At 36.1% G+C, this 60,948-nt stretch overlaps 3 protein-coding genes across 3 annotated transcripts; 1 reads left to right on the top strand and 2 right to left on the bottom strand.

Annotated features, from left to right (window-relative positions):
- Positions 1-3,276: 3,276 nt before the first annotated feature.
- Positions 3,277-3,531, top strand: LOC148585763 (CLAVATA3/ESR (CLE)-related protein 5-like). The gene has a single exon (XM_088516741.1). The coding sequence runs from the start codon at positions 3,277-3,279 to the stop codon at positions 3,529-3,531; it is 255 nt and encodes an 84-aa protein (XP_088372867.1).
- Positions 3,532-36,418: 32,887 nt separating this feature from the next.
- On the bottom strand, positions 36,419-36,856 carry LOC148585764 (S-protein homolog 2-like). Its single transcript, XM_088516742.1, has one exon. It carries the CDS (start codon positions 36,854-36,856, stop codon positions 36,419-36,421), a length of 438 nt encoding a protein of 145 aa, XP_088372868.1.
- A 2,323-nt stretch (positions 36,857-39,179) lies between these two features.
- Positions 39,180-40,058, bottom strand: LOC132181830 (S-protein homolog 3-like). Its single transcript, XM_059595061.2, has 2 exons — positions 39,986-40,058; positions 39,180-39,481 (listed from the first exon to the last, which is right to left on the bottom strand). The coding sequence occupies exons 1-2, from the start codon at positions 40,056-40,058 to the stop codon at positions 39,180-39,182; spliced, it is 375 nt and encodes a 124-aa protein (XP_059451044.2).
- Between the last annotated feature and the right edge of the window lie 20,890 nt (positions 40,059-60,948).

Here is a 60,948-nt window from a genome sequence, read left to right on the forward strand (position 1 = left end):
AACACAAAAACACAAAACTAAATAACAATACCAAATTTTTTTTTTTTTAAAAAAAAAAACACTCAAAAACTCACAAGACGAACCAAACATAAGTTTGGCAAAATTTCAGGTACTGGTCTGTTTTGGTGTAGTCTGCTGAAGTATGCTCGAGCGCAGATGACGAGTGATCGAGTGCAGGCACGTGCTGGTGCGCTCGAGCATAAGTGACTTGTGCTAGAGCATATGTCTGCTAGCGCTTGAGCGCAGCTGGGGAGGATCGCGCGTAGGCGCACTTTGTCTTGCTGCCTTGTGCTCGAGTTCGCTCGAGCGAACTAATGTGCACTCCAGCTCACTGCGCCTGCTGCGTCTGGCAAGAACTACAAAACCGAAACTAAACAACAACAAAAAAACTTCTATTTTTTTAAAAAATAAAAAATAAAAAATCAATAACTGTACATAAACAATTAAAATTAAATTAAATTACAAAAATATGAAAAATGCTAACTAAACTAGTATATAAATAAAATCAATTTAGACAAAAAACAATTCCCCGGCAATGGGGCCAAAAACTTGTTGTGAGTTTTAATGTTACTCATAAGTGCATGAGTCGTTTGCAATATAGCTTTTGCAAGAGTGAGGTTGAATCCACAGGGAATTGTGTCGTGAAAATAAATTTCTATCTAAACTAATTATATTTTAACCTAGTTCCGAAATTTGTGTGATTTTGAAATTGAAAACATAAACTGAAACAAAATAAAATAAACAAAAGATAAAATACTAACGTTTTTGGAATCAGCCACCACAACTCATAGCAACAATCTTCATGTTCATCAATATTTTCCAAAGTTTCCAACGACACATTTATGTTTGTTCTATTTTTGCAAAACAAATTAATCAAATCATCCAAAGTATTCGTTATTTGTACAAATCACAAAGGATATCCGATTTAGTTTAAATCATCCAATTTATCCGCGCTTTGCACAAATCACAAGGGATATCCAAATTAAACCAAAAGATCTGATGTATCCGTTGAACAAAAGACAATGGAAATCCAATATTTAAGCAAATAAACCAAGCAATCAATTAAAAGTGATCAACAATTAATTGAATATAAATAGAACAATGAGAAATATAATTCATATCATTGGAAAAATATCAATTTACATGAAAATTATCTAGTTCTAATCCTTTGTGAGGCTTCATCTTCAACCTTAGTTGGAGATTTAGCCTCTCATAGAATTGAAAGAAAATACAACCAAAATTGAATCCATGGAGTAATGAGAAGCTTACAAAGTTAAAACACAAAATTAAGAGCTCCTAAATTAAGGAAAACTCTCCAATTTTCTTTTGTCTTCTCTGAATTTTTGGCCCTAGCAACACCCCCCCCCCCCCCCCCCCCCCAAACCCAATTTTTTTTTTTTTTTGAAATTTTGTTTTCTTTTTATAACTTATTTTCTAGGGTTTTAGGGTCCAAAACAACGCAGGTCTGCTGTCTGATAAGTGGCCATTCGGATGGGCCTCCCGATTGCACTCGATTGCACAATAGGTGTGCTTGAGCGCACTACCGTTTGGACGGAACTTATCACTGTTCGGATGGGAAAATTACCGTTCAGATGGCTTGCAAATGGAGGCTCTTTTGACCTAGTAAACGTCGAAATTAGCTAACTCTTGTTAAATATGACTTTGTAGATATTTGAGTTAGGTTTTCAATTCCACCAAGATCGATTCAATCCGAGCTATACTACTCTAGATATGGCCTTTTTAGTTGAACTCGTCAGGTGGAAATCATCGCTCGATCCAAATTTACTACCAATACTCCCTGAAGTGTCTTAAGCTCCAGAATTAATGGAATGAGTTGCATGTTTTCCTTTAAAGAAGCAGGTTTCCCTTGGTAACCTACAAAATACTAAAAACAAAGAATTAACACAAAACATTAGATTATAATACCACTAAAGTATTAACAAATGTAAATTAAGGGGCCCAAATATGCAATATTTGGCACTCATCAGATATAGGGGAGAAATCTGCATGCTCAACTTTAAACTTACTCAAAAAGGGTAACACAATCAACCTTATTCTGGAGGAAATATAAATGCGAAGAGTAATGATAATACTAGTGGACTTTTGTACAACTCTCATATTGTATGTAACACCCCGATTCCATATTAAGAAGATGGGAAGTAGCTCACATAAAGTGAGTGATTTAGAAAGATAGTCACGGGTGTTAAGCCCCACATTGCCTATTTATTGGGTGAAACTGAGTTTTATAATGAATTCTACAGAAGCTCTAAATTGACTAGTCATTTTGGAATGATAGCGTAGATTTGGCTATCACTTTTTCTTGTGCCGTTACAAATAGTATCAGAACCACCTAATTAATAACGCCAGGTCATGTGGTATTGGAGCACTGCATAACGTGGCCTTTAACGAGGACATAAAAAATTTAAGAGGGGGAGTTTGTATACCCCGGTCCCATATTGGGAAGATGAGAAATAACCCACTTGAAGTGAGTGGTTAATAAAGATAGCTAGTTATGAGTGCTTAAGTCTCATATTGTCCAGTTATTAGGTGAAACTGAGCTTTAATTAATTATAATGAGTTATATAGGAAAGTTCTAAATTGACTAGTCATTTTGGAGTGATAGCGTAAATGTGATTAGCGTTTTTCCCTGAGTCGTTACACATATAACTGGATAATAAGACAATAAAACATAGCTCCTAGATCAGCACTAAAAAAATAAAAAGGAAGACTACTGTTGATTTTTACTGACACATTATTTAGTTATATGACAATTGTACATAAGACTTTTAAATAGAGTGACTCATAAACACGGAGTATTTAAGCTACACAAGAGATATTTAGAGCTATAGCTTTGGTCCACACAACACACAAACACATTACCTCATACTCATAGTAGGGTTACTTAGGAGAGAGGGGAGACATGCATACAATAGAAATTAGAAGATGATCCACAAAATAAAGGTAAGAGACAACCTGATCTCCTTTCTACACCTTCAATGAAATTTAAATTTATATCACAAGAAGAATATATATATATATATATAGGAGCAATTGTTCATCAAAGAAAAAGAAAATGATTGTATATGTGAAAGGTGGCCTAATAGAAATCCGCCGTCCAGGATTCCACATATTATTTCCACTAACAATAACCTATTTTCCCTGCTCTCTCCTATTATAAATACGACGACTTCTGAACCAAACATGCCAACCAAACCTGCGAACGACCGCCTCATTTCTACCTTAATATCCCAATCTAACAGTTTTACCCTTAATTTCATGGCTAATATCACTATTGCCCGGGTGTGTATACTTCTGATCACAATCATCTCCACACTCTTCATGAGTTCACAGGCACGTATACTTCACCTGGAGAGGGTCATGCAGAAGAATATAGACAGTCAGCAACTTTTACAGGAGTTGGGTTTTGATCTCTCAAAACTTGGGAATTTGCAGAGGAGGTCACTCGGAGATGCATCTGGCGACCAAGTTGTACCCGGAGGACCAGATCATCAGCATCACGTTAAGCCTTGAAGGGGCCGGATTGCTTTTGGAATAAAGCTAGTTTATGGGCATGTTGTGAGTGTTATTTTGCGTTTTTTTTTTTTTTTTTTTTTAATAAGTTCACACAAGATGAGAGAAAGGAGAATTCGAACTAGTAATCTCGGTTTTATAAGACGTGGTCATCAGCCGATTAAACTACTCTTCAAGAACATTATTTTGCATGCGTTAACAATCGACTTTAATGGCAGAAAAGAGCATTGTAACATCTACTGATGAGAAAGCTACTATAATGATATCTGTGTTGTCTTCTTTCCTGGGGTTGCTGTAGATCCTGATTGTTTTCTTTTGCATACAATGTTTTACCTACTAACTTCTTGAGAACCTGGCGATAAAACTATGAAAATTAACTACAAAAAAAAAGAAAAAAAGAAAAAAAAAATTCACTAATTACCACCCTTAATCTTTTCACTTTTGAGACTATACCATTAAACTTTAAAAAGTGTTAATTTAGAGTTACAATCTTTTAAAAATTTGAAATGTCAATTCTGTCCAAATTTAACGTTAAATTCTAACGGAAAAAGTAAAATTCCTAAAATACCATTGTCCAAATTCAAGGTATTTTAATATTTTTATAAACATCTTAGGGGTATTTTGGGAATTTCACTCATGAAACCGTTTGATTTAATGCTGAATTTTGACGGGAGTATTGACATTGTAAATTTCTGAAAGATGGTAACTTCTAATTGACACTTTTTAAAGTTTAAAAATATAATTACAAAAATAATAAAATATAAAGGGTGATAAGTAAAGTTTTTTTATTAGAACACTAAAAATTCTAATCGACCTGTTAGTGCAAAAATGCCTAATTAATCATTGGATATATAATTATTAGATAATCTAGAGAAACCAGAATTATCTCCTTCGATTGAAATCTTCTAAATTTTTTGTGCCAACTTCAAGACATACTAACAATGAAATTATTTGACCTTATATTTACCATCTCTAGATAGTCCTCACTCCTCATCAATTTGTTCTTAATTCCATTGTATCTCACATTCTCACTAACTTTTATGTTTGAGGAAATATAAATCATTTTTTTATAAACAGGTTGTAATTCAGAATTTAGTTGCATGCTAAAGGACACTACAGGAAATTCGGTAAAAACTGTTGTTGCCAATAACAACCTTTAGGGACAATTTTTGTCGTCTCTATCAATACTAATACTGCTGCCGTTGTTGAGAATAGGCATGTGAACTGAACATGTCATCCCTGATATCGTATTATCAGCAAAGACAAGGGTTCGTCACTGATATTTGTAATTTTGTTTCTTTGATAGACAACCCTTGTTCACTGTTATTTGTAATTTTGTTTCTTTGATAATATTACTGTTTGCCAATTGCTGTTTCAGTTTGTACTCATTATGAGAAATAGACAGATATAGCTAGTAGGGAATTTTGTGCTCTTTACTACATCATTACAACAAACCATGATGTTCCAACCAAATAGCATTAATGCATAGAAAATTTATTACAACAAAAGTTGTCGTCACAACCGTGCTTGTAAATAATAGGGATGTCAATGCGGTTACGGTTAACACAAAAATCGCTAACCGTAACTGCCTTAGCGGTTATTAAATTTTACTAACCGTAACAGTAACCGCCTAGTGGTTAACTAATAACCCTCAGTTAGCAGTTAGATAGTAAAACATGTAACCGCCCGCTATATTTGTTTTTTTTAAATTGTGCATTTTGGGCTCTTTTGAGGCTTTTTTGGGGCTTTCTCAAGATAAACATATAACCAATTTTCAATTTTGGGCTTTTTTTTTGGATCACTGTAGTATTTTTACCTCATTTGTTTTTTGCAATTTTAGTGTTTTCTTTGGCCAAATTGCTATCAAAAGAGCCCATATTGAAAAATAAAAAATATTTGACCCTAAATTTACATTTACTTGTACTTTTAAAAAAAAAAATTCTTTAAATATAAATCATAACCAATTAAAATTTAGTTTTAACATGTAAAAAGTCTTTAAAAGAACATTTAGTTTTAACAAGGAGTTGTACATTAATAATATGATTAACTTGAATAAAGTATTTGAATTATCATTAAATCATATGATTAAGTATTGATCTTATACATTTATATCATTCATATGCATATATGTATAATTATAATTTATAAGTTATAATATATATAGACTTATAAGTTTATAACATACATTGGAACTAAGTCTCTAGGTACTTAATTGTTATATTAGTATAAATTGGTATACTTATGACTTATGTCATATTATATATGTATAATTTGTTATTATATAATCATATAAATTAGAATGATAATACATTAATACTTCAATTTTGGTTATAAGTAACACATTGTTTAATCCAATGTCAATTACTTAATTTGATATTATACGAATCACATTATCATTGTACATTAATAATATGATTCACTTTAATAAGTATTTGAATTGTTATTGAATCTTATGATTAAGTATTGATCTTATACATTTATATTATTCAATATGCATAATTGCATATATGTATAATATATAATTATAATTTATAACATATATGGACTTATAAGTTTATAGCATACATTGAAACTAAGTCTCTAGATACTGGATTATTGTATTAGTATGAACTTATATACTTATGACTTATAAGTTATGTCATATTATATATGTATAATTATTTGTTATTATATAATCAAATGATTTAATGATCAACTGATCATGTGATATAATCATATAAATTATAGTGATAATATATTAATACTCAAATTGTGATTTAATTATCTAAAAAAAATTTGTGATTTAATGATTAATTGATTATATTATAGTATAAATATTATTATAATTATAATGATAAAAATATATTATATAAAAAAGCAGTTAGCAGTGAAGACAATTAAGCGGTGAAGACAATTAAGCGGTTAGCGATTACAGCGGTTAGTGGTTAGCGAGCGGTTAGAAAACCATCCACATTGACACCCCTACTAAACAAAACATGTGAATGCCTTACAAAAGTACCCTCGCTGTCATTACAGAATCCTCATGCCAAAACCACAAACAACACTGCATCAATTAATGCGGAAGGAAGAGGGAGGGCTCACGGTAGAACGAAACTGGATCATCTCTAGTTCATTTGAATTGGAGAATATCCAGTTAGTTATATTTTATGGGTATTTTTGTCCTTTCATTTTTTGAGGGGACAAAAATATCCCTCAAATATCTCTAACTGGATATTCTCTAGTCCAAATGAACTCGAGAGGATCCTAATTCTAGTAGAACAACAAAATCGAAAGAGATAAATTAATGGAATCGAATCATAAAGTTCATTGGCACTTGGTTTGTGAATTTAGGCCTGGGTATCGGTCAAAACGGTTCGGTTTTGGCTCTTATCGGTTATTAACCGATAATTTTCGGTTAAACGGTTTATTAACCGATACCGAACCAATAAGAATTTTAACCGAAATTATCGGTTATAACGGTACACGGTTAAACGGTTCGGTTAAACCAGTTAACCGATTTAACCGTGGGCTTTATATTGATTTATTTTGTTGGGCGAAAAATGAGTTTTTTTGACTTTTGAGAGCCCAAATACTTTTTGTTGGGTTAAAATAACTTATTAAAAATGAGTTGTTTTATGGCTCAAATACTTTTTGTTGGGACCCAAATATTTGTTTTTTGGGCTAAAAATTGAAGCTTTTTTATATTGATCCACCACAACTTTCTTTTATATTATAAAATACATTTTTCCAAAGCAAATGAACTAATTAACATAATGAATGCTAATTAGACTAACAAAACTAGTTAATGAAAAATGCTTTCACCAAAGGTAAAGAAATCTCATCCAATGCCATCACTAAAAAAAAAAATTCAAACCTACCCAAACCCACATTAAGATAAGGTTACATAGGTATATATATAATTCCAAAACTACGTCGTTTTGGCATCCCTACTTAACGGTTTATATCGGTTAAACGGTTAACCGATATGAAATTTCTAACCGGACTGAACCGAACCGATAAGGATATTGGTATATCGGTATATCGGTTCGGTCAAAACCGGTACACGGCCGGTAATCGGTAACCGGTTAATCTGCCCACCCCTATTTGTGATTACTAATTATCTATTGGCTTAATGTAAATAGTTAATACATGCTAAAACATCACTTGTCATGACCCAAAGAAAAAAAAAAAGGGGACCAAAATCACATAAAATACAACATGTTTAAGGAAAATGATGTAGACCGGAAAGCTAAGGATTCCATAAAGAAGAGCGATGATTCGCACTTGACGAGTCCTATTAAAAAGACCATATCTGGAGTTTCAGACCTTAAATTGGAGCAACATTTACGGCGTTGGAAAGCTAAGTCAATGATCTACAAAGTCAATTTTCACAAGAGTTTGCTAATTTCGATGTTTACTATGCCTAAAGAGCCTCCGTTCGCAGGTCGTTCACACGTCGTCCAAACGGGCCTCTTCTGGAAGTCACCATAGTAAAACCTGAAATGTCCGTTTGCATCCCATTGGCAAGCCGTCCGGACGGCCCTATGTTATGTTTCAGTTTTTACTTGTTTTACATACTTTAATTTCAGCTATTTCAGTGACCATCTGAACGGGGGTACATTTTGTCCGAACGGGCATCGTAGAAGTTCAATTATGACTCTATTTCGTATTAATTTTAGGTTTAGAGTTTGGGGGCCTATAAATATAGATTTTATAACCCTAGAATGTAGTTGTTGTCTATGATTGAGTTTTGTTCAATAAGAAACATCAGAGTTGAGCGTTCTTCTATTTTTCCTTCAAAACCTTGAGAGTATCTAGCGTTTTATAGAAGATTTCATAGATCCTTTGATAGAATCAAGATCTAGAAATACCTATCCGTTCTTTATTGTTGTTATTCGCTGCAGCCCACTAAGTCACGCTGCATCAATTGGAATGAAAGCCCAAGTTACTTTCCAAGAATGGGGAGGGGCAACCGTTGTGCAGACATGAACGAAGTACACGCACCAATGAAGATGACACGTAAGGAGCAACTAGCAATTCGTTTGCAACACATGGAGGAACAACTCGAGGCTATGAGGGATCAAGTCGAAGCCCTCACTACCTGGTTATCCAACATGGGTGGTCACAACGGACGTCATTGTCAACCAAGACCGTAGTATGCGGAGGCAGAAGACAAATTTATCGTTGATAGTGAACCTTTTAATCCTTTTGTGGGGAGCAAAGTCTGGAGGAGATTTCCTATGACACAATCTCATGCTATTCCATGGGAAGCAGGTGTCAAGCTCGACACCCCGGAATTCCAAGGTTACTTCAACCCGAAGAGTTCCTTGTGACAAAAAAACTAGAAAAAATCGAAAAAAGAAAAAAAAAAAAAAAAAAAAAAAAAGGTGCCTAAAGAGGTGGTGGAGATAAGGAGTCAATTGGTTGTGGAGGAGAAAGGTGAATTTATTGAAGAAGATTTTTCGGTAGATTGGACATCTCCACCAATCTATGACACCTACCCCGACGAAGAGGAGTCGTTAGAAAAAGGTAAATCTCTCGAATACTATTAACAATTTTGCTAATGAGAGTTTTACACACCATGTGCTTGATAAGAGCCCCGAGGATAAAGCCTTTGATTTGAGTGTAGCGCCAATTAACTATGTTGATTTCATCGGGGTAGATGCTATTTTGTCAAATTTTTGTAACCAAAGTTGTGATAAGATCTATATGGCGAAGAAGAATTTTCTATCAAAGAGTGAAAGGGCCATTGCTAGTTCTTTGAAGATTCTCATACCATGTGGGAAGGACAAGGTATGAGAAAAGCATGGCAAGCCTACATGCCAAGGTGATGTTGGGCCTTCAAAATAATCGTCACGGTCTTCTAATGATTAGGGCTATCACATTTATTATGGGGTGTGGCCTTGTTGTTTTTGAGAAAAGGAGAATGGAATGAGTTGACAAGGTATCCGAAGGATCGTGGAAAGTACCATCCGAATTCGAGGACAAATTCTCTCCAATAGGGGGAGAATGATGTAGGGGTGTAGTGACCCAAATAATTAACTAAGCTTAGGTAGCTTAGTTAGAGGGTTAAATTGGGCTTTGGATCACTTGGAACAGCTGAGAGGGTATTTTGAAAATTTTAGACTTTCTGACCCGGTGTATGCATGGGGGACCACGCAGATGTATGCCCCTATAGTACCGTACATACTCTACTTTACAGGACACCTCCTGCAGTTCGCACAGCTTTTTCTACCCTATAAATGCCCTTCCCCACTCGATCCTTAAGCCTCATTCAGTCCCGATTACCCTCTAGAACCCCTGCTTGAGTGATTTTGTGAGTTGTGAGAGTTCTTGGAGGAGAATGAGATATTTCTTACAGGTTTTGCTTCGAGGAGGTAATCTTCTAAGCTTAACTTGTTCCTTACTTAGTTGTTATGTTGTTTAAGTGTTTTTCATAGCTAGCTTAGTTGGTAGTTTTGAGCTTATAGTTATGATGTTGCCCTTAATCTTGGTTTAAGTTTGGTTTAGCGTTTCATTTTGATCGACGTATTTTCTTATGCATGGAGGCTTTGTTTTGAGATAAGAAGTCCTAGAAATCCTTTAGGTAGCTTTAGAACCAATTTGGGAGGATAGGAGGATGTTTGGAACAAATGAGATTCTACCTGAACCTTCTGGCCGGACGTAAGGCCATGAGCCCGGACATACGACCCGAAGAGTTCCAGAGAACACCACTTTGGCCAGTCGTCCGATAGCCTTTGCTTTCATGTTTTAGGTTCATTTCAGCTCTGGTTTAGAACTAATGATAGGTCTTTTCTCAGTTTTCGAGGTTATGGAGCCTCAAGGGGATTTTATAGAGAAGCCTTACGACCCGGGTGAGTACAAACTCACATGGATACTTGTTGTTACTTTTCTCACATTGCACGACTATTATATATATATATCAAACTGATGGGACTATGCCTAGAATCCCAGTGATTTTATATCCATGTTGACTCACAGATGTTTGTAATGAATAAAGGTTTTATTCACTAATAAAATTGTTTTCGGGCATATGACATATAAAATATCTTCACATGCTTATTACCAGAAATGTTCATCATATTATATTGTGCATATGAAAGGTCCCTAGATGACATTGAATATGGATATGAGTGTGAGTAACTTTGTTATCACACAAGGTCATAGTCCATAATCCTTGTATCTTTAAAGTAGAATGTTCACAGTCGATAACTGGAACTAGGGCAATTCCAATTTGAGTAAGACTATTACACATCGAATCTTGCTGATCTACCTTAATCAAGAGGAGCAGTGTCTCCAGGATTGATGTGTTAGGTGCTGAGACCCTAAGACACTGAACGGGCGAAGGAGTTGTCTTTCAGTAAAATACTGTCCACAAGGAAGGACAATAACTCCTTAAAGACTACTTACAACTTTTATTCTAAATCCTGAGGGAATTGTAGACTCAAATGTTGTGTGTAGGTTGCTTTGATGTGTACATGAATGAGACCTATCATTGGTCAACAATGTCTCGATACATTGGGCAACCACATGCAATATGGTGAGAAAGCCTTTTCCAAGAAGGAATTCAAATCCTTTGTCAGTGAACAAAGAGATAAGAAACGTCCCCTTGTTTTAGGTTTTATGGATTTATTCTCAGAGACTCTGGCTAGAGCTTTTTGATTGGCATATATATATATATGTGTGTGTGTGTGTGTGTGTGTGTTAAGCATATATGAGAATGTTATGAAAACCGGTTACTCAAGGAATAAGGGGTAGAGAACTAACTGGCAATATACTTAGCCTTAATTCTGCTACAGAGTGTTTCATGGAGGAATTATAAGTTACTATTAAGTGAGTCAAATTGATTAATTATTCAATAAAAATATTTATTAGAGTGCAATCACAATTTTTTAGTGGAATTAATTGTGATTAAATATTGTTGCGTAACGAATGTTTGGGACATATATTACAAACATATTTAAGCTAATAATTATTTTTCCCTTTAGGTCCCTCACCAAGCTAATGTTAGTTAACCATGGTTTGGCCTTCTAAATCTATAGGGCTGAATGTTTTTATTTAGGGAATTTATATATAAACTCCTTAGGTCAACGCGCCTTCATTAAAAACTCCCTAGGTATTTTTTTTTCGAAAATTTAGTCCCTGGGTCAATCGAAACTACAAGAAACTCCCTACCGTCAATTTTTGTTAACTGCCATTATTTTGAGTTAAACGAACCGTTTCACTTAAGTCCACCTCAGTTGAATTTTTGTAGCCTACGTGTTCACATTGGACACGTAGGATATAAAACTCACCATTTTGGACCATCCAAAACGGTGAGTTTGGCTTAAACTTGACGGCTTCTTTTTTGAAACCCATCACTTGCATATGGTAAAATCCAGAGAAGCCGATACACGTCAAGCGCCGAACCCACCGACGCAGAACCCACCGGCGACAAAACCACTGGCTACAGAACCCACCGGCGACAGAGCCCACCGGCGACAGTACCCACCAATGAAAGTACCCCGTTAAATCACTCAGTCTGGCATGACTTTTCCGGCAAGGGTTCTGTCGAATCACAAGATTTTGAATCAAAAAATCATGTTTCGACGAAGGTATTTTCCGGAATTTGTTTGTGGGTTTTGTTGATTGAAGTAAATGGAAGCCTTTTATAGTAGTTTTTTGAATAGTTTTGTTGTATTGGAAGCTTTTGGTCGAAACCTCATCCCCAAGTTTTTTTGTCGAACATGTGTAGGATTACTATATACACATTTGAGAGCTTGTATTGGAATATTGTGTATAATTTATTGCACTTTTGAGCCAACAATATTGTTGATTGGCAATGGGTGTGGTCCACCTTGGTTGTGGTCCTGGAATGAGACAGTGATTTTTCATGTGCACTGGCAAACAGTACCTTTATTGTTTTGTCATGTTAGGCAGAAGGCTTTCTATCAATTTTTTCCGTGGGGCTTAATTTTCATTAATGTACAACTCACTGTGCTCAATATACAACTCACCGTGCTCATTCTAGAAGTGTATGGATGTTCTGAATTTTGAGAAGTCAAATTTGGTGTTTAATTTATCTGTTATTTTAATTTGAGTGGGGCTTTCCCTGGAGCATACCGGTGTAACTGTCTCTTTCCTTTATGTTTTCATCTTGGGTATGTTATAATTTATCATAAAAGAAACATATGTTGACCAGTGAACACCTGATTACATATTTAATAGAGAATATGATACACAACCTGGTGACCTCACAACAGCAATTCACGGCTAATCAAAAACAATTCAATACAAAGACTAATCAAACCATTCAAAGACTAGAAGTGCAAATGGGGCAGATAGCAAAGGAGCAGAGTGAAAGGAAGTAGGGAGAATTCCCAGCCCAAACAATACCTAACCCAGGGAGTCACCAGCAGCTGAAAGCAGTTACAGTGCTCAGGAATGGCAAAGTCAATGGAACTGAAGAGCCACCTTAAGCAACTCCAGATGAACCATCAACCTCTAAGGTAAACAAAATGGAGAAGGTAAATGCACCCCCTTTTCCTCAAAGGTTAGTCAAACCAAAGAAAGAAAAGCAACTCATGGATATCTTTAAGACTCTAAGGAAAGTAGAAATCAATATTCCCTTGTTAGATGCAATTAAATAGATTCCTTCTTATGCGAAATTTTTAAAATATTGTTCCACTAACAAAAGGAGATTTCAAGAGCATGAGACTGTGGACCTAACAGAAGAGGTAAGTGCAGTTTGTTGAGAAAATTACCACCCAAGCTAACAGATCTGGGTAGTTTTACCATTCCTTGCAGGATAGGAGACCACCTTTTTGAGCATGCATTGCTGGATCTGGGAGCAGGGGTCAATTTGCTGCCTTACATGGTATATGAAAAGTTGGGTTTGGGGGAGCTTCAACCAACCTCAGTCACCTTGCAATTGGCAGACAGAAGCATCAAAAGACCAAGAGGTATACTTGAGGATGTGTTGGTAAAGGTAGGTACATTTATTTTACCTGCTGACTTCATTATGTTAGATGTGGAAGAATCTCCTATGCCATCACCCTTGCCTATCATCTTAGGAAGACCCTTTATGAGAACTGTTGATACTACAATAGGTGTGAAAAAGGGTACTAATGAAGGTGAATGGTGAGACAATAGAATTTAAAATATTTGATGCAATGAAGTTAAGTCATGATGATTTAGAATGTTTTGATGCTTGTATGATCCAAAGTGTTAGTGAGCCAGTTTTGCAGAGTTCACAAGAAGTTCCAATAAGGACCCCCTCACTCATAAGTCCACAAGTTAGGACACTGGGCCAATCTATGCATATGTTGCTGAAGATATCAATGGAGCAAAGCAACCTCTTCAAGCCAGTCCACCATACCCAAGTACCAAAAGAAAGCTGCAACTATATGAATGGGACGACAATAAGCTCCACAAGAAAAGACCCAAGGACCATTATCACAGAAAGCATATCAAGAAGGTGTCCTATATGGAATTGATATTATCAACCAATAAAGAGAGTCCTGTTCTTGCACCACCAAGGGCACCTAAGCCACATTCTATGGAGCTCGAGTGTAGTTCTCTACACTAGAGACAGTTCAGGTACAAGTAGAAGCGTTTGAGCAGTCCAGGAACTCAAGCGCATCTACTCAAAACAGTGGTACTGAGGCCACTAAAGCCGGTACACTTTTTTTCCCTCTTGTTTCTTTCATCATATCAATTTCTTTACTTTACAGGTATCTCACTTATCCTTTGTGTTTCTTTTTCATTGTTGTCTATTATGCAGAATTTTTTTTATTTTTTTATTTTTTTTCTGTTACTACGATCGATTGCAACAAGTATGCGATCTAGCGCAGTAACCGAATGTTAGTCTTAAACATTTTGTTAGTGTGATCAAACGCACCTTGGGTGCGATCGAGCACACATCACCCACACATGCACTCCCCTGGCCAAATGTGATTAAGCACACCATGTGTGCGATCGAGCGCACTCAGACAACTGGGCACGTGACCTATTTTAGGTCACTTTCCCCCTATTCTCCCTCACACTTTCCTGCATCGTACTAGTCCCCATCACCTGAACTCAAACGTCACCGAAGCACCACCACTTTCCCTCACCTCCACCGGCCTTGAACCACCACCACCACACCACATCTACACTTGTACGACCCCATTCTACCCTCCGGCCACCACCATAACCACACAACCCATTCCCCATTCCCATCAACACCACATCTCCGATCACTCTTCCAACCTCCAATTTTTCTCATTCTTTTTACAATTATGGGTGTTCATCCACCCACATTGCCTTTGTGTTGGGAATTTCTTTTCTTTGCAGGGGGTTTTGAGCGGTGTTGGCTTATGTTGCAAGTTTGGCCATCTCTAGCGCACACCAGGTGATTGACAAAAGTCCCCAATCAAGCACAAAATGCCAAGACCCGTGCTTCATCCTCCCGGGTGTCCGAGGCCCAAGCTATTTCTCCCCCGCCTACTTTTGAAGAGCGAGAGCTTCTGTTTAAGACCACCTTCGCCATTCGCGAAGACTTTCAAAACCATGAGGCGACTCTATGAGCAGTCGCCGAGTTCACGCGAAGGGGGCTCAAGAAACTTTTCAAGCCGGTCACCTCCACTGCCTACCGGGAGCTAGTGATCGAGTTCTATGCCCGCCTATCCCATGATTGCGACAGGCTGGCAGTCCTCTCTTCCAAGGTGCAAGGCCAAGTTGTTGACATGACACGGGCCGACATTACCGCTACCCTTCAATCCAATGATTAGCATCCTCCAGAAACCGCACATCTTGCCGAGCAACCGCCCCAATACTATGTGGCTGAAATCATTGAGGACATGTGCCAAGGGCAATATGCCGATGCCCATCATAATGCCGGCAGCCGATCCAAGCTACATCAATGACTTTGGTTTGTGGACTCCATATTGCACCGTAATGCCTTCCCCTTGGGACACAAAACTCAGAGGCGTGATCAATTTCTCCAGACCCTCTACGCCTTCCACAAAGATGCCTGGTACTCCATTCCCGACATTATTTGGAACCAAATTCACAAATTTTGGAATGGAGTGCACATTGGAGGAGCGGAGTCCATTCACTCATGGGGATTGCCTTTCCCATACCTAATCACGTACATTCTTCGGAAAAAAGGCATCAAGGGCACCGCAGCTGATGAGCCAGTCACTACTACTCCAATATTTGGCATTCGCTAACGGAACAAGAGCTGCTCCCATATGCCCCGAGTACCCCAAGCACCAGCAGCTGGTGAAGAAGAGAGTGATGCCAAGCCAATAGTTGAAGATGAACCAGCAGTTAAGCTGGCAGCAGCAGAGGAGGAGGAGGCCCCATCATTTTTTGAGCCGCACAATACCGCTCCCTTAGTGAAGAGATGGCGGGCCTTCAGAGAGAGCTTGCTGATCAAAGAAGGGAGGCTCGGGAGGATAATGTCTTGATCGATAAAAGACTAGTTGCCTTAGAAGAATTAATGCAGTCCATTCTCAACCGATTGCCAACACCATCTGAAGCATCATCCTCTGGACAACATTGAGCAGGGACCACCGTCTGGCTGAAGATGTAAAACTTAGCGCTCGTGGGAGGCATCTTATAGTTTATCATTTTATTTTGTTTTGTTTAAGTGTGTTTTAAGTTAATCTTTTTATTTATCTTTAGTTTTGTTCCTTTTTACTTGTTTTTGTGTTTCTTATTTTGCAGGGACAAGTGTGCTTCACTTCAAGTTTGGGGGTGTGCTATGAGCCATGCTTTCCAAGATGATATCGACCATCTCCCGGGTACCCACTTTCCTTTACTTAGACACATTGGAGACAATGTGTCATTTAAGTTTGGGGGTATGGGCACGCAAAATTGTTCACACACTTTGTCCCAATTTCAAGTTTTTTTTGTTTGAGTGTTTGTTTGTTTATTTTAAAAAAAAAAAAAAAATTAAAAAAAAAAAAATTATGCATGTTCATGTTTGCCCTAAAATTTTAAGTTAGTCTAAAAGAATTGTGGCTTGAATTCATCAGTAAGCTTAAAATTCTTATCACATGATCTGATGAGTGAATCTGATAGTTTGATTACTTGTTTAGGACAGTTGAAAAATCACATGTTTGATCTGATCACACAAGCACATTAGCACATAATTTGTGAGGTATGACATGAGGTCTGATATGTGTGTTGCTGCAGCATCTTATTGGATGACTTATTAGATGACACTGTGGAATATATATTGCGCAAAGAAAAAAAAAATTGAAATATATGATCATTGATGGGCTTTTCACTGAGTAATTGGACTTCTTGCCTCAAAGCATTGAGTGTTCACATCAAAAGGTGAAAATTTTTTATTCAATCAATGTCATGGTTAGTTTGGTTTTGTAGCCTTTTTTACTCGAGTTAGTAGGTCCCTAGGGGTGTCTCTACACCTAACACAGTCATTGACTTAACACTCACTACATGGGTCAATTAGAAAGCTTAAAGGAACCAAACATTGCACAATCTAATGGGAAAAAAAAAATGAAGAAAAAGAAATATGCCATGGTTGTTCATTCTAATAGGGATTCAAGTGAATTTTGAGAGATGGAGACACTACATGTTGGAAAGATTTGGAAGCCTCATAATTATGTCCTAATTCACTGTGCACAAATTTCAAACTTGTGATGATTTAGCATATCTTTTGTAAGTAATCGAACTTTGAGATTCCAATTCATTGTGAAGATGTTGTTTATCATTTTAAGCTTGCTAATGAATGAAAATCATGATCTTGAAGTGATACTTAATTTTTGGGGATAACATGAACTGTGCATGATATTTGTGGGTAACATTTATGGAAAACCCTCACGAGACTTCACTCATCCTCTAGGGAATTCCTAGAGGTTGAAGAGGCTTGTTGCATATGCTAAATGCAATCGTACATCCCACGAATGATAGATTTATCTTTTTGTTCTCTGCTTTTCACTTTTGGTTTTTAGTTGTCTATTGCTATGGGACTAGCAATATGTAAGTTTGGGGGTGTGTTAAGTGCTAAAATATTCATATTTTCAACCCTTAACTTACATGTTTTAATCCTTTAGTTTTAGTTAATTAGGCCATTTTAATTCCTTTTTGTGTTTTTCATACTTTTTGTAGGCTTTTGGAAGAAAATGAAGTAAAACTGGAAGATTTGGTCTCAAAGAGAGAAATTGGGAAAAGTTGGAGCCCCTGACATTGCGATCAGTCGCAGGTTCCCTGTGATCGAACGCAGTACCAGAGAAGACAATGCATGAAGCGGTCATCTGTAATCGAGCGCCACACACACAGGATCGATCGCAGACCTGCGATCGAGCGCACACGGGTTGCAATCAAGCGCACCCATGCGCAAGAGACACATCAAAAGCTGCAGCCAAAATGCTAGTATTTCCATATTAGGGTTTTCCAACTCCCAATTGTAATAGGTTTAAAACCCTACGAAAATTCCTAGGTTTACTAGTTTGTCAAGGACTTCTAAAGCCTATAAATAGATCCTTAGGCCTTTAGAATAAGGAGGCTTGGGAAGGAGAAGAATTGGAGCTCTCAAGTTCAAGTTTCGGGTTTATTCTTTTGCTTTCTTTTCTTTTATTTTATGAAGATGTTTAACATCAACTTCATGTGTAACTCATTTAATTACACATGAAGTAATAATGGCGTTTATGTGGCTCATTAGGATTTTTTGTGTTATTCGTTTGAAAGTTATTCAATGTTCAAACTAGATAATTTTATTTATCCATTGAATCTTTTTTTTTTTTTTTTTGGCATGTCCGCATAAAAGTGGGGAGGGGGATTCGAACTAGTGACCTCAACTTCATTATGCGTGGTCTCAACCGATTGAGTTAGCTCTTGGGGACATTTATCCACTAACTTAAGCAAATGTGAAACGGATCAATTTAATTATATCTAGATAGGATATGAGTATAATTCAAACCAAATCATTCATTTAAATACCATATATATGACGTATAATTAGCTCAACTTAATCACTATGATACAATTAAATCTAAAGCCACATTTGTGATTCAAAATTAAGGAAAAGATACAAAATTAGTTCTTGTGGTTTACCTAATTTACAATTAGTTCTATGTAATATAAAAATGAACTAAAATGTCCTTGAGTTATTCGAAAATAAAAAAAATTAGTCCTTATAGTCAAATTTTGTCTACTAATTTAACAGATTCCGTTAGTGTGACAATAACTTAAATCGAACAAGTATCACAATTTTTTTAGCTCTGACGTTTCACACTATCAAAATCTGTTAAGTTAGTGAACAAAATTTGACTGTAAGGACTAAATTGTTTTTTTGATCTACGTGAAGGAACTTTGAGTTCAATTTAATACCACTGGGAGTTAAAAGCAAATCAGGTAAACCACAAAGATTAATTTTTCATTTTTCTCCAAAATTAATTAGAATAAACTACAAACAAAAAAGAAGAGTAAGATACAAATATAATTATTAAAAGACTATTTTGGATTTTATTTTTGTTTAAAAGCGGTCAAACCATAGGAAAAGAGCAGCGATGAGAAAGCATAGCAGAGTGGGGAGGGCGAGGGTATTACGACTCCCTCCTCCGCGCCCCCTTTCTCCTTCCCCCTCATTTTTCCTGCCTCTACCATAGATCGATCAAGGTGCATGTGTCAATGGTCCTAGGGGTGCTTTCTAGCCTCGCGTAGCTAGCTGGCGGAGGTGCGTGGAACGCGTGAGGGTGTGTTGGGTTTTTATTATTCTATTTTTGTTGTTTTCAACTAAGAATGTATTCTCTCTTGATCTGCTTTTAGTAATGATCTATGGGGTGAGGTTTTATTTGTTTTCTCAGGTTTTGTTTTCACGAATCCTTAAGAATAACGAAATTGGTTTCCAGTCGGTCTTTTGTTTTCTTATGGTTCTTTTTCTAAGACCAAGACATAGACTAATGACGGAGGAGTTATCTGGCATAAACAAGAATTGTCACTAAAGTGGAGGGAGCGAAGGGAATTGAGATTGATAAAGCAGTAATAGCGGAGATATAAACGTGACTCCATCAAAATTTTGAAACAATTGGATGAAATAATAATAATTTTCTATAAGAGAAATATGAATGACTTTCAATTGCTCTTTATTTCACAATTCACTTGATAAACTATTCATTTTGAATGTCGTTGGCTTGTAATCATGCACGTTCATGTGAGTTTTGATCAGTCCACAAATAGCATAAATTATACTCGTTTCTCTTGGGGTCTAGAAAACATGCACCAATAGTTCTAATCTTCCAAGTGCAATTCACGCATTCATCACATCTAGCGTAGTCATAGATATTATACCAATGGCTTTGATTTTTGCACGTAAATCTACAAAAGAATAGTGTAGTCCCCCAGAAGTTTGGTGTAAAGTTGAACTCGAAGAAGCCATTTGGTTTCAGTGTGTCGACACCAAGATCATCGTTCTTTGATTTACAGGCAAGGGTAAGAAGCAATCCATGGCCTAAATCATTAATGATTTTTATAGTTTTTGGTGATGTTTCCCAATTCCTTCAACATTATTAAACTCAATCACAGACAATGTAAGCCACATTAGTAGAAACACAGCAAGTTTACTGATTAAGATCAGGGTGTTTTTGTTTTTGGTAAACTATGCTGGCTTTATAAAAAAAAAAAATCAGAGCGACTTTCGAATGGTGTCTAGGAATTGTATATATAGAGGTGAAAACTATTGGTGAAAGACCATAAAAACAAAAAATAAAAACAAAAAACAAAAAAAAACAAAAAAAACAAAAACAAAAACAAAAAAAACAAAAAAAAAACACTTTAAGATATACTATTAGAACGAAATATGAACAAATCACGTAGTGAATTCCTAATTTATTTACTAAAAAACGGGGGTGTTAATTAAGTTAGGTTCTATTTACATTTGCTAATAGAACCTAACAAATATGCTCTTTTAAGCATTTTTTGTTTTAATTTGTTTTTTCAGACAGCTTTAATTAACCGTTTGATTTGGCATTATGTAAAAACAACACTACTTTAGGTACGTAATGCCGTTCAAGTTTACTTTGGTCAAATTGTTTCAGTTATAGCTCTAGTATATTATATGGTCCGAGGTGGTGAGTGTTATGGTTATTGGTTCAACAAAGAAAATATGTCTTATTTAAAAGACGAAGGGATATATATACACCCCCATTTGGCCAAAACGAACCACTCGACCTCCTCAATTTTTTTCTTCTAAATTTAAAAATTTTATTTTTTGTGCCATTTGAGTTGGCTGAACCACTTTCAATGGCCATAGGGGTGGTTCGGCCACCCCCAAATATGCTCTGACGGCCAGGGTTGGTTTCGACCAACTCCATTTGGGCAATTGGTGGAGGTTTGGCCAATCCCCATTTTATATTTTTATTTCTAGTTTTTTGATATATTTTTAATTTTCTATTGTAAGTCAAACGTGTCACAATATGAATCACGATTGGTGTTTATGTGGCTTATTAGGATTTTTTGTGTTATTCGTTTGAAAGGTATTCAATGCTCAAACTAGATAATTTTATTTATACACTGAATCTTTTTTTTCTTTTTCTTTTTTTTGACATGTCCGCATAAGAGTCGGGATGGGGATTCGAACTAGTGACCTCTAATTCATTATGTCTGGTCTCAACCGATTGAGTTACCTCTTGTGGACATTTATCCACTAACTTAAGCAAATGTGAAACGAATCTATTTAATTATATCTAGATAGGATATGAGTATAATTAAAACCAAATCATTCATTTAAATACCATATATATGACGTATAATTAGCTTAACTAAATCACTATGATACAATTAAATCTACAGCCACATTTGTGATTCAAAATTAAGGAAAAGATGCAAAATTAGTTCTTATGCTTTACCTGATTGACAATTACTTCTATGTAATATAAAAATGAACTCAAATGTCCTTGAGTTATTCCAAAAAAAAAAAAAAAAAAAATAGTCCTTATAGTCAAATTTTGTCTACTAATTTAACAGATTCTGTTAGTGTGACACTAACTTAAATCGAACAAGTATCACAATTTTATTAGGTCTAACGTTTCACGCTATCAAAATTTATTAAGTCAGTAAACGGAATTTGACTGTAAGGACTAAATTGTTTTTTTAATATACCTGATGGAACTTTGAGTTCATTTTAATACCACAGGGAATTAATAGCAAATCAGGTAAACCACAAAGATTAATTTTTCATTTTTACCCAAAATTAATTCGAATAAACTACAAACAAAAAAGAAGACTAAGATACAAATATAATTATTAAAACAATATTTTGGATTTTATTTTTGTTTAAAAGCGGTCAAACCCTAGGAAAAGAGCAGCGATGAGAAAGCATAGCAGAGTGGGGAGGGCGAGGGAATTACAACTCCCTCCTTCGCGCCTCCTTTCTCCTTCCCCCTCATTTTTCCTGCCTCTACCATACATCGATCAAGGTGCGTGTGTCAATGGTCCTAGGGGTCCCTTCTAGCCTCACGTAGCTGGCCAGCGGTGGTGCATGGAACGCGTGAGGGTGTGTTGGGTTTTTCTTATTGTATTTTTGTTGTTTTTAAATAAGAATGTATTCTCTCTAGATCTGCTTTTAGTAGTGATCTATGGGGTGAAGTTTTATTCGTTTTCTCAGGTTTTGTTTGCACGAATCCTTAAGAATAACGGAATTGGTTTCCAGTCGGTCTTTCATTTTCTAACGATTCTTTTCCATAGAGCAAGACATAGACTAATGACGGAGGAGTTATCTGGCATAAACAAGAAGTGGAGCGAGCGAAGGGGATTGAGATTGATAAAGCACTAGTAGCAGAGATATAAACGTGATTCCATCGAAATTTTGAAACAATTGGATCAAATAATAATAATTTTCTATAAGAGAAATATGAATGACTTTCAATTGCTCTTTATTTCACAATTCACTTGATAAACTCTTCATTTTCAATGTCGTTGGCTTGTAATCATGCACGATCAGGTGAGTTTTGATCAGTCCACAAATAGCATAAATCATACTCGTTTCTCTTGGGGTCTAGAAAACATGCACCAGTAGTTCTAATCTTCCAAGTGCAATTCCCACATTCATCACCTCTAGCGTAGTCATAGATATTAAACCAATGACTTTGATTTTTCCACGTAAATCTACAAAAGAATAGTGTAGTACCCCAGAAGTTTGGTGTAAAGTTGAACTCGAAGAAGCCATTTGGTTTCAGTGTGTGGACACCAAGATCATCATTCTTTGATTTACAGGCAAGGGTAAGAGGCAATCCATGGCCTAAATCATTAATGATTTTTACAGTTTTTGGGTGGTGTTTCCCAATTCCTACAGCATTATTAAACTCAATCACAGACAACGTAAGCCACATTAGTAGAAACACTGCAAATTTACTGAATGAGATCATGGTGTTTTTCTTTTTGGAAAACTATGCTGCCTTTATATAAAAAATGTTGGGTTATGTTTTGGCTCATTCGGTTTGCGTGTAAAGTTGGTGAAAATGAAGCATCTTAACATGTCCAGAAAACAAATTCTAGAAGGTAGGTCCGGACCCTCAGAAGCCAGGTCCGGACCCAATTTCCAGAGAATATCTATTGAAGGGCATGTCCGGACCACCAGAAGCCGGGTCCAGACCCAAAAACCAGCAAGCCTATTTTGAAGGGAAGGTCCGGACCGCCAGAAGCTGGGTCCGGACCCCATTTCCAGAAAGCCTCGATCTTTATGAGAAGTCCGGACACAAGTGTTGGAGGTCCGGACATCGCTAGGTTACGCATATGTAACCCTAGCCATGTCCGGACCCCAGATTAGCCCTGTCCGGACATGGCTGCTTTATTTTGTTTTATTTTCTATTTAAACACGATTTTGCTACATTTATATGTACGTATTTTTTGGAGAGCAAAATCAGAGAGCTTAGAGAGAGATATTGTTCCAGCTTATTTGAGAAGGGATTAAATACGTGAAGCCAATCAGAGTTCCGGTAAAAGGAAATCGTATAGAAGAATTGTGCCAGATGTTCTGGAAAGGGCTACTGCGGTAGAAGTCAAGTGGGTCGCTTGTCGTGTACAAGGAAGAATAAATTGCAAAGGTTTTGTAATTCTTCTTGTATTCCTTATTCTTCTTATAGTGGATTGATTTCCTGGGTTTGGCTGCCCCGGAGAGGTTTTACATTTAGAGAGTTCTCTAAATGGTTTCCTCTTCGTAACCAATATCTGTGTCCTTGTTTTTCATTACATATCTGAATTTGGTTGATTATTAATTGTTAGGTCAGATCTTATTCCGCTTAATATTTGTGAATCACCTAGACATTTGAATAGGTGTCGTTTGGAGTTGTTTTAGATTTTTCAATTGGTATCAAAGCGGGTTCACTCTGTGAAGGATTTATTTCCTGTGTGATCCGAGACTCCATATCAAATGTCTCATACTGTTGCTCCTAATTCTCTTCCCGTCTTTGACGGAACAAATTATACGCTTTGGAAAATTCGTATGAGAGCATATTTTAAATCCATTAATGTTTGGCATATTGTCGAATTTGGATGGACACGTCCAGAAAAAGCAATAGCTGAATGGACAACAGAGGAAAAGAATAATGCTACTGCGAATGACAAAGCTATAAATGCTATTTACATCTCTGTTTCAAATGAGGAATTTTCTAGAATTTCTAGATGTGAAATAGCTAAGGAAGCCTGGGAAACTTTAGAAATCACACATGAAGGAACTAAGGTTGTTAAAACTTCAAAAATTCAAATGTTGGTTTCTCAGTTTGAGGAGATTAGAATGCAGGAAGATGAAACTTTTGATGAATTTTATTCAAAGCTTAGTGTCATTAGAAACACTACCATTAATTTGGGAAAGAAAATGGATGATGCTAAAGTGGTGAAAAAAATCTTAAGATCTTTGCTTAAGAGGTTTATTCCCCAAATTGCTGCTATACAACAGAGCAAGGACTTAGATACTATGAGAGTAGAAGAACTTGTAGGTTCCCTTCAGACCTTTGAGCTAATTCTTCCTAAACACAAGAACACCAAGAATATTGCTCTAAAGGCAAAAAATGTTAAGGTTGACTCTTGTGGTTCATCTGATGAGGATTCTGGAAATGAGGAAGAAATTGCTATGTTTGCTAAGAAGTTTAGGAAATTCTTTAGGGCCAAGAAAGGAAATTTTAGAAATAGCAATTCACAATTTTCTGAGAAATCTAGAAATGAGAATGTCGAGAAAGGAAAGTCACTTAGAGGTATCAAGTGTCACGAATGTGGAGGACATGGGCACATTCGTGTTGACTGTGCTAACTTGAGAAAGTCAAATGGCAAGGCATTTAATGTGACTCAAAGTGATGAGTCAGACAAGGACAATGCTAAACAGGAAGTTAATTACTTAGCATTTGGAGTTAGTTATGAGAGTGAGCATGAGAATAGTGAGTGTAATTCTCAAGACAAACAAGGTGTGTCCGATAATGATTCGGAACAAGAAGATGATTTGCAAAATGCTTATAATAATCTCTTTGTGGAATACACTAAACTGAAAAAGCTGAATAAGCAGCAATTGAAGAAACTCAATGAGGTTAATCTTGAAAATGATCAACTTTCTGTCACCTTAACTGATTCTCGTGCTACTCATAATACTTTGATGTCTGAAAATCAAATGCTAATTGCCAAAGTGAAATCCTTAGAGAATGAACTGAATGAATCAAAGAATCATCTAACAAAATTCTCTAGTGAAAAGCTAAATCAAATGCTACATAATCAGAAACATTCGTTTGATAGAACTGGATTGGGTTTTGATAAATCTGCTATTTTATCTACTAATGTTGCTTCTTCTTCAAAGATGATTTTTGTGAAACGAGTGAACAAAGAAGATAGCTTGGCTGAAAAGAAGGTAATTTCTCCTCAAATTTCCAAAGGTGGAAAAGGTAAGGGAACTCTAACTGATTCCTATATGTCTAGTTCTAAGTCGAGAAGTATGCACATGTTAAGGAACCAACCTTCTCAAAGGTTTATTCCTACGTGTCATAACTGTGGTAAGTTTGGACATATTCGTCCTAAGTGTTTTCAGCTTAATAGTCATGGGCCTAAAAGAGAATATTTCCGTTCTAGAAATAATTATGAGAAATTATTCAACATAATCAGAGACGTAGTAACACGGTTAGATGTCTTGGATAAGAGTCACACAGTTGTCCCTGATGTGAAGAAAGTTTGGGTCAAGAAGATTAATACCATTCACCCATTGAGGGGGAGTGGTAATGGACTCACCTAGATTAGGTGGGCACATAGATCATGCCTAAAAATTGAGCATATTGATATTTGTCTATAGCTGTTCTAGGGCATTTTTGTTTCTTTTTGAATTTTTGTTTGCTTTGTTTTTATTTTCTTTGATTATTTTTTTATTCTTTTAGATTGTTTTAATTGTTGGATACTCAGTTTCTCATGTCTTGTGCTCAAATGAATATTTTACATATGAGTGGGGTCAATATTTCTGCAATTTACATCTATTGCTCCATATGTTTCTGATAAACCTTGTTTTTTTGAAGACTGTTAAAGGAGTAAGAGTCAGTTTTTCTCATGTTTGAAATTGTGCACTTTTTGCCCCCATTAGGTTTAGATTTTGTTATGTGTTTGGGAATTTGGAGCAAACATTTTGCTTGGAAGATAGGTAGTGTTAGTTCTATCCACTTGACCAACTCGTTAGTTGAACCTAGCTCCTAAAAATTCCAACATTTTCCAAAAAAAAAAAAAAAAAAAAAAAAAAAAAAAAAGGGATAAAGTAAGCTCAAATGACTTAGTTTTGCTTCTGTCTGTCCCTAAAGAAAGAATCAGTGATCAAATCATTGCGGAAATAGATGATTACTAAAGGACATGGTAAAAGCGAATGATTAGTCTCAGGGGGAGTGTATCGGATGAGGGAATCTTGGTCCTAACATTTTAAGGTTTTACTGTGGCTTGAATCAGACTGTTTGTCTTTCATTTACAAAATGTCTACCTAGATTTCCTTTCCACTGATGCAATCTTATTTAATGGGAGTTTTCACACACTACACATTCACATGAGATTTCTGATTATTGCCTACTTGACTGCATTTACAGAACAAGGTTGTGTCATGCATATGGTACATTTAAGGTGTAAGTGTAGTTTGTTGATCACTCTGGATTGTTAAGATATTCATAAGGGCATGCATGATTTATTGGATATCTATAAAAGTTGTGTTTTCCTTTTTTAAAAAAAAAAAAAAAAAAAAAAAAAAAAAAGGTTTATTGTTTATTTTGTTTTTATATTAAGGGGGAGGATCAATTTTTTTTTGTGTGTTATTTTTTTTCTTTTTCTTTCTCTGTGATTCCATCTTTTCAACTTAAAGGATCAAGACTCACTCACCCAAGGTATGTTTTCTTCCCTTCTTCGTTTCAGTTTTGGTTTCGAATCCAATTCTAGGATGTGAATGTTTTGGGTTTCAAAGTGCCACATTTGTGATTCAAAATTAAGGAAAAGATGCAAAATTAGTTCTTGTGATTTACCTGATTTACAATTAGTTCTATGTAATATAAAAATGAACTCAAATGTCCTTGAGTTATTCCAAAAAAAAAAAAATAGTCCTTATAGTCAAATTTTGTCTACTAATTTACCAGATTCTGTAAGTATGACAATAACTTAAGTCCTTTCGAACAAGTATCACAATTTTATTAGGTCTGACATTTCACGCTATCAAAATCTATTAAGTCAGTAAACTGAATTTGACTGTAAGGACTAAATTGTTTTTTTAATATACCTGAAGGAACTTTGAGTTCATTTTAATACCACGGAGAGTTAATAGCAAAATCAGGTAAACCACAAAGATTAATTTTTCATTTTTACCCAAAATTAATTCGAATAAACTACAAACAAAAAAGAAGAGTAAGATACAAATATAATTATTAAAACAATATTTTGGATTTTATTTTTGTTTAAAAGCGATCAAACCCTAGGAAAAGAGCAACGATGAGAAAGCATAGCAGAGTGGGGAGGGCGAGGGAATTACGACTCCCTCCTCCGCGCCCCCTTTCTCCTTCCCCCTCATTTTTCCTGCCTCTACCATACATCGATCAAGGTGCATGTGTCAATGGTCCTAGGGATCCCTTCTAGCCTCGCGTAGCTCGCCGGCGGTGGTGCATTGAACGCGTGAGGGTGTGTTGGGTTTTTATTATTGTATTTTTGTTGTTTTTAAAAAAGAATGTATTCTCTCTAGATCTGCTTTTAGTAATGATCTATGGGATGAAGTTTTTTTCGTTTTCTCAAGTTTTGTTTTCACGAATCCTTAAGAATAACGGAATTGGTTTCCAGTTGGTCTTTCATTTTCTAACGATTCTTTTCCATAGAGCAAGACATAGACTAATGACGGAGGAGTTATCTGGCATAAAGAAGAATTGTCACTATAGTGGAGGGAGCGAAGGGGATTGAGATTGATAAAGCACTAGTAGCAGAGATATAAACGTGATTCCATCGAAATTTTGAAACAATTGGATCAAATAATAATAATTTTCTATAAGAGAAATATGAATGACTTTCAATTGCTCTTTATTTCACAATTCACTTGATAAACTCTTCATTTTCAATGTCGTTGGCTTGTAATCATGCACGATCAGGTGAGTTTTGATCAGTCCACAAATAGCATAAATCATACTCGTTTCTCTTGGGGTCTAGAAAACATGCACCAGTAGTTCTAATCTTCCACGTGCAATTCACGCATTCATCACCTCTAGCGTAGTCATAGATATTAAACCAATGACTTTGATTTTTCCACGTAAATCTACAAAAGAATAGTGTAGTACCCCAGAAGTTTGGTGTAAAGTTGAACTTGAAGAAGCCATTTGGTTTCAGTGTGTGGACACCAAGATCATCATTCTTCGATTTACAGGCAAGGGTAAGAGGCAATCCATGGCCTAAATCATTAATAATTTTTACAGTTTTTGGGTGATGTTTCCCAATTCCTGCAGCATTATTAAACTCAATCGTAGACAACGTAAGCCACATTAGTAGAAACGCTGCAAATTTACTGAATGAGATCATGGTGTTTTTCTTTTTGGTAAACTATGATGGCTTTATATAAAAAAAATCTGAGTGACTTTTGAATGGTGCCTAGGAACAGTATATATAGTGGTGAAAACTATTGGCGAAAGACCATAAAAAATAAAAAAAATAAAAACAAAACAAAACAAAAACAAAAACAAAAACAAAAAAAACAAAAAACAAAAAAAAAAAACAAAAAACACTTTAGCATAGACTATTTGAAGGAAATATGAACAAATCATGTAGTGAATTCCTAATTTATTTACTAAAAAACGGGGGTATTAATTAAGTTAGGTTCTATTTACATTTGCTAATAGAACCTAACAAATATGCTCTTTTAACCATTTTTTGTTTTAATTTGTTTTTTCAGACAGCTTTAATTAACCATTTCATTTGGCATTATGTAAAAGCAACACTAGTTTAGGTACGTAATGCCGTTCAAGTTTACTTTGGTCAAATTGTTTCAGTTATAGCTCTAGTATATTATATGATCCGAGAAGGTGAGTGTTATGGTTATTGGTTCCACATAGAAAATATGTCTTATTTAAAAGCCGAAGGGATATATATACACCCCCATTTGGCCAAAACGGACCACTCGACCTCCTGAATTTTTTTCTTCTAAATTTAAAAATTTTATTTTTTTTGCCACTTGAGTTGGCCGAACCACCCTCGATGGCCATAGGGGTGGTTCGGCAGCCCCCAAATATGCTCAGATGGCCAGGGGTGGTTTCGACCACCTCCATTTGGGCATTTGGTGGAGGTTTGGCCAATCCCCATTTTATATTTTTAATTTTCTATTGTAAGTCAAACGTGTCACAATATGAATCATGATTGGTGTTTATATGGCTCATTAGGACTTTTTGTGTTATTCATTTGAAATTTATTCAATGTACAAACTAGATAATTATATTTATCCATTGAATCTTTTTTTCATTTTTTTTTTTTACATGTCCGCATAAGAGTGGGGATGGGGATTTGAATAAGTGACCTCCACTTCATTATGTGTGGTCTCAACCGATTGAGTTACCTCTTGGAGACATTTATCCACGAACTGAAGCAAATGTGAAACGGATCTATTTAATTATATCTAGATAGGATATGAGTATAATTAAAACCAAATCATTCATTTAAATACGATATATATGACATATAATTAGCTCAACTTAATCACTATGATACAATTAAATCTACAGCCACATTTGTGATTCAAAATTAAGGAAAAGATGCAAAATTAGTTCTTGTGATTTATCTGATTTACAATTAGTTCTATGTAATATAAAAATGAACTCAAATGTCCTTGAGTTATTCCAAAAAAAAATAAAAAAAATAGTCCTTATTGTCAAATTTTGTCTACTAATTTACCAGATTCCGTTAGTGTGACAATAACTTAAATCGAACAAGTATCACAATTTTATTAGCTCTGACATTTCACGCTATCAAAATCTATTAAGTCAGTAAACGGAATTTGACTGTAAGGACTAAATTGTTTTTTTAATATACCTGAAGGAACTTTGAGTTCATTTTAATACCACGGGGAGTTAATAGCAAATCAGGTAAACCACAAAGATTAATTTTTTTTTTTTTACCCAAAATTAATTCGAATAAACTACAAACAAAAAAGAAGAGTAAGATACAAATATAATTATTAAAACAATATTTTGGATTTTATTTTTGTTTAAAAGCGGTCAAACCCTAGGAAAAAAGCAGCGATGAGAAAGCATAGCAGAGTGGGGACGGCGAGGGAATTACGACTCCCTCCTCTGCGCCCCCTTTCTCCTTCCCCCTCATTTTTCCTGCCTCTACTATACATCGATCAAGGTGCGTGTGTCAATGGTCCTAAGGGTCCTTTCTAGCCTCGCGTAGCTCGCCAGCGGTGGTGCATCGAACGCGTGAGGGTGTGTTGGGTTTTTATTATTGTATTTTTGTTGTTTTTAAAAAAGAATGTATTCTCTCTAGATCTGCTTTTAGTAGTGATCTATGGGATGAAGTTTTATTCGTTTTCTCAGGTTTTGTTTTCACGAATCCTTAAGAATAACGGAATTGGTTTCGAGTCGGTCTTTAGTTTTCTAACGATTCTTTTCCATAGAGCAAGACAGAGACTAATGACGGAGGAGTTATCTGGCATAAAGAAGAATTGTCACTATAGTGGAGGGAGCGAAGGGGATTGAGATTGATAAAGCACTAGTAGCGGAGATATAAACGTGATTCCATCGAAATTTTGAAACAATTGGATCAAATAATAATAATTTTCTATAAGAGAAATATGAATGACTTTCAATTGCTCTTTATTTCACAATTCACTTGATAAACTTTTCATTTTGAATGTCGTTGGCTTGTAATCATGCACGATCAAGTGAGTTTTGATCAGTCCACAAATAGCATAAATCATACTCGTTTCTCTTGGGGTCTAGAAAACATGCACCAGTAGTTCTAATCTTCCACGTGCAATTCACGCATTCATCACCTCTAGCGTAGTCATAGATATTAAACGAATGACTTTGATTTTTCCACGTAAATCTACAAAAGAATAGTGTAGTCCCCCAAAAGTTTGGTGTAAAGTTGAACTCGAAGAAGCCATTTGGTTTCAGTGTGTGGACACCAAGATCATCATTCTTCGATTTACAGGCAAGGGTAAGAGGCAATCCATGGCCTAAATCATTAATGATTTTTACAGTTTTTGGGTGATGTTTCCCAATTCCTGCAGCATTATTAAACTCAATCGCAGACAACGTAAGCCACATTAGTAGAAACACTGCAAATTTACTGAATGAGATCATGGTGTTTTTCTTTTTGGTAAACTATGCTGGCTTTATATAAAAAAAAAAATCTGAGTGACTTTTGAATGGTGCCTAGGAACAGTATATATAGTGGTGAAAACTATTGGCGAAAGACCATAAAAAATAAAAAAAACAAACAAAACAAAAACAAAAACAAAAACAAAAACAAAAAAAAACACTTTAGCATATACTATTTGAAGGAAATATGAACAAATCATGTAGTGAATTCCTAATTTATTTACTAAAAAACAGGGGTGTTAATTAAGTTAGGTTCTATTTACATTTGCTAATAGAACCTAACAAATATGCTCTTTTAACCATTTTTTGTTTTAATTTGTTTTTTCAGACAGCTTTAATTAACCATTTCATTTGGCATTATGTAAAAGCAACACTAGTTTAGGTACGTAATGCCGTTCAAGTTTACTTTGGTCAAATTGTTTCAGTTATAGCTCTAGTATATTATATGATCCGAGAAGGTGAGTGTTATGGTTATTGGTTCCACAAAGAAAATATGTCTTATTTTAAAGCCGAAGGGATATATATACACCCCCATTTGGCCAAAACGGACCACTCGACCTCCTGAATTTTTTTCTTCTAAATTTAAAAATTTTATTTTTTTTGCCACTTGAGTTGGCCGAACCACCCTCGATGGCCATAGGGGTGGTTCGGCAGCCCCCAAATATGCTCAGATGGCCAGGGGTGGTTTCGACCACCTCCATTTGGGCATTTGGTGGAGGTTTGGCCAATCCCCATTTTATATTTCTATTTCTAGTTTTTTGATATATTTTTAATTTTCTATTGTAAGTCAAACGTGTCACAATATGAATCATGATTTGTGTTTATATGGCTCATTAGGACTTTTTGTGTTATTCATTTGAAATTTATTCAATGTACAAACTAGATAATTATATTTATCCATGGAATCTTTTTTTCATTTTTTTTTTTACATGTCCGCATAAGAGTGGGGATGGGGATTTCAATAAGTGACCTCCACTTCATTATGTGTGGTCTCAACCGATTGAGTTACCTCTTGGAGACATTTATCCACTAACTGAAGCAAATGTGAAACGGATCTATTTAATTATATCTAGATAGGATATGAGTATAATTAAAACCAAATCATTCATTTAAATACCATATATATGACGTATAATTAGCTGGACTTAATCACTATGATAGAATTAAATCTACAGCCACATTTGTGATTCAAAATTAAGGAAAAGATGCAAAATTAGTTCTTGTAATTTACAATTAGTTCTATGTAATATAAAAATGAACTCAAATGTCCGTGAGTTATTCCAAAAAAAAAAAAATAGTCCTTATAGTCAAATTTTGTCTACTAATTTACCAGATTCCGTTAGTGTAACAATAACTTAAATCGAACAAGTATCACAATTTTATTAGGTCTGACATTTCACGCTATCAAAATCTATTAAGTTAGTAAACGGAATTTGACTGTAAGGACTAAATTGTTTTTTTAATATACCTGAAGGAACTTTGAGTTCATTTTAATACCACGGGGAGTTAATAGCAAATCAGGTAAACCACAAAGATTAATTTTTCATTTTTACCCAAAATTAATTCGAATAAACTACAAACAAAAAAGAAGAGTAAGATACAAATATAATTATTAAAACAATATTTTGGATTTTATTTTTGTTTAAAAGCGGTCAAACCCTAGGAAAAAAGCAGCGATGAGAACGCATAGCAGAGTGGGGAGGGCGAGGGAATTACGACTCCCTCCTCCGCGCCCCCTTTCTCCTTCCCCCTCATTTTTCCTTCCTCTACCATAGATCGATCAAGGTGCGTGTGTCAATGGTCCTAGGTGTCCCTTCTAGCCTCGCGTAGCTCGCCGGCAGTGGTGCATGGAACGCGTGAGGGTGTGTTGGGTTTTTTTTATTGTATTTTTGTTGTTTTTAAAAACGAATGTATTCTCTCTAGATCTGCTTTTAGTAGTGATCAATGGGATGGAGTTTTATTCGTTTTTTCAGGTTTTGTTTTCACGAGAATAACGGAATTGGTTTCGAGTCGGTCTTTCGTTTTCTAACGATTCTTTTCCATAGAGCAAGACATAGACTAATGACGGAGGAGTTATCTAGCATAAAGAAGAATTGTCACTATAGTGGAGGGAACGAAGGGGATTGAGATTGATAAAGCACTAGTAGCGGAGATATAAACATGATTCCATCGAAATTTTGAAACAATTGGATCAAATAATAATAATTTTCTATAAGAGAAATATGAATGACTTTCAATTGCTCTTTATTTCACAATTCACTTGATAAACTCTTCATTTTGAATGTCGTTGGCTTGTAATCATGCACGATCAGGTGAGTTTTGATCAGTCCACAAATAGCATAAATCATACTCGTTTTTCTTGGGGTCTAAAAAACATGCACCAGTAGTTCTAATCTTCCACGTGCAATTCACGCATTCATCACCTCTAGCGTAGTCATAGATATTAAACCAATGACTTTGATTTTTCCACGTAAATCTACAAAAGAATAGTGTAGTCCCCCAGAAGTTTGGTGTAAAGTTGAACTCGAAGGAGCCATTTGGTTTCAGTGTGTGGACACCAAGATCATCATTCTTCGATTTACAGGCAAGGGTAAGAGGCAATCCATGGCCTAAATCATTAATGATTTTTACAGTTTTTGGGTGATGTTTCCCAATTCCTGCAGCATTATTAAACTCAATCGCAGACAACGTAAGCCACATTAGTAGAAACACTGCAAATTTACTGAATGAGATCATGGTGTTTTTCTTTTTGGTAAACTATGCTGGCTTTATATAAAAAAAAAAATCTAAGTGACTTTTGAATGGTGCCTAGGAACAGTATATATAGTGGTGAAAACTATTGGCGAAAGACCACAAAAAAAAAAAAAAAAAAAAACAAAACAAAACAAAACAAAACAAAAACAAAAACAAAAACAAAACAACAACAAAAACAAAAACAAAAAAAAAAAAAAACAAAAAAAAAACACTTTAACATATACTATTTTCAAGAAATATGAACAAATCACGTAGTGAATTCCTAATTTATTTACTAAAAAACAAGGGTGTTAATTAAGTTAGGTTCTATTTACATTTGCTAATAGAACCTAACAAATATGCTCTTTTAAGCATTTTTTGTTTTAATTTGTTTTTTCAGACAGCTTTAATTAACCGTTTGATTTGGCATTATGTAAAAACAACACTACTTTAGGTACGTAATGCCGTTCAAGTTTACTTTGGTCAAATTGTTTCAGTTATAGCTCTAGTATATTATATGGTCCGAGGTGGTGAGTGTTATGGTTATTGGTTCAACAAAGAAAATATGTCTTATTTAAAAGCCGTAGGGATATATACACCCCCATTTGGCCAAAACGGACAACTCGAACTCAATTTTTTTCTTCTAAATTAAAAAAAAAAAAAAAAAAAAAAAAAAATTTTTTTTTTTTTGCCATTTGAGTTGGCCGAACCACCCTCAATGGCCATAGGGGTGGTTCGGCCGCCCCCAAATATGCTCAGATGGCCAAGGGTGGTTTCGACAACCTCCATTTGGGCATTTGGTGGAGGTTTGGCCAATCCCCATTTTATATTTTTATTTCTAGTTTTTTGATATATTTTTACTTTTCTATTGTAAGTCAAACGTGTCACAATATGAATCATGATTGGTGTTTATGTGGCTCATTAGGATTTTTTGTTTTATTCGTTTGAAAGTTATTCAATGTTCAAACTAGGTAATTTTATTTATCTTTTGAATCTTTTTTTCATTTTTTTTTTTGACATGTCCGCTTAAGAGTGGGGAGGGAGATTCAAACTAGTGACCTCCACTTCATTATGGCTAGTCTCAACCGATTGAGTTACCTCTTGGGGACATTTATCCACTAACTTAAGCAAATGTGAAACGGATCTATTTAATTATATCTAGATAGGATATGAGTATAATTAAAACCAAATCATTCATTTAAATACCATATATATGACGTATAATTAGCTCCACTAAATCACTATGATACAATTAAATCTATAGCCACATTTGTGATTCAAAATTAAGGAAAAGATGCAAAATTAGTTCTTGTGATTTCCAATTAGTTCTATGTAATATAAAAATGAACTCAAATGTCCGCGAGTTATTCCAAAAAAAAAAAAAAAAAAAATAGTCCTTATAGTCAAATTTTGTCTACTAATTTACCAGATTCTGTTAGTGTGACAATAACTTAAATCGAACAAGTATCACAATTTTATTAGGTCTGACATTTCACGCTATCAAAATCTATTAAGTCAGTAAACGGAATTTGACTGTAAAGACTAAATTGTTTTTTTAATATACCTGAAGGAACTTTGAGTTCATTTTAATACCACGGGGAGTTAATAGCAAATCAGGTAAACCACAAAGATTAATTTTTCATTTTTACCCAAAATTAATTCGAATAAACTACAAACAAAAAAGAAGAGTAAGATACAAATATAATTATTAAAACAATATTTTGGATTTTATTTTTGTTTAAAAGCGGTCAAACCCTAGGAAAAAAGCAGCGATGAGAAAGCATAGCAGAGTGGGGAGGGCGAGGGAATGACGACTCCCTCCTCCGCGCCCCCTTTCTCCTTCCCCCTCATTTTTCCTTCCTCTACCATAGATCGATCAAGGTGCGTGTGTCAATGGTCCTAGGGGTCCCTTCTAGCCTCGCGTAGCTCGCCGGCGGTGGTGCATGGAACGCGTGAGGGTGTGTTAGGTTTTTATTATTGTATTTTTGTTGTTTTTAAAAACGAATGTATTCTCTCTAGATCTGCTTTTAGTAGTGATCTATGCGATGAAGTTTTATTCGTTTTCTCAGGTTTTGTTTTCACGAATCCTTAAGAATAACGGAATTGGTTTCGAGTCGGTCTTTCGTTTTCTAACGATTCTTTTCCATAGAGCAAGACAAAGACTAATGACGGAGGAGTTATCTAGCATAAAGAAGAATTGTCACTATAGTGGAGGGAGCGAAGGGGATTGAAATTGATAAAGCACTAGTAGCGGAGATATAAACGTGATTCCATCGAAATTTTGAAACAATTGGATCAAATAATAATAATTTTCTATAAGAGAAACATGAATGACTTTCAATTGCTCTTTATTTCACAATTCACTTGATCAACTCTTCATTTTGAATGTCGTTGGCTTGTAATCATGCACGATCAGGTGAGTTTTGATCTGTCCACAAATAGCATAAATCATACTCGTTTTTCTTGGGGTCTAGAAAACATGCACCAGTAGTTCTAATCTTCCACGTGCAATTCACGCATTCATCACCTCTAGCGTAGTCATAGATATTAAACCAATGACTTTGATTTTTCCACGTAAATCTACAAAAGAATAGTGTAGTCCCCCAGAAGTTTGGTGTAAAGTTGAACTCGAAGAAGCCATTTGGTTTCAGTGTGTGGACACCAAGATCATCATTCTTCGATTTACAGGCAAGGGTAAGAGGCAATCCATGGCCTAAATCATTAATGATTTTTACAGTTTTTGGGTGATGTTTCCCAATTCCTGCAGCATTATTAAACTCAATCGCAGACAACGTAAGCCACATTAGTAGAAACACCGCAAATTTACTGAATGAGATCATGGTGTTTTTCTTTTTGGTAAACTATGCTGGCTTTATATAAAAAAAAAATCTAAGTGACTTTTGAATGGTGCCTAGGAACAGTATATATAGTGGTGAAAACTATTGGCGAAAGACCTTAAAAAAAAAAAAACAAAACAAAACAAAACAAAATAAAACAAAACAAAAGAAAAGAAAAACAAAACAACAACAAAAAAAAAAAAAAAAAAAACACTTTAACATATACTATTTTCAAGAAATATGAACAAATCACGTAGTGAATTCCTAATTTATTTACTAAAAAACAAGGGTGTTAATTAAGTTAGGTTCTATTTAGATTTGCTAATAGAACCTAACAAATATGCTCTTTTAAGCATTTTTTGTTTTAATTTGTTTTTTCAGACAGCTTTAATTAACCGTTTGATTTGGCATTATGTAAAAACAACACTACTTTAGGTACGTAATGCCGTTCAAGTTTACTTTGGTCAAATTGTTTCAGTTATAGCTCTAGTATATTATATGGTCCGAGGTGGTGAGTGTTATGGTTATTGGTTCAACAAAGAAAATATGTCTTATTTAAAAGCCGTAGGGATATATACACCCCCATTTGGCCAAAACGGACCACTCGACGTCCTGAATTTTTTTCTTCTAAATTTAAAAATTTTATTTTTTTTGCCACTTGAGTTGGCCGAAGCACCCTCAATGGCCATAGGGGTGGTTCGGCCGCCCCCAAATATGCTCAGATGGCCAAGGGTGGTTTCGACAACCTCCATTTGGGCATTTGGTGGAGGTTTGGCCAATCCCCATTTTATATTTTTATTTCTAGTTTTTTGATATATTTTTACTTTTCTATTGTAAGTCAAACGTGTCACAATATGAATCATGATTGGTGTTTATGTGGCTCATTAGGATTTTTTGTTTTATTCGTTTGAAAGTTATTCAATGTTCAAACTAGGTAATTTTATTTATCCTTTGAATCTTTTTTTCATTTTTTTTTTGACATGTCCGCTTAAGAGTGGGGAGGGGGATTCAAACTAGTGACCTCCACTTCATTGTGGCTGGTCTCAACCGATTGAGTTACCTCTTGGAGACATTTATCCACTAACTTAAGCAAATGTGAAACGGATCTATTTAATTATATCTAGATAGGATATGAGTATAATTAAAACCAAATCATTCATTTCAATATCATATATATGACATATAATTAGCTCAACTTAATCACTATGATGCCATTAAATCTACAGCCACATTTGTGATTCAAAATTAAGGAAAAGATACAAAATTTGTTCTTGTGGTTTACCTGATTTACAATAGGTCTATGTAAAATAAAAATTAGTCCATATAGTCAAATTTTGTCTATGAAGTTAACAGATTCCGTTAGTGTGACACTAACTTAAATCGAACGAGTGTCACAATTTTATTAGCTCTGATGTTTCACGCTATCAAAATCTGTTAAATCAGTCAACAGAATTTGACTGTAAGGACTAAATTGTTTTTTTGATATACCTGAAGAAACTTTGAGTTCATTTTAATACCACGGGGAGTTAATAGCAAATTAGGTAAACCACAAAGATTAATTTTTCATTTTTACCCAAAATTAATTAGAATAAACTACAAACAAAAAAGAAGAGTAAGATACAAATATAATTATTAAAACAATTTTTTGGATTTTATTTTTGTTTAAAAGCGGTCAAACCCTAGGAAAAGAGCAGCGATGAGAAAGCATAGCAGAATGGGGAGTACGAGGGAATTACGACTCCCTCCTCTGCGCCCCCTTTCTCCTTCCCCCTCATTTTTCCTACCTCTATCATAGATCGATCCTGGTGCATGTGTCAGTGGTCCTAGGGGTGCTTTCTAGCCTCGTGTAGCTAGCCGGCGGTGGTGCGTGGAACGCGTGAGAATGTGTTGGGTTTTTATTATTGTATTTTTGTTGTTTTTAAATAAGAATATGTTCTCTTTAGATCTACTTTTAGTAGTGATCTATGGGGTGAAGTTTTATTCGTTTTCTCAGGTTTTGTTTTCACGAATCCTTAAGAATAAAGAAATTGGTTTCCAGTCGGTCTTTTTTTTTCTTATGGTTCTTTTTCTAAGAGCAAGACGTAGACTAATGACGGAGGAGTTATCTGGCATAAAGAAGAATTGCCACTATAGTGAAGGCAGCGAAGGGGATTGAGATTGATAAAGCACTAGTAGCAGAGATATAAATGTGATTCCATCGAAATTTTGAAACAATTGGATCAAATAATAATAATTTTCTATAAGAGAAATATGAATGACTTTCAATTGCTCTTTATTTCACAATTCACTTGATAAACTCTTCGTTTTGAATGTCGTTGGCTTGTAATCATGCACGATCAGGTGAGTTTTCACCAGTAGTTCTAATCTTCCAAGTGCAATTCACGCATTCATCACCTCTAGCGTTGTCATAGATATTAAACCAATGGCTTTGATTTTTCCACGTAAATCTACAAAAGAATAGTGTAGTCCCCCAGAAGTTTGGTGTAAAGTTGAACTCGAAGAAGCCATTTGGTTTTAGAGTGTGGACACCAAGATCATAGTTCTTTGATTTACAGGCAAGGGTAAGAGGCAATCCATGGCCTAAATCATTAATGATTTTTACAGTTTTTGGGTGATGTTTCCCAATTCCTGCACCAATATTAAACTCAATCACAGACAACGTAAGCCACATTAGTAGAAACATTGCAAGTTTACTGAATGAGATCATGGTGTTTTTGTTTTTGGTAAACTGTGCTGGCTTTATAAAAAAAAAAAAAAAAAAATTGAGTGACTGTCAAATGGTGTCTAGGAACTGTATATATAGTGGTGAATAATTACAAACCATTATTTAGCCAATTTTCTGTAATTACACCAAAAAAAAATTATAATTATGAACAAGCACGAAGTAATAACTATTTCTTAACCCCAGATTAGCCAAATTCAAAAACCTTTTTACAGTCATACATAGCACACCCATAGGATGTTATAATTGGGCTTGTAAGGCCACACCTACACTGCACAGGTTTCATATCCTCTTTGGCGGATGATATTATAGATGCCGACGACATTGACTGTTCATTCTATAGTGAAACCCAGAATTATTAGAAGTAATCATAGTTCCCTGATGGGTTTAACTAAGTAAAATTCACAAACCTTTTTTCATCTTCCCATTGTAGAATTCGCTTTCATTGTCTCCTTCCCTGAAATCTTTCTTCCTCCTATTCATCTTATAATATGAACCTAACAATATATAACTGACATGTGAGAGAATAATCAAGCTTACAAAAGAAAAATAAAATCAAGCTTGCCAAAAAATTATTCTCACTTCAATTTGTAATCTAAACAATACTGGAAAAAAAATGTACATGGATTACAAAAGATAATCACATTGTTTAAAATGTGATTCCCCTACAGAAATAGTACTACTCAATTTGTAATCTAAACAATACTAAGTTATTAGTGTAGTAGCTAGAGATGGTATATGAGCATTGGCGGCTCCCTACCAACACGCAAATATGCAGTGTAATCAAACATGCAATAAGAAGAAATTAGCCTTAACATCCAACCACGTATATAATACTGCTCAATTGTAGAATGATGAAACTGGCATAAACTATGCACAAACAATTCCTATTTTCATGTCCTCGGCAATCCACCATTTGAGTAGAGAAGCAAAAAAAATAAAATAAATAGTTATACAGATGAAAAAATCCCCCTTCATCAGCTTGTCAATGCACATGAAAAACCACTATATCGTTCCAGGACCACAACCAAGGTGGACCACACCCACTGCCAATCAACAATAATGTTGGCTCAAAAGTGCAATAAATTATACACAATATTCCAATACAAGCTCTCAAAGGTGTATATGGTAATCCGACACTTGTTCGACAAAAAAGCTTGGGGATGGGGTTTCGACTAAAAGCTTCCAATACAACAAAAATATTCAAAAAACTACTATAAAAGGCTTCCATTTCTTTCAATCAACAAAACCCACAAACAAATTCCGGAAAATACCTTCGTCGAAACAAGATTTTTTTTATTCAAAATCTTGTGATTTGACGGAACCCTTGCCGGAAAAGTGACGCCGGACTGAGTGATTTAACCCGTGGGTATTGTCGCCGGTGGGCTCTGTCGTTGGTGGGTTCTGTAGCCGGTGGTTCTGTCGTCGGTGGGTTCTGCGTCAGTGGGTTTGGCGCTTGACATGTATCGGCTTCTCTGGATTTTACCATATGCAAGTGATGGGTTTCAAAAAATAATCCCTCAAGTTTAAGCCAAACTCACCATTTTGTATGGTCCAAAACAGTGAGTTTTATATCCTACGTGTCCAATGTGAACACGTAAGATACAAAAATTCAACTGAGGTGGACTTAAGTGAAACGGTTTGTTTAACTCAAAATAACGGCAATTAACAAAAATTGACGGTAGGGAGTTTCTTGTAGTTTCGATTGACCCAAGGACTAAATTTCTGAAAGAAAATACCTAGGGAGTTTTTATGAAGGCGCGTTGACCTAAGAAGTTTATATATAAATTCCCTTTTATTTAATTAAAACATGGGTTAGAGAATTAATTAATAATACAATTTTGGCTTGGTTAAAACCAAGAGGCCCAAGAGGCATGTGTTAATTAAACAAAGTTGGGCTTGGATAAAACCAAGAAGCCCAAAAAGATAAGCATTGGACATAAAGGAGAAGTGCCTGGGATTTAATCCTAGACCCAGTCCCTAGGCAGGGGAACGCATAGCCCAAGGAGAATCTCTCCCAAGCCCATATGTTAACTTAAGTAGAGGGGAGCTAGGGTTTTATCTCCCTAGCCGTCCCTCTCTCCTAGTATGACTAGGATTCTACCTATCTGCTCCTTGTCCCACATTGCTAAGATCTAAAACTCTACCCCCTACTAAGCCTATAAAAGGAGAAAAGCCTAGAGCTTTCAAATCTTTCCATCCTATTCTATCATAGCAAGTTCTGCTTGATATATAATTTTTAGTACTTTGAATATTATAAGTTCTTGTGTTAACTCACGAAGAACAAAAGTTTAAGATTTGAAGACCTAAGCGAGAGTCCACACTCTCTTGATTACATCAGTCATTGGTGAGAAGACCTAGAGGTCTCAATATTGATTGAGAGGAACTTGTTGGCCGTTGATCTTCAAGTAAGTAATTGTTTCTTGCTATTTATTGAAATAGCATCTACTCTTCATCTGTTGTTCATAATGTTTTCCTAGCTTAGGAATATGTTTATTTTTCCCTGCACAAATTTTTGATTTGCATACATATTGCCAACACAAACATGCATATTTTGCAACTCTCATGAAATACATTTTGAAACTACTATGAACTCTCTTTTGTGAAAATGTATGTTGGTTAATAAGATAATGATGAGACTTGTAAAAGCATGCATGTAAAATACGGACAAGACTAATTGTATCATATGACATGGTACACCGGTACGTGCGGGATAATGGCCATGGGCTTACTATATAGGTCAACTTTTATGGTCAAATGTGTGCGTGTGTGGGCCTTGGATCCAAGTGGTTTTCGTGACCGGCGCAGCCATTGCCAAATGGTTGGTCATTACAAGATGTACATCACTAATAGTGTGGACCACCCGAGGTTGGACTGGTCGGGCTGCTAGTGGTGGACGATAGCATACAATGAACGGGGCACCAGCATTGTATTACAAGTCCCTCAGGATAGAGCCCAACCCTACTGAGAATGGATAATATCTCGAGTCGACCATACTGTTGAACTGTGACATGATTCTCATATTAAAGCATATATTATATTTATATTGCATACATGATAAACTGTCACCTCATAATGCTGCATGTGCTTTATAAACAACTGAGTTCACCATTTAATGACGAGTACGCCATGTGCATTTATACTCACTAAGTTGTCAGACTTACCCTTGTATTCTTTCTCTTTTTTCTCTATCTGTACAACTATGTTGTTATATGTAGTTTAGCAGAAGATGGATAGCATGAAGCATTCGGTTATTGTGGTGGATTCGATTCAGGAAATGCTTCAGGACTTATTGCGAGATTAGGCGGGTGCTTATGCTAACTAGTACTTTTGGGTTATGTTGTAGACTTAAGAGCTTTTATGCATGCTTGCATAATAAGGTATAGCATGGATCCCTTCCAAAAATGACTTGTATAGTGTGATTTCAGCTATTTTGATGATCCTTGGTAGATGCTCTGATTGTAATGATTAATGTTTATAAAATCTTGATGTTTCCTCTACTTAGTATCCTTTCTTTTCGAGGAATAGAGATTACCAAGTCTTGTTCCTCGCGGAATAAGGCTTGGAGATGAACAGTGGAGTTAATTACTAGTTAACTAATTTTCGGGGTGTTACAAGAGGGAATGCTTGGAACTTAAACCCTACGAACTGCAATAGTGAGGGTGTAAATTCGAGGATGAATTCTCTCCAACCTAGGGAGGATGATGTAGACCGAAAAGCTAAAGACTCCATAAAAAAGAGCGATGATTCATACCTGATGAGTCCTACTAGAAAGGCCATGTCCAGAGTTTCAAACCTCGGATTGGAGCAAACATTATGACGTTGGAAATCTAATTCAAAGTTCTACAAAGTCATGTTTCACGAGAGTTTGCTAATTTTGATGTTTACTAGGTCAAAAGAGCCTCCATTCACAGGTCGTTCGCAAGCCATCCGAACGTGCCTCTTTCGGAAGCCACTATAGTAAAACCTGAGACGTCCATTCGCATCCCATTTGCAAGCCGTCCGGGCTGCCCTATGTAATGTTTCAATTTTTACTTGTTTTACGTACTTTAATTTCAGTTATTTGGGTGACCGTCCGAACGGGGGTATGTTCCATCCGGACGGGCATCGTAGAAGTTCTATTCCGACTCTATTTCGTATTAATTTTAGGTTTAGGGTTTGGGGGCCTATAAATACATGTTTTATAGACCCTAGAACGCAATTGTTGTTTATGATTGAGTTTTGTTCAATAAGAAGCCTCAGAGTTGAGCGTTCTTTTGTTTTTTCGTCAAAACCTTAAGAGTATCTAGCGTTTTAGAGAAGATTTCTTAGATCCTTTGATAGAATCAAGATCTAGAAATACTTATCCGTTCTTTATTGTTGTTATTCACTGCAGCCCACTAAGTCATGCTGCATCGAAAAATCTAAAAGATAGGTATGACAGACAAACACCAAAACCACTCAAGCAAAACTCAAACTATAACATCAAGAAAGCATCCAAAATATGCAGCAAGCAACTTAGAGACAGATTAAAAAAGTATCAATTTCTGCCACAAAACCATGCATAAAAGGTTTAGACAGCAAGCTATTGTCTATGAAAACTTAATTAACTAACCAAATAAAACTCCATTGTATATATTGTAAAGAAAATGATAACCTATCATATAGAAGTCAATCATAAAGTTGATGAAGCAAATCATTAATCATAAGACAATGACTAAAGAAGTAGCTAAAGATTACCTACACACAACCAAACAGAAATACTCTAAAGGAATCCAAGATCAAAGACTGCAAAAATAGAGAGATAGTTAGAGGGTCCTTTGATCCTCTAGTTAGCACGGTGTTTTTGGAAAATATTTAATTGAATGTGTGTTTTTCCGCGTGTATTTTGTCCATTTATATAGACAGTGCTTTGAATCAAGACAAATCCTTTTGTCCCACAGATTCTGGGCATCATGTGGATGCCTCTAAAATGTGACTGAAAACCACGTATCAATGGGAGGTGCCCTCCGTACTCTATGGGTGTAGCCTTAGAGGGGCTCGGGATAGGGTTGGAATGATACAACGTATGCTTTTTCTGACACTCAGTAGGTATAGTGATAGTGATCGGAAGGCGATAGGCCCCCACTTGCTGGCATTCTGACTAATAAGATCAGAAGTAGTGTGATCAAACTACCATGCTTTAGGGATTATTCACAGATACACATTAATTGCAAGTCCAATCACGAACAATGCATGAAAGGTTGTGCATGCCAACTCAACGAAAAATTGTATTCCATCTTTAATCATTTGAAGTTTCAAATATCCTGTCCTTGAGTAATTGATGATCGGAGATATCTCATGATTATCAATCGTAGTTGGTCTTGCCTAACCGGCCCTAGATATACTAAGAAATGGGTTGGGCCCATATTGTTAGCCTGATTCCCAATAGTTACCCCCTAAATCCCCTGGCTGACGTATTGAAGGAAGCCAGTTGGGATTTAATTATTTTAAGGGCAGCGTTCATACCTTCCTATTCTGCTTTTGATATTCGGTGAACTATTTTCAATTGCGAGCAGATCTCGCCATGCGTTCAGAGATGTCTCTCCAACTTCAGAGAGTTTTTCACAATTACGGAGTTCTCCTTTAAGTGTTGATTCGGCTAGCTTTCTTCTGGCAACATTTCATGCTTTAGTTTTTCTTTTCGTCGTGTCTTCTCTCTCATTCTTCTTCCTAATTTCTCATTCATAGCTTTCCCAAGGGTTGCCTTTGGAACATTGGACTTTTAACCCTTCGATGACCTCAACATTCTTGAGAGAGAGCATTCAAACTTTTCTATATCATGAATTGAACCATTTGTTTCTCCATTTCGGTCGTGTTTTGTTCTCGTATATCCCGATCACTTTCTCACCAAGTACCTAAACCTTTTGTGTTAGATGCCACCTACTCCATGGTTGTCTTGGATGCTCTTCCCAAGCCCTCACTTTGCTATCTCATAAATCGAACCTGTAATACCTTGAAAATAAATTAGGGTTAAGTACACTCTAATTATGATACTCGGGTTGGTTCTCATTTGGTAAAGTGTAAGACCTTGGACTTTTAAGAATTTACTGTTGCACCAAACGTTCAACGGAGGTACCGATCCTTGTAGTACTGAAGATTTAGCTTATACATGGTAACAACCAATGATTATGGGATCAATTACAGTGTGAAGGTTAAGGAATAATTCCTAAAAGACTAGAAAGCATTAGAAACACTTCATAAGATGGAAATATTATATTTTATAATCCCAAGAAGACACTTAAGAATATTAGAATAGATACCATGACGTTCGTCTTGGAAAGAACTTTCCGTAATCGGGTTTCACAAGCAATTCCGAGACCCGTAGTAAAAGTTATGCTTGTTTTACTGAACACTGCGCAGTCGTTCAATTGCTGAAATGTCAATTGCAAACGTTCATAAGTGTTGACCAAACTTTCCCTGCTGGTTCTAGCCGAACATTAGCTGGTTTTGGCTGAACGTTCACTGTTCCTAACTGAAAATTCACTGAGAGAGTGTTAGGAAGGTACAGAGTCTACAGACAGGCTTTTCAGGCGTAAGTCCAAAAGTACACCGAATGTTAGTTGGAGGACCACCCGAACATTTGCTGACCAATTTTTGGACCGCTGGATATTGACCAAACGCCTGACAAAAGCTATGCATAGTACCCGAACGTTCGCCCAATAGTACCGAATGTTCGCTACTTTGCAAAATTGTCACAACAACGCCACAACTTTTCCTACCCTATAAATACCCCTCCCTACTCAATCCTTAAGCTTCATTCTACCCATGTTTCCCTCTAGAACCTCTGCTTGAGTGATTTTGTAAGTTGTGAAAGTTCTTGAAGGAGAATGAGAGATTTCTTAGAGGTTTTGCTTCAAGGGGATAATATTCTAAGCTCAGCTTGTTCCTCACTTAGTTGTTATGTTGTTTAAGTACTCTTCATAGTTAGCTTAGTTGGTAGTTTTGAGCTTTTAGTCATGTTGTTGGCCTTCATCTTGGTTTAAGCAAGGGTTAGCGTTTCATTCTTATTGGAAGTATTTCGTTATACATGGAGATGTTATTTTGGGCTAGGAATAGGGGTGTCAAAAATTACCGGGGAACCGAAACCAGAACCAAGAAATTGGGGAGCCGGTTCCGGTTCTGGTTCCGGTTGCAAAAAAATAAAAAACTGGGACCCCGGTTCCAGTTCCGGTCCCGGTTTTGGGCACCCAGCAAAAACCGGGAAACCGGAATTGGGTGCATTTATATATAATAATAATTTTTTTAATATTTTATATATATATATATTAAATTAATATACAAAAGAGCCAATGCCTCTATATATATCAAACATGCATATTTAAAACTCTCATGAAATACATTTTAGACTACTGTGAACTCTCTTTTGTGAAAACGTATGTGGATTAACAAGATAATGATGAGACTTATAAAAGCATGCATGTAATATTTTGGGTAGACTATACAATTTGAACTATGACATGGTTCTCATATTACAGCATATATTATATCTATTTTGCATCCATGATAAATTGCCACCACATAATGCTGCATGTGTTCTATAAACAACAGAAGTTCACCATTTAATGACAGGTACATCATGAGCATTTCTATTCACTAAGTCATCGGACTTACATTGTATCTTCCCCTTTTTTTCTCCATCTGTATACATGTGCTGTTATAGATAGTTTAGCTGAAGATGGATACCACAAAACATCCGATTATTGTGGAGGACTTGATCTGTATGACACTTGAGGACTTATTGGAAGACTAAGTGGGGTGTCATGGTAACTAGTACTTTTGGGTTATGCTGTAAACTTAAGAGTTTTCATGCATGCTTGCATATTAAGGTATAGCATGGATCCCTTATAAAGACGATATTTATAGTGTGATTTCAACTATTGTGATGATCCTTGGTAAATGCTCTGATTGTAATGATTACTGTTTATAGAATCTTAATGTTTCTGCTTCTTAGGATCCTCTTTTTTTGGAGTAGAGATCCTTGAGTCTTGCCCCTTGCAGGATAAGACTGGGAGATGAACCATGAATTTAATTACCAGTTAATTAAATTTTCGAGCGTCACAAAAATCGTTGTTTCTCAATTTCGATGGTGTTTTGTTCTCGTATATCTCGATCACTTTCTCACCAAGTAACCAAACCTTTTGTGTCAGATGCCACCTACTCCATGGGTATCTTTGATGTTCATCCTAAGCCCTTGTAGTTTTTGAGTTGGAGATCGAATCTAACAAAGAAAGATGTACCCAGATTGCAGAAGGCAAGTGTGATTCCAAAAGACTTGTGGATCCAAATTCCAGGACCAAATTGTGGTGTCGAGGTGGAGGATAAGGGGCATGAAGTGGCCATATACGAACTAATGTTCAAATCCAGTGTAAGAATCACCTTCCTTTCAGTGGTGTGAGAGTTACTTTTCGAACTGCGGTTAGCCTTTGCCCAGCTCAAGCCTAACGGGTGGCGATACTTGATGTCATTCTATGTGTTGTGGCCGACGGTTTTGGACCTAGGCAGCCACCTGACATCAAGAGAATTTCTACACTTGTACTGCCCAGTGAGGTATGGGGAATCATGGGTGATGCAAAGAAGATGTGTGAAGTGCATTGAAACCCAAGCAAGTGCACTAAGACAAGCTAGTGCGAGCCGCTCATCTTTTTCATCTTAGGGATTGGATGGGAGCTCCCTAAGGAGCTGGGAGAGAATCTGCCGGTGAAATGGGTCCCTCTAAGGTGAGGTGGTCGAAACCCCAAAACCATGATCCCTCCTATAATGACCCTTGAGGAAAAGGCACGGGTTCAAGACGTGATCAACTAGGGAGAGAGTAATAAGGGCAAGATGAACCAGTATTACCTCCTTAACAATTCCTTCTTGGATGAGTATTTGGGACACAGCCATGTGGTCAACCCTCGACCGTAGTGAGAGGGCCAAAAAATTTGGTTCTTGAAAAGGAAAATGGGAAGGCAATCACAATTCTTTCCGAGGAGAGACCAAAAGCTCCTTTGGCAAGGAGCAAGGCCCAATCATTCTTCGAGAGCTTAATCCTCCTAGGCAAATGGTTTCCCGAAAAGAAATTGGTTGGAGGCTCATACTCGAGGATAAGCCCTTTGTATCTTTCGAGGGTCAGGACCAACAACCTCCTTCTCGTTCCTTCTCATATGGAGGCCCTCATAGAGAGTGAAAAATGGAAGATGTTGGAAAAAGTATAGAAAAAAGTGGTTTGAACAGGGAAAAATTAAAATTTCCAAACCAATATCAACTTTAAGAATAACATAATTGTATAGGACTTTAAAAAGTGGTTTGCACAGCTTAATTATTGCATAGGATTTCACTACACATAAAAGCCCCAAGCCAATTTTGGAATTTAATCTCATACCCAAAATTTTACCTAACTTCGAGAGAATTTAGAGATTTTGAAATTACCTCAATTTAATCGGTTAAACGGATGTTCAATTGTTAACAAATGCTACCCCATGCTCAAAAGTGATGGGAGAGTTGATTTGGAACAAACCCAAGCCAAACCTGGAGCACACATGAAAGAGAGAGTGATTGAGAGAGTCAAAACGCTAACTAGTTACAGCCCTTGTACAACCCCATTATGGGTATTTTTGAGCTAAAAACCCAAGCCAATCAATCTCAAGCTGATATGAAATCGCAAGACAGAAAATGAGAGAGAATTGAGAAAAGAGAGAGCTTATGGTTTTAGACACAAGGAACTATGTACAGCTTCCAACATTAAACTATTGAGCTTGCCGTGACCAATTTGAGAGCCAAGATCCATGCCAATCTCAAGCCCATGCAAGAGAGAAAGAGAGGGGAGGAGACAACCAAAACTTGCTGTGAGAAATAAGGAGAAGTGAGGCTCATGTTGTGCAATTATCCACCTAAATTAATAGACGAATAATTGTACGTTTTACTCGCAAGTGCACAAGATCAAAACGATAGTATAGAAAGCAAGTATGAGATCATTCCCACAAGGATTGTGATAATTATGCTTAAAAGTAATTCCCTAAATTAATTAAATGAATTAAACAAGATGAAAGATTGAATTGAAATAAGAAGAGTGAAAGGGTAGGGTTTTGATATATACCGCTAACCATACTCAAATAAGATAAACAATATGCCAATGTTCCAATCATATAAAGATATCCAATGTTTGCCAACCTCAGGGCACGGTATCTACTCCTTAAGCTATTGATTTCCCTAAGTAATGAATTAGACATGGTATCTACTCTAATTCTTTTCTCTCTTAAAGGATTTAGCATGACACTAAGTTGTTCTTCAAAAAAGCATAAATCTATGAAAATCGACAACCATATGAAGCCTAGGGCATGGAATCTACTCCCGATTCTCCATGTTGATTAATCCAAGAACCTGTGATGGGGTTCTTTTGTCACTTTATTAAGCCCATAACTCAGTCATCTAAATTGACTTAAATAACATAGGAAATGATCAAGTTAAGTATCCAAAATATAATTGTGGCAAAGGCGCCAATATTGAAATCTTAAAGAGACATGATTAGGGTTTCAATCGAGCCCTAACTAAAGTATTAGCTACACATAATTTGGATGGAAATCATCCTCATAAAAAGAAAATAAAAAGGATAAGAAGAAAAACCGATAAACCCTTCTAGCCTCCAAATCTTCTCCCAAAGATTGAATCTGCTTCTCTTTCTTCTCCCTATTCAAACTGGATGCATTGAGGGGTTATTTATAGGGTTTGGAACAACCCTAGACGTTCTTGTTCAACCTAACAACTCAAAAGTCAAGTTGGAATTGGATTCTAGACTTTGAAACCGTGCAAAATCGTGTCAAACCGTGTCCTCTACTGCCCAGCTCACGACTGCTCTCGATCGCAGGAGGGAGCGCTCGATCGCATTCCTGCAATCGATCCTACTGGTTTGGGTGCTTGAGCACATGTCTATGCTCGAGCCTGGCTACTTGTGCGCTCGAGCCTATTCTTGCATGCAATTGATCCCAGCCTCCAGCTTTTCCCGAAAATGTCTTTTAAGTATGGAACTTGTCGGAAACGCTTGCTTTTCTTCAAAATCCTAAAAACTACAAGAAAACATGAAAACAATACAAAACATCAACGGATAACAAAACTAAGAGATTAAAATATGTGAATTAAGGGGCTAGAATGTGTAACATTCAGCACTTATGACACCCCCAAACTTACATATTGCTAGTCTCTTATCAATACGAAACTGAAAATAAAAAAGAGCATAAAACAACAACTACTCTACCTTCTCTGTCGTGGGAAACACGATTGCATTTAGCTTATGCAACAAACCTTTTCAACCCCTAGGCATCCCTAGTAGGACGAGTGAAGTCTCATGAGGGAGGGAGAAATGTTACCAACAAACATTATGCAAAGTTCATGTCATCCATAAGATTGAAGTGTCACTTGAAACAATGATTTTCATTTATTAGCAAGCTTGAAAGGATAAACTCCATCTTCAAAAATGAATTGGAATTCCAAAGTCTAATCACTTACAAATGATAGGCTGAGGCATCATGAGTTCAATTAAGTGTAAAGTGAACCAACACATAATTATGAAGCTTCAAATTATTTCTAATGTACAATGACTCAATACCTCAAAGTTCACTAGGATTCCCATTGGAATAAATACTAAGGCAAAACAGTAGGAACATTATTTCTTTATTCTTTTTGGACAGGCTATGCAATGCTTGGTTCCCTTAATCTTTCTAATTGACCCATGTAACGAGTGTTAGGCCAATGCTTCCCAAACTAAATGGTTTTAGGGCCCTAGGTGTAAGAACACCCTTATGGGCTTACTAACTAGAGTCAAAAGGGCTACGAAACCAAACTAGCCATGACATTAACAAATTTAAAATTCTTACATTTTGATGTGAACACTAAGTGCTTAATAAGGCAAGAGATACAATTACTTGGTGAAAAGCTCAAAATGATCAACATTTTTTTTTTAAAATGCCAATGTATCCATCTGACAAGTCACCCAACTTCACCCAAGACATTGAAAACATACACAATCGGGTTCACATGTCATACCTCACCAATTATGTGCTAATGTGCTCGTGGCAATTGTTGTGACAAATTGTAATACCCCGAATTTTTAAATCGTTTTAAAAAGAGTTTTAAACCCCTACTCAACAAGTTAATAGCCTTCTAAATCAGCCCTAAACAGAAAACCCTAAGCTATCTCAGCATAACCCAAAGCCCTCACACTTAAAGCCTTGAAGCTAAACCAGACCCCATGCTTACTCACCGTACGCCCAGTAGTACCGGACGTACGCCAAGGGACCACCGAACGTATGCTCTTGTCTTTAGTATTGGACATACGCCAGGGGACCATTGGACGTATGCTACTTTTTGGTAGACCACTGGTTAATAACTGTACGTACGATACACCATTTAGACAGTTGAATAAATAGTACCGGACGTCCGCTACTTTTCAGAATTGTTGGTAGCGCCCTCAGCTTTTCTGGCCTATAAATACCAACCCTCACCACCCCCTTGAACCCATTCTTATGCCCCAAACTCTCTGAGAAACTTCTATGTGAGTGATTTGTGAGTTTTTGATTTAAAAGAGAAGGAAGAAAGCTTGGTGTTCTTGCCACCTCCCGAGGTAAACCCTTGCCCCTTTTTATACTCTCAATATTGTTCTTATTGCTTTATTAATGTTGTGAGTTTTCAAAAGACACTATGTCAAGCTTTTTACTCCTTTCCTGACTAACCAAGAATGTTTTCAAAAGAGTTTCAAAAGCTTCCTTGATTCCTTGTATTGCATGATGATTGCGTTTTCTTACGTTTATTCAATAGCCTAGAAGGGATATAGTAGCCTATAGATTTTGTAGAAACCATAAAACACCATTTGGAGCTTTTGACGGATTGCCTAACTCACTGACCGGACATATGCCCTCGAGCCCGTACGTACAGCCAGGAAACCAGGCATTGTTAAGTACCAAAATATTCATATTTTAGCCCTTAAACTTATATGTGTTAATTCCTTAGTGTTGTTAGTTTGTGCTATTTTACTTCCTTTTTATATTTTCTTTGTTTTATAGGTTTTTTGGAAGAAAAGAAAGCATTCCTAAAAGTATCGGGCTTAAAGGTTAAATTGAGAAAAAGCTAGAAGACTTGAAAGAAGCAAAAAAGAAATTCTGGTAGTGCGATCGAGCGCACTTCTAAAGAGGTCCAGACGAGCGAGTGCAAGGCGTGTGCTCGTGCACACAAGAAAAGACTCGATCGCATTGCGATCGAGCACACATGGGCTGCGATCGAGCGCACCCTTGCGCTGAAGAATTCTAGAAGCTACGGCCAGACTCCTTTGCTTTCCATATTAGGGTTTTTCTAGTCCTAGTTGCACTAGGACTAAACCCTACGATTTTACTAGGGTTTCTAGGTTTTCTAGAGTATTCATAAGCCTATAAATAAGACCTCTAAACCTTTAGAATGATCATCCTTGAATAGACACAACTTTGGGGAGAGGAATTTGGAGGCTACTTCTAGGAGCGGTTTTTGGTTCTTTCTTTCCCTTTTCTTTTTAAGTTTTATTTTAATTATGTGTTACTAACTCTTAAGGAGGGCTAGATTGAAGCCCTAATTATGCTTATTTAATATTTCAATATTGGCACCTATGTGATAATTATATTGTGTTGCTTAACTTGATTAATTCCTGTTTTCTCGAATTCGTCATATGTATATGATTGGCCATTATATGCATGTGGTATGTATTAGTTAATTAAATCAATTTGGATGATCGAGTCCTAGGTTTAATAAGAGTAACAAAAAAATCCACACCGGGTTCTTGGGTTAATCAACATGGGGAACCAGTTGTAGACACCTATGCCCTAGGCCTCATGTGTTTGTCGATTTCCATAGATTTATGTTTTTTTAAAGAACAACTTAGTAGACACCCATGCTAAATCCTTTAAGAAAGAAAAGAATTAGAGTAGACACTCATGCCTAATTCGTTGCTTAGGGAAATTAATAGCTTAAGGAGTAGACATCCATACCCTTAGGTTGGCAAACATTAAGTATTCATAATATGATTGGATCGTTGGCATATTGTTATATTATCTAAGTATGATTAGTGGTGGATATCAAAGCCCTACCTTTACCTTTTCATTTATCTTTATATCTTTTTATTTATTTTTTTCACAATATCAATTTAGTGACAATTTGATATTTTTATCACTTCTAAAACAAAATCAACAATCTCGATGGGATTGATCTCGTACTTGCTGCACTATACTATCGTTTGATCTTGTACACTTGTGAGTAAAATGTACTAAATATTATCTATTAATTTAGATAATATTTGGCACAACAAGTTTTTGATGCCATTGACAAGGATTGTTTGATTTTGTTTGGAATTATTTTCCTTAGTTTATTTTTGTTTTAATTTTTTCTCTTTTTCTAAGTTTTTCCACAGTTACTGTTTTGCCTCTGGAGGTGCGATCGAGCCCCCATCCAGGGTGATCGAGCGCACCTCACGATGCGATCGATCACACATCCGAACAGCAGCACAGTTACTGCACTAATTATAAATCTGATTTTTTTCTTTTATTTCATACAGGGTTAGTTGAGTCTGTATCTTCGTAAGTTTTATTTTTAATTTTGTTTTTATTTTCCCTTTTAATTTTAACTTTTTGTTATTTTATTTTTAATTTCACACATGTGAGGAAGCATTCCGACACCCCATGGACCATGTTCATTATGCCATGACCCTTATCACCATATTAGAGAATGTCTTACAATAAGACAAATTTTTAACAAAATTAATGGGCGTAAGAACACATCGTTTTCTAGACCGAAGAACGACAACTATCTTGATTCCTGCAACCCAACCTAGAGCCAACAGTCAAATTTCCAATGGCAAGCTCAAGCTCCTAGAAATCATGTTCCACAATTTAATGAACTGCATCATCAATCATATCCGCAATTCTATGATCAAATAGCTGCCATGCAGAAGACATTAAATATGATTGTAAACTCCATGACTACTCAAAACATCTCTCCCATTCAGCCAGCTACCCAACTCCAGGTATGTGCCATATGTTCTCATTCTGATCATTCTACTGAAACTTGTCCTTTGTATTCATCTACAAATCAGGAGCAAGAGTCAAAGCTGAATAAACTGGAGAGTATGGTACACACCCTGGTGACTTCGCAACAGCAATTTATGATTGATCAAAAACAAATCAATACAAGGGCCGATCAAGTGTTTCAAAGAACCGATCAAGCCATTCAAAGACTGGAAGTACAAATGGGACAATTGGCCAGGGAGCTAAGTGCATCTCCCCTCAATTGGCCTCAACAATACCAAGAAGAAGAGTGTCAAAGCCAGTTGATGGAAAACCCCAATGGACAATCAATGGAGGAAGAATGCACCTACTATCATGCACAAGCTGTCACACTGAGGAGTGAAGAAGTGGTTGAAAATCCAGTGGAATAGGGGAAGGAGGAGCAAACCAAAGTTCCACAGAAGCCATATCAGGAAAAAGAAAAGAGCACTAAGATTTTTTCAACATTAGCTCTTATTCTTGAAACACCAAGAGGCTAGGAGAGAAGTCTGTTACAGCTACCACATGAGCAAATTGAGGACATCAAGATAGAAAAGCTCACTGAGTTTTCTTCTTACTTTATTCCAATTCATGATTCCCACCGGATGAGAAACTGTTTGAGAAAACTCAAAGTGGTCCTCCCCGATCTATAAACACTCGGAAGCATCTTGCAATAGGAAGAATTCATTCCTTTTGGTGCAAGAGAAGAAAAGACTGTTGCTTCAAGTTTAAAGTGCCACAGTCTGACTGAAAACGTTAAACTTAGTGCTCATAGGAGGCACCCCATAGCATATCCTTTTTATTTCCTGTTTGTTTTATTTTTCTGTTCGTTATTTATAGTTTCATTTTGTTTTCCTTTGTTACTTTAGTGTTTTAATTTTCAGGAACAAGTGTGCTTCAATTCAAGTTTAGGGGTATACTATGAGCCATGCTATTCCGGACAGTTTCATTCATCTCCCGAGTAAATTCTTTCCATGTTCTACACACATTGGGGACAATGTGTAATTTAAGTTTGGGAGTATGGGAGACACTTTACACACACTTTGTCCCATTTTTTAAAAAAAAAATAAAGAAAAAAAATATATATATATATGCATATTCATGTTTGTCTTAAAATTTTGGTTGATCTTAAAAATTGTGATTTGATTCTCATTGTTGAACTTAAAATGTTGAACACGTGATCTAATGATAAAATTTTTCAGTTTGGTTACTTGCTTTAAGCAATTGAAAATTCACATGTTTGATCTGATCTTACACGAGCACATTAGCACATAATTTGTGGGGTATGACATGAAAGTCTGATGTGTATGTTTCTATGTCTTGGGTGAAACTAGATGACTTATTAGATGGATACTTTGGCATATATATATATATATATATATATATATATGATTAAAAAAAAAATCATTGATAAGCTTTTCACTAAGCAACTGGACTTCTTACCTCAAGGCATTGAGTGTTCACGTCAAAAGGTGAAGAATTTTGATTTGGTTAAAGTCATGGTTAGTTGGTTTTGTAGCCTTTTTGACTTGGGTTAGTAAGTCCTTAGGAGTTTTTTACACTTGATGCCCTAAAACCACTTGGTTTGGGAGTCATTGGCCTAACATTCGCTACATGGGTCAATTAGAAAGCTTAAGGGAATCAAACATTGCATAGCCTGACCAAAAAGAAAAAAACAAAAAAGAAAAAAAAAGTTATGCCATAGATATTCATTCTAATGAGGATTTCAGTGGATTTTAAGATATTCAGACATTGCAAATTGGAAATAATTGGAAGCTCTTTACTTATGTGCTAGTTCACTTTACACTGTTTCGAACTTGTGATGCCTTTGTATGTCTATTGTAAGTGATTAAATTTCAAAATTCCAATTCATTGTGAAGATGGAGTTTATCCTTTTAAGCTTGCTAATGAATGAAAATCATGGTTCTGAGTGATACTTAAATTTCTGGACAACATGAAATTGGGCATAATGTTTATGGGCAACATTTCTAAAAAACCCTCATGAGACTTCACTTGTCCTCTAAGGAATTCCTAGGAGTTTAAAAGGCTTGTTGCATATGCTAAATGCAATCGTACATCCCACGAAAGATCAATTTATCTTTTTGTTTTCTGTTTTTCCATTTTGCTTTCAGTTTCGTATTGCTAAGGGACTAGCAATATGTAAGTTTAGGGGTGTGTTAAGTGCCAAAATATTCATATTTTAGCCCTTAAACTTATATGTGTTAATTCCTTTGTGTTGTTAGTTTGTGCTATTTTACTTCCTTCTTATATTTTCTTTGTTTTATAGGTTTTTTGGAAGAAAAGAAAGCCCTCCTAGAAGTATCGGGCTTAAAGGATAAAATTCGGGAAAAGCTAGAAGACTTGAAACAAGCAAAAAAAAAAACATTCTGGTAGTGCGATCGATCGCAGGTTCCCTACGATTGAGCGCACTTCCAAAGAGGTCCAGCTGAGCGAGTGCAAGGCGTGAGCTCGTGCAAACAAGAGAAGACTCGATCGCATTGCGATCGAGTGCAGAAGACATACGATCGATCGTAGAGCTGCGATCGAGCGCACCCGTGCGCTCAAGAATTCCAGAAGCTACGGCTAGACTCCCTTTGCTTTCCATATTTGGGTTTTTCTAGTCCTAGTTGAACTAGGACTAAACCCTACGATTTTACTACGGTTTCTAGGTTTTCTAGAGTATTCCTAAGCCTATAAATAAGACCTCTAAACCTTTAGAATGATCATCCTTAAATAGACACAACTTTGGGGAGAGGAATTTGGAGGCTACTTCTACGAGCGGTTTTCGGTTCGTTCTTTCCCTTTTCTTTTTAAGTTTTATTTTAATTATGTGTAACTAACTCTTAAGGAGGGCTAGATTGAAGCCCTAATTATGTTTATTTAATATTTCAATATTGGCGCCTTTGTGATAATCATATTGTGTTGCTTAACTTGATTAATTCATGTTTTCTCTAATTCCTCATATGTATGTGATTGGCCATTATATGCATGTGGTATGGATTAGTTAATTAAATCAATTTGGATGATCGAGTCCTGAGTTTAATAAGAGTAATAAAAGAAATTCACACTGAGTTCTTGGGTTAATCAACATGGGAAACCGAGAGTAGACACTCATGCCCTAGGCCTCATGTGTTTATCGATTTTCATAGATTTATGCTTTCTTATAGAATCACTTAGTAGACACTCATGCTAAATCCTTTAAGAAAGAAAATAATTAGAGTAGACACCCATGCCTAATTCGTTGCTTAGGGAAATCAATAGCTTAAGGAGTAGACACTTATACCTTTAGGTTAGCAAACATTAAGTATTCATAATATGATTGGATCATTGGCATATTGTTATATTATCTAAGTATGATTAGTGGTGGATATCAAAGCCTTACCTTTAGCTTTATATCTTTTTCTTTTTTTTTTCACAATATCAATTTAGTGACAATTTGATATTTTTATCAATTATAAAACAAAACCAACAATTTCAGTGGGATCAATCTCGCACTTGATGCACTATACTATCGTTTGATCTTGTGCACTTTCGAGTAAAACGTACTAAATATTATCTATTAATTTATGTAATATTTGGCACAACAAGCATCTGCCCTTAAGCCTCACTCTTGTGTATTTTAGAGTCTAGCAATCCTTTTGTTAGATAAGAATTAGTATCTTTACTCGTAAAGGTCCTCTAGAACTGGGCATAACGATGTGTCGTATTTCGTTATAGTAGGGTTTTTGTGATGTCAGAGGATTCGAGCGAGCGTACAAGGTAAGTAAACACACGGACACTTTCTTAAAAACAAAGGATATGTCAATTGACTGACCACGTGTATGATATGAGCATGTCTACTTTTCGTAATAACATGAAAACTACTTTAATAACTAGTTGATAAGATGCATCATATGACATGGGCACCGGTACGTGCGGAATAATGGCCATAGGCTTACTATATAGACTTCATTCTATGGTCAAATGTGTGTGTCTGTGGACTTTGGATCCAATGATTTCGTGACCAAGGCATAGCCATTTCCTAATGGATGGTCATTATAGGACGGACATCATTAGTGGTGTGGGTCACCCGAGGTCGGACTCAGTCGTGCCACTAATGGGATGGACGGTAGCGTACAATGGTCGAGGTACCGACATTGTATTACAAGTCGCTCGGGACAGCGCTAACCTTGCTGAGAATGGGTAATATCTCGGGTAGACCATACATGAGAGTTATGACCTATAAAGTATTAGCTTTTCCTGCATTAAAATACTTAGGTGATTGTCGCTGGGAGTACACCACTCTTCTATTAACCAAACAATACTTTTATGGTGTATTAACGGTGACAAATACCTCTTTTAAATGTTTACTAAAACTGCACATTTATTTCTGCTTAAATGGGCTCATTTCATATCTAATTGTAAGGTTTACTTACTAAGTCGTTAGACTTATACTATTATTACCTTTTTAGGAAGTTTATCACGAAAACCCAGGAGTGGCATGGTTACCACTACGGACCTTGCTTTAGAATCTTCATGTTGCTTTCAGGTTTGTTTTACATTATTATTAGTTTCTCCATGTCTTTAATTTCGAGAAATATACTTGTCGATTTGATGATTTAATAGTTTCTTAGATTTATTTCACCTTCCAATGCATTGACTCTGATAATGCTTAGAGGGGCGATTCCTCATTTAGCCATAAGTTGGTTTAACTGGAATAATTGCCAGTAACCCTACTAGGTTAGCCAAGTCTAATTTTAGGGGCATTACAATATGGTCTCAGTGCATACGGTCTTGCCGACCGGAGCTAACAATCTGAAAATAGGCTGCATTACCCTAGGTTTAAATCTTAAAGAATGGAGCATAGGATAGACCTAGGTTCCCTACTTGTTGTTCGGCTGTGGTGCGGGCTATAGTAATAGCCTTCTTGATTGCTTAGCATAGGATTGGACAGGATTGACCGACAGAAAGTCTAGCACTCTCTGGTTGATTCTTCTGACGGATCTTCTTCGTCCTTGACTAGTGCCTCAAAATCCTTGTCAATGCTGGAGAGGAAAGCGGCTTTCTGTCGGTCAGATCCAACTGGCAGAGCTCCTGCCTTCAGCAGTCAGATCTCTTCTTGCTCTATCTGGGTGTGTTCTCCACAATGGGTTGGAAATCAATGCATGATGGCTGGTTGAGGTTTTGTGGAATGAAGGAACTCTTCATTGGTCTTTGCACCGGTGGTGGATTCTCAACATGTTCCTTCTTCCATATTTTCCTCAACTTCGATTTCTTCTTCTGTTTCAGAGTTGTTTATTTGCCTTTGTCGAATGGTCCGTTCAATTTTTGGATTGTATGGAATGATGGCTAAATTCTGAGATTGACGACCCTGCATGAAGAAATACGGATTCTGCAGTCACAATTCAAAATAGAATAAAAACAAGGAAATGGAGTAAAAACAACATAATAAAGTTACTACAACACACAATACATGAGCTAGAACACAAAATAAATCAATCCACAAAGATAACTAGCCATTTAACCCCAACACACTCTAGATAGGACCCTGATTACCTTCATGTTTATCCAACCTAAAGGTAATGTCCTTTATTAAGGAAATGATTTGGTTAAGTGTGTTATTGTATGTCTCAATCTCATATTCTGGGAAATTTTCCTTAACAGGAGATCTGTGAGAGAGACGATTGCAGTGAGGTTAGATATGACCTACTTTGCCACATAAATGGCAAGTGGGAATAGGTCTCTGAAAGGTATTCTCCTCATAGGAATTTGAGAATTTTGTCCATTGGACCCTTTCATTCCAAGGAAATTAGGAGACTTATTTGTAATCCTACATTTATCCATGCCATTTTCCCTAAGATTACTCAATTCAACATGTGAAGCAAGAACAAATTTTATCAAATTTTTCGAAGCTACCACATTTCTTGAAGTAGAAGCAGTTTGATCATAGTCAATTCCATGTTTATCACCAAAGGACTTCTGCATGCATAGAATGGTGTTCAATTTTGATGAAGTAGATTTTTTAAGAGTCTCCTCTTTTTGGGTATCTTCTGATCCCTTGATCACATCCATCCTATTCATCAATAATTGATTTTTGTCCTGCAATTTGGCAATAACATTGTTAACATCAAACAACTTAATAGATAATGAGTTATTTTCTACCTTCAAGGATTTTTCAATTTTGTTGGCTGATTCCAAAAAAATTTAAAGATAAATGTTTTCTTCTTTTGCTTCAGTTAGATTTTTTAAGAGGTCCTTCCAATTCTTCCTGGCATCTGCACAATTTCTGATAAGAGGTCCTGGGAAGATTTGAAGCTAAAAGCCTTACGTGTGTGTCA

The sequence above is a fragment of the Corylus avellana genome, chromosome 5 (assembly GCF_965113065.1).
Source record: "Corylus avellana chromosome 5, dhCorAvel1.hap1.2, whole genome shotgun sequence".
In the NCBI taxonomy this organism is placed as follows: domain Eukaryota; kingdom Viridiplantae; phylum Streptophyta; class Magnoliopsida; order Fagales; family Betulaceae; genus Corylus; species Corylus avellana.

What these genes read in the sequence shown, in the direction of transcription:
- LOC148585764 (XM_088516742.1), bottom strand. Translation starts at nt 36,856, where the DNA reads ATGATCTCATTCAGTAAATTTGCGGTGTTTCTACTAATGTGGCTTACG.
- LOC148585763 (XM_088516741.1), top strand. Translation starts at nt 3,277, where the DNA reads ATGGCTAATATCACTATTGCCCGGGTGTGTATACTTCTGATCACAATC.
- LOC132181830 (XM_059595061.2), bottom strand. Translation starts at nt 40,058, where the DNA reads ATGAATAGGAGGAAGAAAGATTTCAGGGAAGGAGACAATGAAAGCGAA. An exon ending in CAATGGGAAGATGAAAAAAG is followed by an intron (nt 39,482 to 39,985) that starts GTTTGTGAATTT and finishes ATATTGGTGCAG; the next exon opens with GAATTGGGAAACATCACCCA.